This window comes from Giraffa tippelskirchi, chromosome 2 (genome assembly GCF_054371585.1).
Source record: "Giraffa tippelskirchi isolate mGirTip1 chromosome 2, T2T-mGirTip1v1.2.pri, whole genome shotgun sequence".
In the NCBI taxonomy this organism is placed as follows: domain Eukaryota; kingdom Metazoa; phylum Chordata; class Mammalia; order Artiodactyla; family Giraffidae; genus Giraffa; species Giraffa tippelskirchi.
In genome coordinates this window covers 197883473-197955561 of record NC_137276.1, presented here as the reverse complement: position 1 = coordinate 197955561, position 72089 = coordinate 197883473, and the positions used below count along the sequence as shown (strand labels likewise).

The following is a 72089-nucleotide window of genomic DNA, read 5'->3' as shown; positions in this document are numbered from 1 at the left end:
CACTACTTGTGAAGCATATGACACTGACCTTTTTTTTTTTTATTGAGAGGTTTTTGATTACTGATTCACTCTACCTACTTAAAATCAGTCTGCTAATAAGATTTTCTGTTTCATGTTGATTCAGTCTTGGTAAATTGTAGGTTTCTAAGAATTAATTCATTTATTCTATGTTATCAAATTTTGCTATATAATAGTTCATTGTTTTTCAGTTGTTCATTCATGTGTGATTTTTGTGATCCCATGGACTGCAGCAAGCCAGGCTTTCTTTTCCTTCTCTATCTCCTAGAGTTTACTCAAACTCATGTTCATTGGGTTGATGATGTCATTGAACCATCTCATCCTCTATCACACCCTTCTCCTCCTTCCCTCAATCTTCTCCAACATCAGGATCTTTCCCACTGAATTGGCTCTTTGCATCAGGTGGGCAAAGTATTGGAGCTTCAGCATCAGTCCTTCCGATGAATATTCAGAGTTGATTTCCTTTAGGATTGACTGGTTTGATCTCCTTGCTGTCCAAGGGATTCTCAAGAGTCTTCTCCAGCACCATGGTTCGAAAGCATCAATTCTTTGGTGCTCAGCCTTCTTTATGGTCCAACTCTAACATCTGTACATGACTATTGGGAAAACCATAGCTTTGACTATACAGACCTTTGTTGGCAAATTGATGTCTCTGTTTTTTAATCAGCTCTCTAGGTTGCTCATAGCTTCCCTTCCAGGAGCAAGCGTCTTTTAATTTCATGTTGCTATCACTCTCTGCAGTGATTTCGGAGCCCAAGAAAAGTAAAGCTGTCACTGCTTACAATTCCTCTGCTATTTGCCATGAAGTGGTGGGACCCGATGCCACGATTTTGTTTTTTGAATGTTGAGTTTCAAGCTAGCTCTTTCACTCCCCTCTTTCATCCTCATCAAGAGGTTCTTTAATTCCTCTTCGTTTCCTGCCATTAGAGTGGCCTCATCACATATTTGAAGGTTATTGATTTTTTTTTTTATTTCCCCATAGCAATCTTGATTCTAGCATGTAATTCATCCAGCCCAGCATTTTACATGAAGTACTCTGCATAGAAGTTAAATAATCAGGGTGACAATATACAGCTCTCTCGTACTCCTTTCCCAAACTTGAACCAGTCACTTGTTCCATGTCTGATTCTGTTGTTTCTTGACCCATATAACAGGTTTCTCAGGAGACAGATAAGGTGGTCTAGTATTCCAGTCTACTTAAGAATTTTCTACAGTTTGTTGTGATCCACAGATTCAAAGGCTTTAGCATAGTCAATGAAGCAGAAGTAGATGTTTTCCTGGAATTCCCTTGCTCTCTCTATCTTCCAACTAATGTTGACAATTTGATTTCTGGTTCTTCTGCCTTTTCTAAATCCAACTTATACATTTGGAAGTTCTTGGTTCAGGTACTGTTGAAACCTAGCTTGAAGGATTTTGAGCAAAAATCTGCTAGCTTGTGAAATGTGTGCCATTGTATGGTAGTTTGAATGTTTTGGGGCCTTTTCCTTCTTGGGGATTGAAATGAAAATTGACCTTTTCTGTCCTGTGGCCACTGCTGAGTTTTCCAAATTTGCTGGCACATTTAGTACAGCACGATAACAGCATCCCCTTTTAGGATTTGAAATAGCTCAGCTGTAATCTTGTCACCTCCACTAGCTTTGTTCATAGTAATGCTTCCTAAGGTCCACTTGATTTCACACTACAAAATATCTGGCTTTAGGTGAATAACCACACCATCATGGTTTTCTTGGTTATTGTATAGTTCTATGTATTCTCACCATCTTGTCTTAATCTTTTCAGCCTTTGTTATGTCCTTACCATTTTTGTCCTTTATCATGCCCATACTTCCATGAAATGTTCCCTTGATATCTCACTTTTCTTGAAGAGATCGTTAGACTTTGACATCCTATTGTGTTCCTCTATTTCTTTGCATTGTTCATTGAAGAAGTCCTTATATCTCCTTAGTATTCTCTGGAACTCTGCATTTAGTTTGATGTATCTTTCCCTTTCTCCCTTGCTTTCACTTCTCTACTTTTCTCAGCTATTTGTAAAGTCTCTTCAGACAGCCACTTTGCCTTCCTGTATTTCTTTTCCTTTGGGATATTTTTGGCCACTGCCTCCTGTACAATATTACAAACCTCCATCCATAGATCTTCAGGTATTCTGTCTACCAGAACTAATCCCTTTAATCTATTTGTCACCTCTACTGTATAATCATAAGGGATTTGGCTTAGGTTATAGCCGAATGGCCTGGTGGTTTTCCCTACTGTCTTCAATTTAAACCTGAATTTTGCAATAAGGAGCTGATGATCTGAGCCCCAGTCAGCTCCAGGTCTTTTTTTGCTGACTGTATAGAGTTTCTCCATGTTTGCCTACAAGGAACATAAGAAATTTGATTTCAGTATTGACAATCTGGTAACGTCCACGTGTAGCATCCTTTCTTGCATTGTTGGAAAAGGGTGTTTGCTATGACCAGTGTGTTCACTTGCCAAAAGTCTGTTTGCTTATGCCCTGCTTCATTTTGTACTCCAAGGTCAAACTTCCCTGTTATTCCAGGTATCTCTAGACTTCCCACTTTTGTATTCCAATCACTTATGACAAAAAGGAGTTCTTTTTTTGTGTGTGTTTGCTCTAGAAAATGTCATCGGTCTTCACAGATTTCCAATTCCACTCACGAATTTCCACTTCTTTGGCATTAGTGGATGAGGCATAGATTTCAATAACTGTGATGTTGAATGGTTTGTGGAAAGAACCAAGATTATTGTGTCATTTTTGAGATTGCTCCCAAGTACTGCATTTGAGACTCTTTTGTTGACTATGAGGGTTACTTCATTTCTTGTAATGAATTTTGCCCACAGTGGTAGATTTAATGGTCATCTGAATTAAATTCACCCATTCCCGTCCATTTTAGTTCACTGATTCCTAAAACACTAGTGTTCACTCTTGCTATCTGCTACTTGACCACGTCCAATTTACCTTGATTCATGGACCTAACATACCAGGTTCCTATGCAGTAGTGTTCTTTACAGCACTGAAGTTTACATTCACCACCAGACGCATCTACAACTGAGTGCCATTTCTGCTTTAGCCCAGTCACTTCATTCTTTCTGGAGCTATTAGTAATTGCTCTCAGCTCTTTCTTAATAGTATATTGGACACCTGCCAACTTGAGGAGCTCATTTCCAATATTATGACTTTTTGCTTTTTTCATACTGTTCATGGGGTTCTAGTGGCAAGAATCCTATAGTGGATTGCAATTTCCTTCTCCAGTGGACCACATTTTGTCAGAACTCTTCACTATGACCCATCCATCTTGGTTGGCCCTACAAGGCACGCCTCATAGCTTCATTTCATTTTCCAAGTCCCTTTTCCACAACAAGGCTGTGATATCTAAAGTGAGTCTATTTTACACAACATAGATGTTGTGGTTTTTTTTGTTGTTTGTTTGTTTGTTTGTTTTCTTTTCTCTTCTTCATCTATTGCATCTTTTGGGGAATTTATTTACAATTAAATAATTATTAATAGGTATATCAGTTTGTAGTTTCCCAGGTGGCACTAGTGGTAAAGAACCTGCCTGCCAATGCAGGAGACATGAGATTTTGGTTCAATCCCTGGGTTAAGAAGATCCCCTGGAATAGGGCATGGCAACCCCACTCCAGTATTCTGGCCTGAAAGATCCTATGGACAGGGGAACCTGGTGGGCTACAGTCCACAGGGTTGCAAAGAGTCGGCCACGACTGAAGAGATTAGCATTCACGTAGGCACGCATGTTATTTTGTTAATTGTTTATCCAGCGTCTTTGTAGTTTCTCTCCTCTTCTTTTTTTTTTTTTTCTTTGTTGTTTGATAACTTTCTTTAGTGGTATGCTTAGATTCCTTTCTCTTATATATGTTTGTGAAGAAAAAGTCGCTCGGTCATGTCCAACATTTTGTGACCCCATGGACAATACAGTCCATGGAATTCTCCAGGCCAGAATACTGGAGTGGATAGCCTTTCCCTTCTCCAGGGGGTCTTCCTAACCTAGGAATCAAATCCAGGTCTCCCTCATTGCAGGCGGATTCTTTACCAGCTGAGCCACAAGGAAAGCCCCTTATATGTCTTTAGTATAGGGTTTTTAGTATAGGGTTTTTGTTTGTGGTTAGTATGAGACTTACAAATAGCAATTTACATCTCTATCAGTCTGCTTTAAATTGAGAACAACTTAAGCTTGATCTCATTCTAAGAGTCAGTATTTTTACTTTACCCTCTGTATTTTATGTTTTTGATGTTACATTTCACATTTTATCATTGTGTGTCCCTTCACTAATTATTATAATTATACTTACTTTTACTTCTCTTTTATTGTAAACTTCATATTAATATCATACAGAATATTTCATTGCTTTTAATATATTTTTAACTGTTCAATAAGATTTATTCTTTCATTCATTTTCTCATTACTAATTAGCATCCTTTCTTTTCAGCTTAAAGAGTTCGCTTCAACGTTTTTTGTAGGGCTGGTTTAGTTGAGATAAACTCCTTTAGCTTTTGCTTATCTGGAAAAAAAAACCAAAACTTTATCTCTCCTTTATTTCAGAATGATAAATTTGCCAGGTAGTGTATTCTTGGCTGGAATTTTTATTTCCCCTTTCAATGTATCATACCCACTCCCTTTTGACCTGAAAACTTTCTGTGGAAAACTGCTGATAGTTTTAGGTAGATAAAATCATTAAAATGTTAATGATTTTAACAATCTCCTCTTGTCTTTAAGTTTTGGCATTTTAATTATAACATATCTTGTTGTCAGTCTCTGAGGTATTCTTATTTGGGACTCTCTTGGTTTCCTGTTCTGGATGTCTGTTTTCTGTCCCAGGTTAGGGAAGGTTTTAGCTGTTATGCATTCTAATAAGATAGTTGCTTCTTTTTCCCTTTTCTTTCTGGGGGCCTTATCATGCAAGTGTTAATTTGTTTGATGACCCTTAAATCTTTTATGCTGTCTTCCTTTTTTGTTATTTTTCTTCTGTTTGGCACTCTTATATTTTCCATCTCTTCACTGAAGTTCTCACTGTGTTCACTCATTTTCCTCCCCAGTTTGGTAAGCATTTTTTTATGACCATTACTTTGAGTGTTTATTGTGTGAACTACTTATTCCATTTCATTAAGGTTTTTACTGAGGTTTTATCTTGTTCATCCAGTTGGAACATAGTCCTCTATTTCTTCATTTTGCTTGATCTCTGTTAGTTTTTAGATAGTAGAAGACACAATCATCTCTCCCAGTCTTAAAGGACTGGCCTGGTGTGGAAGATGAACGTTATCATTCAGCTCTGCTTCAGCCCTTTATTATCTCTCAAACCTTTGTGCTTGTCCATGCAGTCTATTATGTTTTTTAATAGCTTTCAATAGTTGAGGAAGTGTGAAAGCCCACCAGTGTCCCTAAAAGAGATCTCAGCACCTAGATTCAGGTTTGGCAAATAGATTCTCAAGCAGTAGCTTTTTAAAGTATTCAAGTTGTTATAGTCAGGTGGGACTACAAGTATGGGGCTTCTCAGGTAGTGCTAGTGGTAAAGAACCTCCCTGCCAATGCAAGAGACATAAGTGGTGTGGGTTTGATCCCTGGGTCAGGGATATGCCCTGGAGGAGGGCATGACAACCCATTCCAGTATTCTTGCCTGGAGAATTCCATGGACAGAGGAACCTGGTGGGCTATAGTCCATCGGGTCACAAAGGGTCAGACATAAATGAAGTAACTTAATACAGGGACTATGAGTATAAGTTGCACTGTCCAAGGATCAGGCAGTGTCCCTTGAGGAGCAGTCACAAAAAAAGGGGGGGCTCCAGACGAACATATAGATTTTTTTGGGGGGGGGATATAAGAGAAAGCTGGAGTGAGACAGATGGAGAGTGTCAAGATGGTGCCCACAGCTTACACTTTTTGAGAGCAGCTCCATAACCTATAGATGTGTGTCAAACCTGAAGTCTTTTCTCAGGCCAAAGCTCCAGGACAAATAAAGGGGTTTCCTTCAGAGAAAGACAAGGGGTTTGCCTTAGTTTATGCAATACCTAAGTATGGGGGGGGGGCTGATGCAGCCACAGTCTGGTGGGACCTAGGAATGCAAATGCTATGGCCACCAGTGCCAGGCTATCAAGAGTCATCCTCTGAGAGGCAAGATTACCAGCTATGTATACAAGCATGGGCAGCTGCGACAGCACACAAGCGCGGCCAAGAGGAGCTACCCCAAGTCCGAGGACAGAGGCGGTGGCCGGGAGGAGCTACCTCTCATCCAAGGTAAGGAGCAGCAGCTGCGCTTTGCTGGAGCAGCCCGTGAAGAGATACCACACATACAAGGTAAGAGAAAACCAAGTAAAATGGTAGGCACTGAGAAAGGGCATCAGAGGGCAGACAGAAAACTAGCCCATCTGATTACATGGACCACAGCCTTGTCTAACTCAATGAAACTAAGCCATGCATGTGGGGCCACCCAAGACAGACAGGTCATGGTGGAGAGTTCTGGCAAAATGTGGTCCACTGGAGAACGGAATGGCAAACCACTTCAGTATTCCTGCCTTGAGAACCCCAAGAACAGTATGAAAAGACGAAAAGATAGGACACTGAAAGATGAACTCCTCAGGTCGGTAGGTGCCCAATATGCTACTGGAGAACAGTGGAGAAATAACTCCAGAAAGAATGAAGGGATGGAGCCAAAAAAAAACAACACCCATTTGTGGATGAGACTGGTGAGAGAAGCAAGGTTCGATGCTGTAAAGAGAATAATTGCATAGGAACCTGAAATTTTAGGTCAGGAGATGACAAGAGTGAACATCGACATTATAGGAATCAGTGAACTAAGAAGGACTGAAATGGGTGAATTTAGCTCAGATGACCATTATATCTACTACTGTGGGCAAGAATCCCTTAGAAGAAATGGAATAGCCATCATAGTCAACAAAACAGTCCCAAATGCAGTATTTGGTTGCAATCTCAAAAAGACAGAATGATCTCTGTTCATTTCCAAGGCAAACCATTCAATACCATGGTAATCCAAGTCTACGCCCCGACCAGTAACACTGAATAAGCTGAACTTGAATGGTTCTATGAAGACCTACAAGACCTTCTAAAACTAACAGCCAAAAAAGATGTCCTTTTCACTATATGGGACTGGAATGCAAAAGTAGGAAGTCAAGAAACACCTGGAGTAACAGGCAAATTTGGCCTTGGAGTACAGAATGAAGCAGGGAAAAGGCTAATAGCATTCTGCCAAGAGAATGCACTGGTCATAGCAAACACCCTCTTCCAACAACACAAGAGAAGACTCTACACATGGACATCACCAGATGGTCGACACCGAAATCAGATTAATTATATTCTTTGCAGCCAAGATGGAGAACCTCTATACAGTCAGCAAAAATAAGACTGGGAGCTGACTATGGCTCATATCATGAACCCCTTATTGCCAAATTCAGACTGAAATTGAAGAAAGTAGGGAAAACCAGTAGACCATTCATGTATGACCTAAGTCAAATCCATTATGACTATACAGTGGAAGTGAGAAATAGACTTAAGGGACTAGATCTGATAGACAAAGTGCCTGATGAACTATGGACAGAGGTTCATAACACTGTACAGGAGACAGGAATGAAGACCATCCCCAAGAAAAAGTAATGCAAAAAAGCAAAATGGCTGTCTGAAGAAGCCTTACAAATAGCTGTTAAAGAAGGGAAGTGAAAAGCAAAGGAGAAAAGGAAAGATATACCCATTTGAAGGCAGAGTTCCAAAGAATAGCAAGGAAAGATAAGAAAGCCTTCCTCAGTGATCGAGGCAAAGAAATAGAGGAAAACAACAGAATGGGAAAGACTAGAGATCTCTTCAAGAAAAGTAGAGATACCAAGGGAATATTTCATGCAAAGATGGGCTCAATAAGGACAGAAACGTTAGGGACCTAACAGAAGCAGAAGATATTAAGAAGAGGTGGCAAGAATACACAGAAGAACTACACAAAAAAGATCTTCATGACCCAGATAATCACGATGGTTTGATCACTCACCTAGAGCCAGACATCCTGGAATGTGAAGTCAAGTGGGCTTTATGGAGCATCACTACGAACAAAGCTAGTAGAGGTGATGGAATTCCAGTTGAGCTATTGCAAATCCTGAAAGATGCTGCTGTGAAAGTGTTGCACTCAATATGCCAGCAAATTTGGAAAACTCAGTAGTGTCCACAGGACTGGAAAAGGTCAGTTTTCATTCCAATCCCAAAGAAAAGCAATGCCAAAGAATGCTCAAAGTACTGCACAATTGCACTCACATCACACTAGTAAAGTAATGCTAAAATTCTCCAAGCCAGGCCTCAGCAACATGTTAACCATGAACTTCCAGATGTTCAAGCTGGTTTTAGAAAAGGCAGAGGAACCAGAGATCAAATTGCCAACATCCACTAGATCTTCAAAAAAGCAAGAGAGTTCCAGAAAAGCATCTATTTCTGCTTTATTGACTATGCCAAAGCCTTTGACTGTGTGGATAACAATAAACTGTGGAAAATTCTGAAAGAGATGGGAATACCAGACCACCTGACCTGCTTCTTGAGAAATCTGTATGCAGGTCAGGAAGCAACAGTTAGAGCTGGACATGGAACAACAGACTGGTTCCAAATAGGAAAAGGAGTATGTCAAGGCTGTATATTGTCACCCTGCTTATTTAACTTATATGCAGAGTACATCATGAGAAATGCTGGGCTGGAGGAAACACAAGCTGGAATCAAGATTACCAGGAGAAATATCAATAACCTCAGATACGCAGATGACACCACCGTTATCACAGGAAAATAAAGAAGAACTAAAGTGCCTCTTGATGAAAGTGAAAGAGGAGAGTGAAAAAGTTGGCTTAAAATTCAACATTCAGAGAACTAAGATCATGGCATCTGATCCCATCACTTCATGTGAAATAGATGGGGAAACAGTGGAAACAGTGGCTGACTTTATTTTTCTGGGCTCCAAAATCACTGCTGATGGTGATTGCAGCCATGAAATTAAAAGACGCTTACTCCTTGGAAGGAAAGTTGTGGTCAACCTAGACAGCATATTGAAAAGCAGAGTTATTACTTTGCCAGCAAATGTCCATCTAGTCAAGGCTATGGTTTTTCCAGTAGTCATGTATGGATGCGAGAGTTGGACTATAAAGAAGCTGAGTGCGGAAGAATTGGTGCTTTTGAATTGTGGTGTTGGAGTTGACTCTTGAAAGTCCCTTGGACTGCAAGGAGATCCAACCAGTTCATCCTAAAGGAGTTCAGTCCTGGGTGTTCATTGGAAGGTCTGATGTTGAAGCTGAAACTCCAATACTTTGGCCACCTCATGCGAAGAGCTGACTTATTGGAAACGACCTTGATGCTGGGAAAGATTGAGGGCAGGAGAAGAAGGGGACGACAGAGGATGAGATGATTGGATGCCATCGCCGACTCAATGAACATTAGTTTGGGTAAACTCCGGGAGTTGGTGATGGACAGGGAGGCCTGTCGTGCTGTGGTTCATGGGGTTGCAAAGAGTCTGTCACGACTGAGTGACTGAACTGAACTGAACTGAACCAGCCATGTGTACAGCTCTTTTCCATGGCATACTTAATGCTTTGGATCACAATATAGGAAGAGCACAAAGATAAGTGTCTGGAAAGATGATAGCCAACCACTAGAGTTCTTCCTCTCAGGCCATAGCCATGATGATTAGCTGACAGGCTTCCTTCACAGAAAGACTGGGCCCCTGGATTTGTTGCCTCTTGTTGTGCCCTGGGAGTGGTAGTTATTTAAGAACTTTCTCTCTGTTAGTTATAGTCATGTAGAACTCACAAATGGAAGCCCCACTAGCTGACAGAGCCGGACAATGTAGAGGTATCCCCTGAGAGTCACTGAAGTTAGGGTGCCAGACAGGCATATGAGCTTCTTTCTGAGTGACACTAATTATTATAGTTCCCTGGAATCTAGATCCAAAATTCCCCTGGTCTCCATAGTCAGGCAGCCAAGAAATATTTCCTGCATGGGAGCCATGGCAATAAGTACACAAGACACACGGGACAGCTCCCTCCCAGAAGATACTGGTGCTTTGGAGCACAGGGAAGGAAACACATGAAGATGGAATCCTCATGAAGATATCTCCATGCCTTTGTAGTGTTTCAACAGATTCCTAGATATGTGTGTTAAATTCGATGCCTGCCTTTGCTGATGCTTTGCTTATAAGCAGGTCATCCTCCTTCACTTCAAATCTAGTTGTCTGCGTTGGACTCTGAGATGGCTTACTCTGAGCATTACAAGGACCCTTTAAAAGCTATCTCCCAGAGGGCCACTATCTTGTGAGCCCTTTTGGTTTTCAAAACTGGATATTTTGGTGGCTTTTGTCTCAGGTGCAGGTCCCATGTAGAGTTTGAACCCTTTGCTTCTTGGAGATAAACTCTGGGTTTTGAGCTTCTTCCAGTTGTGGGTCTCTGTGCTGTGGGTAGGATTTATGGCATAATTGTGTCCCAGCCTCCCCAACCCACTTTGATATGGCTTTCTTCTTGCTTGCTCAATAGTCCTCACTCAGCCAGATTTTAGTATTGTTTTGTTTTGCTTTGTTTTAGAGTAAATTTTTTCCAAACATAACTGTAGACTCAGTGTATTCACATCGAACCAAAACCTTAGTCAAATTATCAGAATTAGTCAATTCTTAGTTTAACAACCACAATGACAACAAAACCTCTGTTGTATACCTTATATTATGAGCAGCTAAGCCACAAGAGTCGGACATGACTGAAGTGACTTAGCAGCAGCAGCAGAGCCACAAGAGAAGCCCATGAATACTGGAGTGGGTAGCCTATCCCTTCTCCAGCAGATCTTCCCGACCCTGGAATCAAAACGAGGTTTCCTGCATTGTAGGTGGATTCTTTACCAATGAGCTGTCAGGGAAGCCCTATATTAAACATAGGGAGTGTAACTGAATTCTGCAAAAATAACCTATGAAAACTAAAAACAACAACAACAAGATAATACCCACAGGGAAAATATTTTACCCCAAATAACTGTGATGTAAGTCATTAAAGAATCTGGTTCTAGGGTGTCAAGAAAAAAAAAAGTAAGATCATGAAAACTTGTGTTCATTTGCCCTGATAAGTTCATACTGTGTAAAAAAATGATCCTATTTGCTTTATCAACGTGGTGGATACACAAAATATAGTCTCTGCATTTGCAAATGATTGGCTACTGATAGAGCTCTACCAAACAAAAACAAAAAATACACTTTGTATACTGTGATACCTCTTGGTTTTGATCAATTTTATTAGCATATTTTTTACTTGCTAATGGATTTTAGATTAGAGAATTAAACCAGCCAAATACTTAAGAGTGTTTATATCTCACTGTTATTACTAGCACAGATTTTAAATGCCTCATACATCTATATGTGACACTAAGGGAATATGTCTGTTTTGCTGAAAGGTAGGCTGTTTGCATGAAAGTCCCAGTGGCTCAAAGGAACATAGCTTTGGAAGCTCAGATAGTTTTGTAAAAAAATAAAATAAAATGAAAAAAGAAAAGGGCCTACAAGAAGGGAGAATATTATTTTGGTCCTCACTTTTTGGATATCTGACCATGTGACCTTGGCCTTCTTCCTTCCTATTTAAAAAATAAGTAGTTTATTTTTAAGGTTCCCTTCAACTCATCTCATAAAATTCATGTCTCTTCAAGCATAAGTTTTCACTGACAGTATTAGATGAGCTAATATGGCTGCTTTTCTTCATGGAATATCTTTCTTGCAAAAAATATATATATTCTTTACTTTTTTATGACTTTTTCCTATAAGAATGAATATGGCAAGTAAGTTTATGCACTAGAAGTTTTAGGCATTTGATAGCAAAATATATTATTTGAAGACTTGTTAGTAGACTTGTTAGTAGACTTATTAGTAGACTTGTAATAAGTAAATAGTGATGAAAAAGGATCATTTCTGTTAAGGAAATTAGACCCTATGTGATTGAGTCTCTTCCACTACTGTAATTGACTGCAGCTTAAGTAACATTAAATGTATTTTTTATGCTTAGAAGGAAAAATCTCCATGACCTTCTTTGGATTTGCATGATGTTTTACTAATTAGCATATCAATAAATTACAACTTCATTTTCCTGAATGCATTTTCTTTTTGGAATCCTACTTATTTGCTTCATATTAAAGATTCTCCCAATTTAACCACAGAACTCGAACTTAAAACAAAAAGTGCACTACTCCAATTTTGGAAAGTGTCCAAAAACCTTTAGAGTCACTCAGTCCATTTAACACTTGAAAAGCAAACCTGATTGAAGTCACTATGTGGCCTTGCTCTAAGTGAATAATGTTCTCCATGTGGCCATGCATAATTCTCTCTAGGTTTAATGCCATTTGTGATTTTGCCTCAATGGAATACCCCAGAGCATAGATACATGGGACTTGAATCATGCTTACTTTTAAAATATTAAAAATATTAAATAATTCTCAATATATGCAAATGAATAATAATGGGATTGTCACAGATTCACAAAGAAGGAAAAAGAAAACAAAACTCTTAGTAGATAAAGAATTTTTATTAGGAACCAACAAACTTTTCAGCTCAAGACCAGTAACGTAAAGGGTAATTTTTGTTTTTGCGAGCATAATACAGTGTTTTGAGCATAGAGGTCATGGAACAGGGCACAGAATTCAATCAGCTGCTCTTTACTCATAGAGCACACAGGAACTTAGGGTGTATGTCCAGTAATGAGATTCTTTGCTAAAAGAAGCAGGGTTGCAGAACTCAATTTCCTCAGCAGAAGCCTCATTTGTGTTTTTCCCCCAACATTATTGAGGAATAATTGACAAATGTAATTGTCTATATTTAAAGTATACAGTGTGATGATTTGACATACATATACACTGTAGAAAGATTATCAGGTTCAAGAAAATTAACATATCCATCAGCTCACACAGTCAAATCTCTCTTTTTGTGGTGAGAATACTTAAGGTATGTTCTCAATAGCTCTCAAGTATATAATAACATATTATTAGCCATAGTCACCATGCTATAGACTAGACCCTCAGAACTTACTGTTCTTAGAACTGAAGGATTGTGCCATTTAAACTATATCTCCCCATTTCTCCCTCTCCCAACCTCCTGGCAATCTATTCTATTCTCAGTTTCTATTACTTGGCTTTTAGTTGCTGTTGTCATTCGTGTGTGTGTGTGTGTGTGTGTGTGCGCCCAGTCATGTCTGATTCTTTGTGACCTCATGGACTATAACCCACCAGGCTCTTCTGTCCATGGAATTTTCTAGGCAAGAATGCTGCAGCAGGTTGTCGTTTCCTCTCCAAGGAATCTTCCCGACCCAGGGATCAAACCTGTGTTTTTTGCAGGCAGACTCTTTACTGCTGAGCCACCAAAGAAGCATTGTTTATATATAAGCGATACCATACAATATTTAGCTTTCTCTCTTTGGCTTATTTTACTTAGCCATAATGTCTTTCAGTTTCATCCATATTGTCACAAATAACAGGATTTTCTATTTTTATTGCTGAATAATATTCCATTGTATATGTACACCACATTTTCTCTATCCATTCATCCCATGGAGAATGTTTAGATCATATCAGTATCTTGACTATTATGAAACTTATTTGTGTTTCTATGTAATTTCACTATAATTTTTAAGTTTTAGAAAAACTAAGCTAAAATAATCTTTGTTTCTTAACTGTTATATTTCTAGAAGTCCTCGCTAAATATAGTAATACATTTTTAAACCTAAATGAAATAACTCATCCTGAAGTATTGAAATCAGAACATCTTGGAGAACAATTAGACATTTTGTGAGAGTATGCATACATATACAGCATTGTATTGACCCAGGGGTTCTCAATCAGAGACCACTTTTCTCCCAGGAAACAGCTGGTTGTTGCAATTTGTTGGGAAATTCTATATTAATATCTAGAAGCCAAGTTTGTTGTTAAATATCCTACCTTTCACAGAAGAGCTCCCCTGCCAAAGAATTATCCAGTCCAGCACATAAAAAGTGCTGAAGTTGAAAAACTCTGCAAAAGATTATTTCATGAACATATAACTTCCTTTTCTAATTTAAAACATTTAATGGTTTGAAACTGTTGTTGAAGTATTACTATTGGGGATGTTACATTCTTCATTATGCATCTTATTTTTAGTATGTAATGTGTGTGTGTGTGTGTGTATAATGAGAACTAGTCCTTTATATAGAACTGAATTGGAAAGTTTCCAAATATCAAGAAGCATTCCTTTTATAATAAGTAAATCAATGATGGGTGACTCTTCTCCCCTGAGCTGGTGAAGAATTCACTCACATTTCTAGGAAACTGATGCATCTAGCTTAACTGAACCTGAAACTCTTTTATTCACCATTTAAAATGCAACATAATCTCATTAAAGAGTCCTGACACTGAGAAGAAAGAATAGTATTCTTGCTACATTTTCTGTGTCTTTAGGGAAGCAAACACAGAATGTTCACTCTCCAGGGGCCGTTAGAGATCATCTGTTCTAATCCTCTTATTTTATAGATGGAGAGAATAATCCTCAAACAAGAGAAGTGTCGATCTGCAATTGCACAACTAGTTAGTAATGAAACCAGATCTATAGTTATGTTATATATCACTATCAAAATGAGATCATGATTTGATGACTTTGTAAAATTAAATCTGTGTATATTGAGATGATTTATAATGGAATTTTGCTCAGCTGCCAGAGTTTGGAATTGTCCTTCATGACTGACATGACCTCTTTTGCCATCTAGATGAGATGGAACTTACCACATAATGATTTTTTCCTTCTTCAGGATGTACTTTCTTTGTGTTAATATTACATTCACACTGTAAACATCATTTTCAAGTCACATATATAATATTCTACTTTAAATCATGTTATGCCTTTAAAGTCATACAAGTCTGTGTCTGTATGTCAGAGAGATTAGGAATGAATCTCTAAAATACACTCCTATCCACAAATCAATTAATCTTTTACATTTTTATGGAAAAAGTCTACTTTCTGTCCTTGAACAATAGCCTGTATAAAGGCTGGTTTTTTTTCTTTTTTTGCTTTATTATTAAGCTGTTTCTCCTGGATTTTATGCCTTCATATATTAATAGGACAATATGGTTAAATTATTTTTCCTATTTTAATTTCTACTTCAAATTAAAGATAACTGATGTTGTCTTTAGGTGAAGATTATAAAATTGATAGTAATTACATATTTTTCTCTCAAGGAAATTATACAATAATCTATATTTCATGTCAGTTTGAAGTGAAAGACATTGCTGGAGTTTGACTGAGTTATTAAAAAAGTACTTTTAGTTATGCTGAAAGTATCATCTTGACTTATGGCCAGTTGACATAATCTTAAGCAATATTGTGTTATCTGTGCTTTCACTGACACATGTTAGTAAATGGAAGCTTCATATATAGGAAGCTTCAAGGCGATATATACTGACATAATGAAATCTTCTATTTGCATAGCCTCCACTTATATATAAGTGGTACATTTCATGATTCAGTAACTAAAACTTAATAGGAAATATCCAATATATTATGTTAATGTTGCAAAGGTCTAAGTGAAGGCCCAAGCATTTAAGAATCTCATTTACCAAGGAACAAAGTATCATATCCTCAGCAGAGTGTATTGTCATTTTATGATTATAGCCTGGGTATAAGTAATTTCAGAAGTCAATGTGTGTGCATGTGCTCAGTCCTGTCCAACTCTTTGTGGCCCCATGAACTATATAGTTCACCAGGCTCCTCTGTCCATGGAATTTTCCAGGCAAAAATACTGGAGCAGGTTGTCATTTCCTTCTCCAGGTGATCTTCCTGATCCAGGCATGGAACTCACATCTCTTGTGTCTCTTGCATTGACAGGTAGGTTCTTTACCATCTGAGTCACCAGGGAGGCCCAGAAGACACTAATAATTATATGATACCATATAAAATTTCTCTGATATGATATCCTCTTTTCAGATAAAGTCTAAGATATTTCAAAGTTGGCACCATATTTAGCAGGCTTCTCAGGTGGCTCAATGGTAAAAAATCCACCTGCCAAGCAGGAAATATGCATTTGATCCCTGGATGGGCCAGATCTCCTGGAGAAGGAAATGGCAACCCACTCCAGTATCCTTGCCTGGGAAATCCTATGGACAGAGGAACCTGGTGAGCTACAGTCTATTGGGCCACAAAAGAATGGAACATGACTTAGCAACTAAAAAATAACAAACCATATTTGTTGTTGTTGCTCCTTATTTCACACTTAATTATATTCAACTGAGAGATTCTCATAATGTCAAACCTATCTTTAGGGATTAAGGATGTCAATATATAGCACTCCTTTCTGTCCTTCCTCAATCAGAAACAAAATGAAAACTAAAATACAAGAGATATAAAAATTGTTATTAGAAAAAAGTACAAAATTCAGGTTCAATTTGTATCTAACATGTGTTGACTATTCTTTTCTTCTTCCATGCAACCACCTCTTCCTAAACTTGTAAATGCTTTGGAACCACCCATTCCAGGAAAAGGTTGTGTTTATTAAATACAAAGCAGCTTGTTTCAAGTCTCTCACTGGTTGAGGTGGGGGAGAATTAAAGCAAGTATTTAGAAAGTAAAACTTTCAATGCTTTATTTCTACAAAGTCAAGAAATATGAACCAGATAGTGATTGACAGCATATTCTTAAGAGACATAAAAGATGAGGAGTATACCAAAGAGAAGTATTCTAACACAAGTGTCTTCATAAGAAAATGTGACATCAGAGACAAGGAGTGTTCCCACCACATAACATATTCTAATAAAATATGTTGCACTTAATTGGTTGACTATTCCCTGATAAGATACTTTTATCCCTCTAGTAGTGACTCATTAATTTTTTATCCCCTCAAAATGAAGGAAAAATGTCAATGTGTCCTCTGGGATTCTGTAGCTGTGAGGCAGAAAAGAAAAAATGGTTACCTACTTGTGAGGGGCATGGATTTATAGGGACAAGATAAATGATAAAAAATTGAGTTGATTATTAGGTGGAAAATATTTACATGAGAGTACTGATTTTTCTCTCTGTTTAACATTTTTAAAAAGAATCAAGATTAGTCTTGACTAAAGATTCTCTTATGTTTAGATATTAAATTTTTTATTAACTTCCATGCTATTTAATTTTGTTAGTAAAAATTGCTATTATGAGGTACTTTCAGAATTTTGGAATTTTGTGCTCAATTATCTAATAATTCACACTAAGGCAAATTCAGATAAAATGTAGAACCGTACAGACCACATACTATAGATTTTCTTAAATAAACCAAGCTAAGTACATATAGAGAGAATACAAATGAGAAGATGAATCTAAATACATGCATTTTGTTTGAGTAACTTTGAGAGCCATATTCATTTTTTTTTTAATTTTTGTGATGATATATAATTATAATGTTATTAAACTATCCTAGGGAGAAATATTTGATAGGAAATGATACAATAGAATATGGAATTCATAGCTTATATTACTATTTTCTCATTCAGCATTTTGATAAAATACTATCTCTTCAGTTGATAAGACAAGGATGGACATAACAAAAAAAAGTTATAGACCAAGGAAATATATCCCTATTTGAATTGTTTTTAATTGTTTATTTGTACTACTTTGAACATAAGAAAAACATTGAAGACGCTATATATTTCTGTATATCACAGCAGTAGTATACGTTGCCTAGATTTCAAGGCATTGGCTAACAAATTCCACTTGACAAGACTGCCATGATTCTAAACTAGGCTATCCTGGCATCCTGAAATAGTCTCTAAATTAATCCACATGAGATGAAAACACTCAGTAGGGACATAATAAATTGCTGTCCATTCAGAAAGCAATCCTAGGGCCTTCCTTTGGATACCATGGACATTTTTATTGTTAAAGTGACGCTTTTCCCAGGATTTATGACCATAGTCGGGGGGAGAAAGACTTGTATTATAAATTATAAAAGATGGTAATAAAGTACAAACATTCATTTTTTCTTCCAGTTTATGTATAGAGATACAGATATAAGTATAGATATGGAGATACAGCAAGTTGAATTTATTTTCCTTCACATATACGTATTTGGTGGATAACTGTAGTCATATTTGATAGACATACTGAGCTTTCATCCCTAGGAGAGGGATCCCATAGCAGCAGTTTAATACCCAGGAGAAACATAGATAAATGCATGGAGAACCTCAATATCTGCCTTCTCTCTCTGTCTCTCTTTGCACTTGGCAAAGATCTCTCTGCCATTCTTCTGCTCAGGACAGTGAAGGCTCTGACCAGGCTAAAGATGTGGGGGTTGGCAAGGCTATGTGCTTATTAGAAAATTCTCTAAAATCTAAATACCCAGATATTAACTTTGAAGTCTCCTGACTCTGTCCTCTCTGATTTCCCCCAATACATTACTCAGGAGCTGTGAAATTTGGGGCTACTAATAATAAGCAGGCTTTTGTATTAACCACAGGGTCCCTAGGAAACTTTTGAAAGTGAAAAGGAAAAATATAGAGAATATTGAAGACTAAAGGGATTATGTTTTTTGTTCTACAGTAATACACTTACTCTAAACAGTAATACATTTATCTATACTTATCCTTTCTATTTCTATATTAAACTCATCTGATTAATGCTAATTCTGCCCAAAATGATAATAGAAGCAGAAAGTTATAGTGCAACACATAGTATTTGCTTTACTATTACTCCACCTACTGGAATTGCCCTTCACTGACCACAAATTTCTGGGACTTGATGAAAAATGAGAGAAGGGGAACTAGAATTATGTACAAGCTCTGACAAAACTGTTTTCTTTTTACTGATTTATTTAATAGGATGGTACTTTTAAAAATGAGAAAGGTAATTTTATTGGAGCATCAGTTTGGATTGTTCAGTAACAGGGTACATTGTTTTGCTCTTTATTATTTTATGTTTTTCTCAGCCACTGAGCCCAATCACATCATTGGGCTCAGTAGAAATAGTGTTATTTTGCTATTAAAGTGCTGAGCCACACATTACTTGGGCTTCCCTCGTGGTTCAGATGGAAAAAAAATCTGCCTGCAATAGCAGGAGACCTGGGTTTGACCTCTGGGTTGGGAAGATCCCCTGGAGGAGGGTATGGCAACCCACTCCAGTATTTTTGCCTGGAGAATCCCCGTGGACACAGTCCCATGGGGTCACAAAGCCTCGGACAGGACTGAACAACTAAACACACATACATTATTCAAATACACCTTTTGTTATAAAAATAAGATGTAGGTTTTCAATGTTTCAGAAAGGTATTTAAGCAAAACAATTCTAGAGGAATACTGAAATATTCTGTGGAGTGTAGTTTAACATATCAAGGTAATTAAAATAACTTTGTTGCAAATATAACGTAGATGACTTTTGAATTTACTACAGATTATATGTTCTAACTTATTTTTTTCAGATCATTTATATCAGAGCATAGCAATCATCTATGTATAAACATGACTTGCATTTATTTTTAGACATGTGTTATGTAATTTTCAATCTTAGAGTACTTGAAAAATACAATATAATTATAACCGGGATTACATATGATTTTTGTACAGAACACTTAATTGAACAGGTAATTTGTCCATGATCTTAGATATTTTTTAGATTGTATCTTAAAATAACATTCTAATGCATAATGTTATAGGATATTAGCAGTCTTCAGTCTCACTACACTTTGATTCATTCAAAAATAAAGACATAAATTCAGCTGAATCTATTCTTGAAGTGAATTTAAAAGTGACTTCCCTTAACAGTAATATGGGAACAAATTGATACTAAATTAATGCTAAATAATATTTCTGTGTATTCATTTATATATGTGAACAAATATAATATGTAGGGGCATTGTCAATCCCCACATTATACTACCTTTTTTTTAATGTACATAAGTAAAAAAATAACAGGACAGACAGCTTTATATTAACATCTGATGTGGTTTGGGGTATCTTTCAAGATATTCCATTAACCAGTGACTTTAAGTAGAGGCTGTTAACTCTGTATTATAAGTGATCATATAATAAACATTAGATTAAGTGCTTCTACTTTTATATCCAAGGAAAGCAAAATGTCTTTTAAAATTAGTCATATACTAACTTAAAAAATAATTTTTTGTGTGTTATCATTCACAAATATCATGTGGAATTTAGCAAAAATAAGAGACGGTCTTATATTTTTGATGAAATACCCTTGCCTGAGCACAAAATGAAATGATCTTTTTCTCTGTAGTACAATAAAAACATGTACTAGACACAAGTGAATCAACACAGCTGGCTGCTAGCATTGTGATTAGGAATGCACTAGTTTGGATAAAATAAGAACTAGCCTGAATCTTTGCCCAAAGCTTGAACTCAAATGACTCTGAAAGAAGTTAAAATACTTTGCCAAATTTCTTTTTTTTCATTCTAATTTCACATGTCCTGTTTTTATAATGAAATTGGGGGCACCCTATTTCTTGATTAAGTTAAAAAAGAAATTCTGAAATAAAAATAACCAAATAGAGCCTCTTGATGAATGTGAAAGACGAGAGTGAAAATGCTGGCTTAAAATTCACCATTCATAAAACTAAGATCCTGGCATCCAGTCCCATCACTTCATGACAAATAGAAAGGAAAAAAGTGGAAATGACCGATTTTATTTTCTTGGGCTCCAAAATCACTGCAGATGGTGACTGAAGCCATGAAATTAAAAGACACTTGCTCCTTGGAAAGAAAGCTATGACAAACCTAGACAGTATACTAAGAAGCAGAGACATCATTTTTCTGACTAAGTTCTGTACAATCAGAGCTATGTGTTGTTTTTCTTTCCCCAGTAGTCATGTGCAGATGTGAGACCTTAAAGAAGGCTGAACACCAAACAATTGATGCTTTTGAACTGTGGTGCCAGAGAAGACTCTTGAGAGTCCCTTGGACAACAAGGAGCTCAAACCAGTCAATCCTAAAGGAAATGAACCCTGAATATTCATTGGAAAGACTGATGCTGCAACTGAAGCTCCAATACTTTGGCCACCTGATGCAAGTGCAGGCTCACTGGAAAAGACCCTGATGCTTTGAAAGATTGAAGGCAAAAGGAGGAGAGGGCGACAGATGATGAGATTGTTGTATGGCATCATCAACTCAATGGACATGAACTTGAGCAAACTTTGGGAGATAATGAAGGACAGTTTGGCATTCTGTAGTCCATGGGGTCACAAGGAGTCAGAGATGACTTAGTGACTGAACAACAACAATACTCAATAAACTGAATAAATTTATAGCTGTCCATTTTTCAGTAGGGTTAAAGCATAGGGAAGAATCTTAATGAAAAGGATAGTGTTTTAAGGATGCACATTGTCAGAAATTGCGTCCTCAATAGTGTAAGAGTCACAGATAAGCACTCTAGATGTATCATACCTCCCACATGTCCTTGCATTCTCAGAAAAATGCAGATATCATTATTATTTTTCTAACACTGCCACTTGCATTGCATTTCTCTTTAGCTGGATCTGAGTAATAAAGTATAGGCCAGATCATGACAATTTAGTGTTCTTCCACCTACTAACATCTCAAAATAGAGTTACATGATTTAAAACCAATAAGCAGTTGTTGACATGCAGATTTTATTTAATTATTTATATTTTATATTGGGGTATAGTTGATTTATAATGTGCTAATTTCAGGTGTACAGCAAAGTGATTCTCTTATATATACATCTATTTTTTTTCAGATTGTTTTCCCATAAAGGGTATCATATTGAGTAAAGTTTCCTGTGCTACAGTAGGTCCTTATTGATTATCTATTTTATTTATAGTCATGTGTATATGTTAACGCCAAAGACTATGAAGGAAAAGTAGGAAGAAGAGGAAAAAGAGTGGAAAGGTGATGATATGAGGAGGAAAAAGCAGGTAAAGAGTGATAGATAAAAAGCAAAAAATAAGGAAAAAGAAAGAGCAAGTGAAGATAAGTGAAGGAGAAATAGGAAGAAGGTATAAATAGTAGTAATTTATCTCTAGCTTCCTTTATTTTTTGTTAGTATCTATTTAAGGCTGATCTGAGAACTCTCTGCTCCTTACTCTCCACGTCCAGGCATGTAGGACATGACTTCTCTCAGAACCTTTATGTACACCCTGCTACATACGCATCACCGTGTGGAGATGCTTCCAACATTCTCTTCACACCTAATTTCTACTATTATTTCATCTTTGTGAACAATAAATTCAAGCCTAGTTTCAAATAAATTAGGAAGTTGAAAAAAATAACAGGCATTGCAAATCACTGCTTAACAAAATTAACTCAAGTACTATGTTTATGTTAGAAGATAAATGAATTTTTTTAAAGACCCTTATCCTAAGGAATTGAGATAAAATATTCCTATAGTCTTCAGTTTGTTTAAAAAGCACCTTTAATTCATCAGCCCTTCTTCAAATCCGTCATTGCATTAATTGGAACTTTCTCTACTGTAAAATTGTTATATAATAGCAAATATGTACAGTTTCCTTCTGGTCTTGAGTGAAGTTGGCCTGCAATGGCTTGCAGCAGGGTTTAGTTCCCAGCTGGAGATTGAGGCTGGGTTGTAGCCCTCAGAGCACCAGATCCTAGCCAGTAGACCAGTGGTCAGTGACAAGGGCCCTGGCCCTTGGGCTTTGCAGAAAAAAATTTCCACAAAATGGAAAGTAGTTAAGCAAGTAAAGCACTCATTAAGAGAGGGAAAAATAAAGTATAGTACATGTGGATAGACACAACGGTGGACTCAGAGTCACTGAGTCACACCCTCGTGGCAATTTGAAGTACTTTTATAGGGCATCTCTTCCAGATTTCCTTTAGCCAGTCATTTAGATTTGTCTGATTCACCGTCCATATTTGGTACATCCTAGGATCCTCTCATGTGTGTACTCATGTGTGTACACACATCTCTTAGCCAAGATGAATTCTACTGAAAAGGCATATGCATAGAGCATCCCTTGAGATCACTCCCCTTTTGAGCTCCAAGGAGCCTTTCTGTGCCGTGTGGTCTGGGAGATCTCCTGACTTTGAGAATGAGAAATGCGTGGTCTTGGGAGGGCCCAGCTTCCTCCCTTAATTATCCTGCTATTCTTATCTTGGAGTTTTGGTTTATGGGGAATGAATCTCCAGTTGCTTTACCCTGTGGGGGTGGGGGGTAAAGAGTCTTTGTCCAGGGTCCTGGCCAGAGTTCCTAAAACTCTTGTGATTTCCTAAATGATTTCTAAGTGTAATTTCCTAATTTTCTAAGAGCAATAGGAGTATCTTTTATCATAATACTTGGTTTCTCTCTTGAATTCCTGAAGCAGCTCTAGGGCAGTAAACATGAAATACACATTTTTGTTATGCATAACAAATACCAATGCAGACCTCAGTTTATGTCAATAAGGTGAGTTTTTGAAAGGCCCTAAGTATGAGGGTATGTTTGCTAGAGGAACCAAATGTTATCAGAGTTGTAACCTTCAGCCCCAACCTCTATCCTCCAGGGAAAGGAGAGTAACTGGAGGTTGCATTGATCACTAATGGACAATGATTTAATCAACCATGCCTATAAAAACCCTCACCAAAGGGATTTAGAGAGCTTCTGGGTTGGTGTACAGCTCTTGTACAGAGCTTCTGGGTTGGAGGTGTGAGAAGGGTCGCTTGGCCAGGGAGGGTGTAAAAGCAAGTCACTCCTTCCTACATACCATATCATATGTATCTCTTTACCTGCCTGTTCATTTTTATTCTGTACTATATTCTTGGTTATACATCTGTAATACTAAGTAAAGTGCTTTCCTGAGTTCAGTGAGCCATTCCAACAAATTATTTAACATCAGGAGAGGCTCTGGGAACTTCCAATTTATAATTGCTTGATCAGAAATACAGATGACAACCTAAAAATTGTGATTGGTGTCTGAGGTTGGGGTAGGGCAGCCTTACTGATATCAGGTGGCCTCTGCTGTCCTGCAGTGGCTTAAAGCAGGGTTTCTGTTCCCTGTCCAGAGAGTGAAGACAAGTCACAGTGGTGAGAGCACAGGTCCTAGCCACTAGATCAGTGGTCAGTGGCAAGGGCCCTAGCTCTTCAGCTTTGCATAAATTAACATGAAGTAATGGATAAACATAACAGAAAGTAGTGGAGCAAGTAATGTATTTATTAGGAGAAAAAGAGTACAATATGTGTGAATAGACACACAGGTGAGCTCAGAGAGAGAGTTACTGAGTCACACCCTCATGGCAGTTTGAATTACTTTCATGTGGCAACTTTTCTGGGTTTCCTTTGGCCAATCATGTTGATTTCCCTGGTTCAGAGTCCATATCTTAGGATCCTCCCATGTACGCACATGCATCTCTTAGCCAAGATGGATTCTACCAAAAAGGCATATAGGTAGAGTATCCCTTGGCATCACTTCCCTTTGATCTCCAAGGAGACTTTCTGTGCATGTGTGGTTGGGGAAGTATCCTGGCTTGGAGAAGAAGAAATATGCGATCTGGACAGGACCCTGCCTCCTCTCTCAATTGTTCTGCTATTCTAGTCTTGGAGATTTCGTCCACAGAGAATGGGTCTCCAATTATTTTGCACTGGGGGGCTCATCTACTACTTGCCTCATTATGGTACTGAGTCCTTCACCTGTGGAGTCTTTCCTAACTTCAAACAGTGTCAGAATTGGAAACACCCAGTTAGTATCCGCAGAGAATTGGAAAAATTGCTTGGTTTGAAAAAAACAGCAAGTCTGGTGTCAGAAGTGAGTGAAGGGTAGTAGAATACAGAAAACAGGAGGTTTTCCCATTTATCTACCTTGACTTCTTGCCCTAAAGATGCTTTCTTCTCTTTCCTTTCTCCTGAGGTCTCTGAAATGCTAGTTTTGTGGTAAACAATATTTACTCAGCCACATCATAGAATACAGGCAGCCTCACTTTGCTTCAATTCAAACCTAGCTCTCTCTATAGCATTCTTTATTTTGGTTCTTTAAAAAAAAAAAAAAAAAAAAAAAAGCTACTATTTTCCAGTGATTCAAAAGGGGGGTGGTGGTCAAAATTCTATGGGCTTTCAACTATTTCTTGCCTGATTATAAAGCACCCTCTTTCTTTGTGATTCATAGCCTCTACACATGCTATACTCCTTTATATTAGGGCATCCCAACAGATTTTAAAGGGCTTTGAAAAACTTTGATTTCTGTTCTTATGAGATATAAGGAGTCTGTGGGGTTAACCCATCTAGCTCCCTAATTTTTCTCATCCTCAGTCATTGCTTGAACAACCTGATCCATAAACTGAATTATTCATCTTGACCCACATTGCTACTCCATTGTCAGAAAACAATGCTTCATGAAAATTTCCATGTTTCTGCACCAATAGGGCTTTTGGAACAAAGATTGCTGGATCCTTGGTTAGAGAAGTGTTTGAATGGAAAACAAGTCTTGAAAATTAAAGACAGAATGAAAGAGTTCAGAACATGCCACCCCAAATAGGCCAATTTGATACATTGACTTTTTTTGATCTAAAGGTACTTAGAAAAACATCAGATATCAAAAGAGACATCTGACCTTCACTTTTCTTCTTGAAACAAGAGATATAACTCCTATCCAAAAGATGCAATCCCTGAACCTGGAGGAAAAGGACATTCTCATCACCAGAGAAGGGGAGTTGAGGCTGAGAAGAATCTGTACAAACACATCATGTTAAAAGGACTCTTATCCTCCTTTGGTCTTCCTAAATATTTTACTTTTTTCAAAATGACTACTCTTTCTTCAACCTAGTATATCAGAACTTAGGAGACCTAAGAACTGTTTGGGCCTTCATTTTCCTGTGAAGGCTTCCATGTACATGTAAAAACAAACTGTGTATGCTTTTCTCCTATTAATCTGTCTATGTCAACTTAATTCTCAAGTTCAGCCAGAGACCCCAAGAGAGTAGAGAAAAATTATTGCTCAGCCTACAAGACTTACAGAGAGAGAGATTAGACAACTCCGGTGGACCATTAATTTACATATCAAATGATAATAAATCTAGGAACCTTTACCTCTTTTCCCAAATAGGGTGATTTTGCTTCCCAAACCAAAGGTCATTTTCTCTCCAGAGAGGTTGAAGGTTAAATGGGCCAGCTGACCTCCATAAGTTCCAAGATGCATAATTTCAGAGATGCTGTCCTGTGGTATTGATGAGAAGGACAAGAAGGATATATCTGACTCATGCTGCATTCCACCTGGGGAATTAGGGCATAGAAAGCTAGCACTATGATTGACATGTGAGTAAATAATCAGTTTGTGTTCAGACTTAGAAAATTTGTGATTTTGTACCAGGATAAATAAATAAATTTAGTTGTAAAAACAATACACACTTCTTCTTTAGCCGTGTGGAAATATCCTGGACCTTTATCCCTTCATTCTCCCTGTAATCTAGCAGATCAATTCTGATTTCACATTCTTTTCTTCAAGTTCTATTATTTTTATCTCTCAATTACTTTCTAATTTTCACATAAAATAGAAATCCCCACAAAGAATTTCTAGTTTCCTGCCACTCCTGCCTATCAGCGTGTCTTTTATTTGCATGAATCTCAAAAGGTGAGACTCATCTTATATTACTCCTTCAACTACCACATCCAATTCATTTTATACCTTATTGACTCTATCTCCTAAATATAACTTGGAATGTTTTATTCTTTTTTTTCCTCAACACCTTGGTTCCTGTTCTTGATTTAGTTTAGACCTCCGTCATTACTAGAAGGCAATAGTGAGACACAAACCTTAAAATTGAGCTGATGCTGAATAGAAAGCCTGGAGTGGGAGGGCAAATTGCTCTTTAAAACTGAACTTTGGTTTGTTTGTTTATTCAAATTACTTTGTAATAGAATAAGAAATTGTTCTGAATACATTTTTATATTTATCTGCCCTAAGTGTGTGGTTATATAGTTATTTGCTCAGTCATGTCTGACTCTTTGCCACCTCATGGACTATAGCCCTCTAGGCTCCTTCATCCATGGGATTTTCCAGGGAAGAATACTGAAGTGGATTGCTATTTCCTTCTCCAGGGGATCTTCCCAACCCAGGGGTCGAACCCAGGTCTCCCACACTGCAGGCAGACTCTTTACTATCTGAGCCACCAGGAAGCCCAAATGTGTACTTAACACTAAATGGACTTTATCAAAGTATTCATGTTTATTTTTTTAAGCTCTTGGTTATTTTCTGCTGAAGTAGCAGACTTACTTGTGTATTGTGGTTCTGGAATTTTTGATGCCAGTTACTTTAAGAAGGCAGTTCTTATTTTACTCTGTTGCTGATTAATTTATCAGGATTTGCTTACTATATATGAATACATTTGATAGTTTAAAAAATGTTAACTATGTTGCAGACTAACACAAGATTCCAAATCTGGGGTAATTAATATTTATCCCCAAAACATATTAAACTGTATATAACAAATTAGTTTTAGAAAACATAAAATACAAAACAAAAATTACAATCTTTTTCTCGATATTTATTTTCACAAATATTGAATTTATTTCAATGGTTCTAAATCCAATAGCAAAAACATAATTATATTTGCGATGGTATTTTTTATGTGTTGTTGAGGATAAAACTGAATTTTCCAGCGTAAATGTATAATCATGACGTATATATGAGCAAATAGATCTTTTCATCCTTCTGATTCTCTTGATAGCTCTGCAATACATCTGAAGCTGAGTCTGAAAATAAGGTCTGGAGAAATAAATAAGTGTCTAATATGTATAAGGAGACCTCTTAAAAAAAAAAAAAAGGAGACTTCTTGGACATTCAAGAGTGACAGAGAAAGAACAGAAGTTTTAGAGGGAAGATATAGGAGAGGCAAAAAAAAATGTGTTTGCAACCCTTTCTGGTGGAAAAAAAAAAAATCCAGTGTTAGACAATCCAGGAAAAACTTGTTAGTAGTTATATGTAATGCTTCTTTTGAAATTGTTTTATTTTTGTAAACAAAACTTCTTTTACCAATGCAGATCCCAAATAAGATCTGTTACACACACAATTATTTATGTGATTTTTGGATATTTAGAAAATGGCCTAATTCCATATATGGGTGGATAAAGTGAGGGATAGAAATAGCATCTATGAAAGGAGAGACAATCCATAGGTGAAATAAATTACACAAAACAAGAGTTCAGAAACTTTGGTGATAGATTCACAGCTGTAATGAAGAAGACGTTAAACTTCTTTGGCTTTAGTCTACCTTGCATAGGACAGTAGGGCAAAGATAAGCCAACTGACATATGAGGTAGTTATACAGGAATGTTAAGGATACACTTTGAGCTGAACTATAATCATTCATCTTTCATTCATTTAATAATTAATTTGACTATTATCTACTGAACATTCACTGTGTACAGAGCATTCACTAGATGCTGGCCTAATGGTTGTGAATGAAAAGCTAGTTAAAACAATATCCTGGCACACAAGATCTCACAGGGAAACAAACATGAAGAAAAACAGTTGTAATATGTGATAGGTGCTAAAATATAGACATGTACAGGGCTAGAGGAGCTCAGAAGAGGAAAAAAATCTAACTTAGAAAAATCAGAGACGGTTTCAAAGGTATTCGCCTGAATTAAGTAGCAAAGAATTATTATAAATTCTTAAAGAATAGAAACATAAGAAGGGCAATCCAAAAAGAGGTTATATCATATGCAAAGATACAGAAGAATAAAAAGCAGTAGTATGTTCAAGATAATCTAGAAGTGTCCAGATTAAGTGTGTCCATGACATAAGGAAGCAGGTAACCTTGTAAAGAACCCAATAGAAATATGATGCAGGCTACATATATAATAAGTTTTCTAGAAGCCATATTCAAATAGTAAAAGGAAATGGTAAAATAAGTTTTACTAAAGTTTTATTCACCTGACATTTCAAAGATATTTTCATTTCAATATGGCTTTGGTATAAAATTATTAATGCAATATTTTACATGTAAAAAATGTCATTAAAGTTTGAAATGTTACCTATGTTTACATTGCATCTCAGTGCAGAGGAGTCACATTTCAGTCCCTATCAGACACGTGATGGGAGTGGTCACCTTATCAGATGGTTTACTTCTAAAGTTAGACTGTTGCAGGACATGGTTCTTGAGTAATGTAGAGTTCATTTTAAAAGAAAAGACATTGTCAGGAGTCTTCCATTATGGAAAAACCATTTCTATTTTGTTTAGCTTTATATTTATTGTACGGTTACCACTTAAGTATGTGCAAGTATGAATGTAGTGATAAATTTCTCAAGCTTATAGCTCTTCTACATGTATAAGATCCACACAGATGTACACTCATATAAATCACTTAAATGCTAATAATCAACATAAATTTCATATAATGAGTAATATAATTTTCTTATTTAATGCTTCAAAAATGAATAAAAACTTGATTCTCTGAACTTGTTATTTTGTTGAACATAAAATATTACATGTTACATACTAATTTAAAATATAAAAACTTTGCTAGATTACTACAGCGATATTATTTATTTCAAGGCAATAATGGATTTTTTTTTTTAGATTCCACACATAAATGAAATCACTCAGTACTTGTCTTTCTCTAACTTATTTCACTTGGCATAATGCCCTCAACATCTATCCATGTTGTCACAAATATCAATGTTTCATTTTTTTATGGCTGAATATAATATACCTGTATGTGTGTGTATTACATTTTCTTTACCTGTTCATCCACCAATGGACACTTGATTGTTTTCATAGCTTGACTATTGTAAATATTGCTGCAATGAACATGAGGGCACATATCTTTTTGAATTAGTGTTTTCATTTTCTTTGGGTAAATGGATCTTTATCATATTGAGTCACCATTATTCTTTTATTTGTTACCCTGCAAATTAAAATAGCTTAAAGTGGTGTCAATGTGAATTTAAAAACAAACAAGGAATGAATTCCTTTGTCAGATTTTGGTTTTAGGGCAGGTCATTCAGATAGCTCAGGTATATTGAGTGTTTTAGATGTTGTCAAAATGAAAACAAAATATTTTAAAACATGATACAGAACCTGTGAATTCTCTGTGACTTAGTTTAGAGATGGTCCTGTTTGAGAAATGTTGCTGTTGCCACATTAGAATTTTACTGTGATATCTATAAGTTTGATAGGGAATCATTTAAAGTCTCTGGGGATTTACAAAGTCAACTTTAGGCTTTAAAAAGAGAAGTGCCTGTGAGTGGAGATAGATGTTGTACATGTGTGTAAGAAGTATTATTCTAAACCTAGGAGATTTGAGTTGATAAATATGATCATTTAAATACCCTTATTTACTGTTGGAAAGAAAACAGAATATTATTATTCAAACAATTTTTTCATTAAAATGACTTAGAATTGCATAAGCAAATCAATTCCATTACACTATAATCCCCCAAAATTTATTACTCAAAAATGAAATTGCCCCACTCTGAGCATAGTCAGCAGTTCAATGAAGTTTGAACAGGTCCTTGGCTTATCTGGAATACTACTCTGAGAAAAAAATATTCATAGCATTCACCCAAATAGACATGACCTGGCAGACTTCTTTCTTTATAACATAGTTTGGTATCCATAGTTTGAGTTTTCTTCATTTCTGCTTTTGTCTATAATAATTTAGTAATGGTTCTTCTTTTTCCTAAATATCTGAATCTCACTTACTATTTAAAAAGTCTGTTATCAGTCCCACCCTTTATGATATTAATCAGCAAATTATATTTGATCATGTAGATATTATTCAGTTATAGAAAAGATGTCTGGAAAACTACATTTGTTCTTCTGTGACTTGATAAATACTTAAAAGTAAGTTAATATATTATTTTTATGCATATATGTGTGAGCATAGATTTATTGGATGCACATCCATTCAGAAATGATGTATTAAGCATCTAATAAATTATTTAGAAACTTACATAAATAATGTGATATTGAAAAATCTGCATGATAAAATGCTATGTATTACAAAGATGATCAATTTTTGAATATGATACTGATTATATATTCAACTAAAACAATTTTCTCAAAGATCTGATTCTAAAAAACCATACCCAGTTGAGGAAAAAAAAACAAACAAACAATTACAAAGAGCTTAGGATACCAAATGAAACAATATATCCATGTGTGCTTTATGGCCTTTTAGTTCCTTAGCATATTAATTTGTGTTTTATGGAAAAAGGGTTGGATGCTCAAGTAAGTTTACAAAATCATCAGTTAAATCCAGTTAAATAGGTTACTTTAATACTGAATCTCCATGTCTATTATGTGATGATTTGCTTACTTTCTGACAGGAAGCTATACCTCTAGAGATTTGCAAAGGTTTGTGACCAGGCAACAACTTTTTCTATAAGACATATTTCTAGACAAGTAACTAAAAATAAGAAAAAGTCTTCTTTTTAAGTTATAGTGTTGCAGTCAGATGCTGATAGAAATATTTACTGCATACATCAGAGGTTTTCTTCAATGCATTTTGTGTTCCTGCCTAAGACAAATTCATGTTACAACTCTCATTAAATAATGATCTAAAAATACAGCAAAAGTATCTAGTCTTAATAACAAAATTAGCCCATTTGCCATTAACTGAGAAAATTAATGCTTTGGACTTGAAATGATTAATTATAGGGCTTCCTGAGGATTCAGCTGGTAAAGAATCTGCCTGTAATGCAAGGGACCTGGGTTCGATCCCTGGGTTAGGAAGATACCCTGGAGAAGGGAAAGGCTACCCACCACAGTATTCTGGCCTAGAGAATCCCATGGGTTGTATAGTCCATGGAGTTGTAAAGAGTTGTATACAACTGAGCCACTTTTATTTTCATAAATCTATGAATTTTCATGTTGCAACTCTCATTAAATGATGATCTAAAAATATAGCAAAAGTATCTAGTCTTAAGAATAAAATTAGTCCATTTGCCATTAGTCAGTTCAGTTCAGTAACTCAGTCGTGTCTGACTCCTGGTGACCCCATGGACTGCAGTACTCCAGGCTTCTCTGTCCATCATCAACTCCCGGAGTTTATGCAAACTCAAGTACATATGTTGGTAATGCCATCCAACCACCTCATCCTCTGTCGTTCCCTTCTCCTCCTGCCTTCAATCTTTCCCAGCATCAAGGTCTTTTCTAATGAGTCAGTTATTTGCATCAGGTGGCCAAAGTATTGGAGTTTCAGCTTCAGCATCAGTTCTTCCAATGAATATTACAATGAATATTCAGGGCTGATTTCCTTTAGGATGGACTGATTGGATTTCCTTGCAGTCCAAGGGACTTTCAAGAGTCTTCTCCAACAGCGCAGTTCAAAAGCATCAGTTCTTCGGCATTCAGCTTTCTTTATAGTCCAACTCTCATATCCATACATGACTACTGCAAAAACCATAGCTTTGACTAGATGGACCTTTGTTGGCAAAATAATGTCTCTGTTTTTTATTATGCTGTCTAGGTTGGTCATAACTTTTCTACCAAGGAGCAAATGTCTTTTAATTTCATGGCTGCCATCACCATTTGCAGTGATTTTGAAGCCCAAAAAAATAAAGTCTGACACTGTTTCCACTGTTTCCCCATCTATATGCATTGAAGTGATAGGACCAGATGCCATGATCTTAGTTTCTGAATGTTGAGTTTTAAGCCAACTTTTTCACTCTCCTCTTTCACTTTCATCAAGAGGCTCTTTAGTTTTTCTTCACTTTCTGCCATAAGGGTGATGTCATCTGCCTATCTGAGGTTATTGATATTTCTCCTGGCAATCTTGATACCAACTTGTGCTTCATCAAGCCCAGTGTTTCTCATGATGTACTCTGCATATAAATTAAATAAGCAGGGTGACAATATACAGCCTTGACATACTCCTTTCCCTATTTGGAATCAGTCTGTTGTTCCGTGTCCAGTTCTAACTGTTGCTTCCTGACCTGCATACAGAATTTTCAGGAGGCAGGTCAGGTCGTCTGCTATTCCCATCTCTTTAAGAATTTTCCAGAGTTTGTTGTACTCCACACAAAGGCTTTGGCATAGTCAATAAAGCAGAATTAGATGTTTTTCTGGAACTCTCTTGCTTTTTCAATGATCCAACGGATGTTGGCAAATTGAACTCTGGTTCCTCTGCCTTTTCTAAAACCAGCTTGAACATGTGGAAGTTCACGGTTCACATACTGTTGAAGCCTAACTTGGAGAATTTTTAGCATTACTTTGCTAGCGTGTGAGATGAGTACAAATGTGTGGTAGTTTGAGCATTCTTTGGCATTGCCTTTCTTTGGGATTGGAATGAAAACCGACCTTTTCCAGTTCTGTGGCCACTGCTGAGTTTTCCAAATTTGCTGGCATATTGAGTGCAGCACTTTCACAGCATCATCTTTTAGGATTTGAAATAGCTCAACTGGAATTCCATCACCTCCACTAGCTTTGTTCATAGTGATACTTCCTAAGGCCCACTTGATATCACATTCCAGGATATTTGGCTCTAGGTGAGTGATCACACCATCGTGATTATCTGGGTCGTAAAGATCTTTTTTGTACAGTTCTTCTGTGTATTCTTGCCACCTCTTCTTAATATCTTCTGTTTCTGTTAGGGCCATACCATTTCTGTTCTTTATTGAGCCCATCTTTGCATGAAATGTTCCCTTGGTATCTCTAATTTTCTTGAAGAAATATCTAGTCTTTCCCATTCTATTGTCTTCTTCTATTTCTTTGCATTGAGCCATTAACTGAAAAAATTAATGCTTTGGACTTTAAATGTTTGATTTTAATAGGTTAATATTTATAATAACTGATATTATTTTATTGGATATTTTAGCAAATGGATTTACAATTTTCTTTATGTTGATTTTTAAGTCATTTAATTTTCTGTCCTTTAATGCATTTCAAAAAATTTGTTTTGAGTCTGATAGACCTGGAACATTCATCCATTCATTTGAAATATTTGAAAACCTTTTGTTTCTAAGCATATCCAGATGCTGAGCATATAACAATAAATTTTAAATTTCTTAATATTATGAAGATGAAATAAATGGCATCACTGACTCAATGGGCACGAGTCTAAGCAAACCCCAGGAGACAGTGAAGGACAGGGAAGCCTGGTGTGCTGCATCTCGTGGGTTACAAAGAGTCGGACACAACTTAGCAACTAAACAACAAATATTATAAAAGGGTTTTGGGGGCACATTATAGTAAATAAGCATGCAAATAAATATCTCTCATGGTGATAAATGCCTTGGAGAAAGATAAAGCAGAGAAGACTAGGAAATACTAGGGTGAGGGACTGCTTTACAATGTTAAATGAGGCTGCCAAAGAAGTTGTCAGTCAAATAGTAGAATTTGTACAAAATGCTTGAATAGATAAGAAAGCAACCATTTGTATGCCTATGTAGTGAAAAATATTCCAGGCGGAAGAAAAAGCAAGCACAAAAGCACTCAGGAGGGAATTTGTCTAGCGTGTTCAGTAAGTATCAGGGCATGAACTGAATGAGGGGGAAGATAGAAGGTGATGAGGGTCAGAAAAGTAATAAAATGAAAAACAGATCATGTAGGGCCCCCTAGGTCATTGTAAAAACCTTCACTTTTACTGTAAGTGAAATGGGAAAAGATTGGAGGTTTGGGGGCAAAAAAATAATATAATCTGACCTATTTTTAAAGAACACTGAACTGTGTTGAGAAGAAGCAGTAGGAGAGAAAAGAAAATCAGAAATTTAAGTTGGAATCTATTGCAATAATCCAGCTAAATAATAATGGTGAGAACCAGGGTGTTCTTGGTAGAGATAGTGTGCAATGATCAGTTTCTGAGCATGCTTAAAAGTAAAGAGAGTCGTATTTTCTGACAGACTGGCTGTGGGATGTGACCACAGGATTTTAGCTTAATCACTTAAAGACTGGAGGAGGAGAATGTGGAAGGGCAAGTGTGAGAAGACTATGGGACTTCTAAAAAACATATCGAATTGGCAACTATAGCATTTAATATGGAGTTCAGAGGAGAGGTCTGAACTAGGGATGTATATCTGGGAGTTGTCAGCATGGAAACAAATCTTAAGTCAATGGGACTGAATGAGATAACCAAGGAGATGAGTGAAGACAGAGAAGAAAAGAGGAGCAAGAACTAATCCCTAAGGCCCTTCAAATAGGCAAGACAAGAGAATGGGAAAGGATAACCAAGAACAGTAATGGGAAGAAATAGCCAGAAAGGTAGGAAGAAACTAGGAAGATAATATGGAAGCAAACTCAAGAATATGTCTAGATATGCCAAGTTAGATGAGAAATGAGGATTCACTATTGATAGCTGATTTTGGTAAGAGCAATCTTGAGTAAAGCAGTAGTAGTAACAGGCTGAATGCAGTGAGCTCAAGAGTAAATGGAAGCAAGGCAATAAAGAAGTAGTTAGGGAACAAAACATTGAAATGTTTGCTGTAAAAATAGGATAGGGAAATAAGTCACTGTCAGGAGAAGACATGGATACAAAAAATTTTTATCTTTATTTTTTGTTTTGAAAATGGGAGAAATTATCATTGGTGTGGTATTAGAAATAGTAAGAGAAATGCAGAAGCTGTGTTCCCATGTAAATGAGAAAGAAGAAAATGCAATGCATTTGAGGAGTGTTAATTTTAGAACATAACTCATCCATAGTAACAGAAGGGAAGGGTCATGGATGGGTTAGGGAGTTTGGTTACAGCTGGTGGCAATGCCTTCCTGATTGCTCCCTTTTTTTCTTATTGAAATAGAAAGCAAGGACAGGGAAGACAGAGTTAAAAGTTTGAAAAAGAAAGAAGATAGAAAATAGCTTTCTTGTGAGCATGGGGATATTGACTGAATTTTGGAAATGAATTTTGATTTCTTGGCATCACTAAAGAGCACACTTAATGTTCGTGATTATGAACTTAAAGTCAGAATGGTCACCAGGATGGATGGATTGTTTTTATCTAGCCATGTTCAGGTATAGGGAGCAAGTGTGGAATAACCAGGGTGTTTTATTTAACTAGAGGTAGGTTTTAATAAATGAATATGAAAAGAGCAGAGAGTTAAAGGTTGGTGATCTATGTCCCAGGTATATAAAATTAATCATTTAATGATCACTTATTCTAATATTATTTAAAAGTAATATTGGTGCTTAAAATGCAACAACACCAAGGTCTGTATGGCATAATAAACAAATTCACATAAAAACTCACTCCAATCCCATGTCCCAGAGGTAGCCACTATATATAGTTTTGTGTCTATCCTTCTAGATGTTTTTCTATGAATACATAAACAGATAGATTTTTTAAAATACATGTTGCTTTACACTATTCATATGGTTCTGGTACTTACTTTCTCACTCAACAATATATCACGGTGGCACTCTATGCTGGTCCTTAGAGAACTATCTCATTCCAGAGCTACATAATATGATATTGCATTGCTAAACCATAATTCACTTAAATAATCACTTTTTGATTTAGGTGGTTTCCAGCTTTTGCTATTATGGATAATGCAAAATGAACATTCTTCTTCACAGAAGTTGATTAGTGCTTGAATCATTCCTTCATTGTAGATTACTAGAGGAAGGATTGTTTAGTCAAAGAGTGTGCACTATTTTATAGATTCTAGTAAATAATAATCACAAAGAACATAGCAATTTATTCCTCTTCTGAGTTCTTATCAGCACTAGATATGAAAAATGGTAATTCATTTAAGTATATTCTTCTGAAGTTTGAGCATTACTTTTTATTATAATAGTGTTATAAAACAGTTTTTTTCACCTATTGAGTTCTTTTCCTTGTAAAGATTTTAAATATAAATATTAAATTTTATATCCTTTAAATAATTTTGACTTGATGATTTGCTAATATTTTATTCATTTAAAATTGTGTTTTAGAATTTTTACACTTATATTTTAAGTGAAACTCACTTATAATTTTTCTCCTAGGTCCTTACCTAGTTTTTGATCTCAGAGTTACAATTATTTGGTATATTACTCCTTTTGCCCCTAATGCAAATAGCTTGAATAAGACAAATACCTGTTTTAAAAAATATATAAAATACTCTTATAAAATAGTTGAGCCTAGATATTTTTGCAATGTATTTTTTCAAATGTGGATTAGGAAGATAGAAGAATTTTAGCTAATGATTTGATTTTTAAATGGCATACTGCTATTGATATTTTCAATTATTATTGACCAATTCTGTTATTGAAAATACATTTCCTTCCATCTTACAGCATTTTAATTCCATCTTATTTTTGTAATTTAAATATTAGTTGGTATAATTGCCCTATTTTTAACCAAATGCTTAGTGATTTGTCTGACTACCATTGTTTCTATTATTCCACTCTGTCATTCAGAGAGACAATCAGAAGTCTTAGAGCATCAGCTGTTTCCCAACTGATGGAATTATCTCAATGTTCTAACAACTCCTGTGGCTATTCTGATGAATACTAGCTGAATAATAGGCCAGAATCCAGAAACAGCAAACATTGTTCAGTTTCCATTAGAAATTTCAACTTAAGTTTCAGTAGTAATTTGCCAGAGTAGGAATTCAGTAGTAATTTGCCTTCTAGATTTATATGCACTTTCATTCAACATGTTGAAGTTATTTTCATTTGTCATGTTCTTTGAATGCTGGGACTGAGAATTCAAGTTTGAGTCCAAGGTTCCTTTGCAAATAAGCCATCTTCCTCTCTAGTGGCTTCAGTATTTTTTGTTTTATTATTATGTAGTTTTACCATGATGTGACAAGACATATAATGTAAACAAGGGATGTGTATATCCTCATGGAATCTTCAAATGTTACCTCTCTTTCATACTTAACTTTGAGAACTCAAGTGTATGTTAGATTATCTCATTTTAGCCTCAGTGTCTCTTCACTACTCTCATATTTTTTCATCTCTCTGCTCTGCATTATAGCTAATGAATGCAGTGACTCAGTTCTCCAGTCCTCTTCAACTATTTCTAATTTATAGAAATTAGCAATTGTACATTTTTTTAAAATTTTACTGTCTATATGTTTTCATTTTTAATTATTGTATTTGGGTCTGTCTCAAATCTGCCTGATAGTTTTACCTTCCTTATCATTCAGTTATTCTTTCATGACTGTAATAATATTAATATACCTATTTTATTTTCTGTTTCATATTACTATTCAATATAATGTTACATGGAATGGAAAAATATTACTATGAAACTGACTTTTTATGTACCTCAGAGTGAGTTTTTTTAAGCTGCTGCTGCTGCTGTCGTGTCAGTCGTGTCCGACTCTGTGCGACCCCTAGATGGCAGCCCACCAGCCTCCCGTCTTTGGGATTCTCCAGGCAAGAATACTGGAGTGGGTTGCCAGTTCCTTCTCCAATGCATGAAAGTGAAAAGTGAAAGTGAAGTTGCTTAGTTGTGTCCGACTGTTAGCGACCCCATGGACTGCAGCCCACCAAGCTCCTCCGTCCACGGGATTTTCCAGGCAAGAGTACTGGAGTGGGGTGCCATCACCTTCTTCGTCTTTTTTTTTTTTTTTTTAAGCTAGTGTGTTTTATTTTGTGGGAGCGGGGGGTGAACTGAGTTCTTAGGGGACTTTTATTATTTGATTGTTTTGTTTTCTGTATCTCTGGCCTTGATCATGGGTGCAGCCCTCAGAGTGGTTCTGTAGTTTTGCCTTGTAGTATTTCCAAATATTTCACCTGCTGTATTAGAGTTCTCCAGAGAAACAAAACCAATAAGATGTGCATATACAGAGAGTTTAATTTAAGGAATGAGATAGTGGAAACTGGTAAGTCCAGAATATCCAGGATAGGCCAGCAGGCTAGAGACTCTGGAAAGAGTTGCTGCAGTTCAAGACCTAAGGTAGGCTATGGACAGATTTATTTCTTCTTTAAGAGATATCAATCTTTTTTTAGAGGTCTCCAACTGATTGGATAAGCCCACTCACATCATGGTAGGCAATCTTCTCTACTCAAAGACTAAAATGTTAATGCCACTCAAAATATACCTTCAGAGTCTTTTGTGAAATTTGTTCAAATATCTGGGTACCAAGATATTTGGGTGCCTAATCAAGTTGACACATGAAATTAGTCATCACCATCCGACTATAATTTTACATTGATTTGTTAGCTTGAAAATTTTCAGACAATGCAAATTATTATAAAGTTTTATCCCCTCTCTGTAAGTAGCATTCACAGAGGCACAGGTCTTTGGATTTTCAACAAAAAGAAACAAGGTTCTTTGGTGACTCCTTTCCCGTTTGTGTGTATTTTCTTTTTAATCCAACTGTTCTCTGACTTGGGAACTTTTCAAGAGTTGGCCACATTTCTAATTCCTGACCTTTCACAGACTTATGGCCTAGTCCTCTATCCTTGTGAAGTTAAAAGCTAATCCTCTAATTTCTCTGCTTTCATTCTTACTCTGCTACTTTTCTGTTTTCTTTCTCTCTTTGTCCACCTCCCCATCTCCTCCCCCTCCCTCCTTTGTTTCTACCTTATAAACTAAGTTATAATTCTACAATTTTATCTTCCATTCCCAGATACTTTTATGGGCAAGATTTTTGCCAAATGATTCATATCCAGAAATCAGAAAAGCATCCTTTTAATATACTTTTGTTTCTCTCTCTGAACTTTTATTAATCTTGTTTTATTTTTATTGATTTAAAGAAATTTTGGCACATTAAGGACATTACCCATTTATCTCTCATGTTGTTTTCTGTATATTTTATCTAATTTATTCTGTGTTCTTTATAATTGTATTTTGCTAAAAGTTGTATACTTAAAATTTATCAACTATATTTTTGCTGTGTGGTTTTGGAGTTCTGTTATGTTTTCCACAATTCTAAAATAAGCAACTAAACTAAAATAACCTTTTAGTTTATTTTTTTAATGTTTTTAATATATACAATTAAATCCTTAAGCACATAGAATTTAAAGAGAGAATAAGTTTGTTGTACAGGTTTATTTTCTCAAAAATAATTAGGCAGTTACCCTATACTAATTTCAATTAATCTGTCTTTTCCTCACTCAGCATATTCATTTTGCCAGTAAAGGAGCTCTACTAGAGTCTGAGTTACTTAATATTATAGATATTATAATAATTAAATATTATAATAATTAAAATGGGACTTAAATTAAAATCTCCATATAACATTTAGTCCTCTAACTACATAACTCTTCTGTGACTTCTGTTAACATAGTAAAAATTATTTTATTATCCATTCTTGAGATACCAAAAATTGTTTTATTAAAGGCATTCCATTTTGTTATAATAAATGCCAAGTACCAATACTGGCAATAGAATATTTGTGTGCATTTGTGTGTGTTTGTAAATTAAATCTCAGTGAAGAATATCATAAAATTAATAAGAGCAACACCTTTATTAAGCATCAACAGAATAATGGCCACTATAAAAAGTTAGTGCAGACTGTATAAAGCAAATGACAGTAAAAAGATGTGAAACACATGTAGGAAAAATTCAATTGGCATTTGTTTGCTTATATCATGAACTTTATGTAGAGAAGTAGCTTTTAAAAATTGCAATTTACTGTAATGGAGACGTAAAAATTCAACTAATTATGTTACCACACATCCTCAAGTATAAGTGCACCTTGATTAAAATATAGAGAAATTTGCCTTATTTTGTCTTATTTTTCTATTGATTAGTTATTTAAAGTTATGAAAATACCTCTAAAAATGAAGGCAGGAAACATTCAGATAATATAAACATAAATAAGAGAAGCTTTGCTCAATAACAGGGAATAGTGAATTAAGGCAAATACGTAATCTGTGTATATAGCTCTGTGTGTGTATGTGTGTGTGTGTGTGTGTGTGTGTGCGCGCGCGCACGTGCTGTATCTACTGTAGTTCAATCAATTAGCATGTATTTGAGGTATGTAAAAGAAATTATAAAAGAGTCTCTATTCTTAAAAATAATTTAATACTTTTTCATGGGCATAATATATTGATACCAGAAATCAGTAATACAAGTATCTATGACTCAATGTGTGGGAAAGAAAATGAAACTATAGATGTTGAAAAATGAATAGTCAAACAATGGTGAAGCAAAATTGATATCTAGGTGATTTTTGTGCCCTTTTAAATAATGTTATATCCAAGTTGATGTGTAAGTCATGGAAATAAATATGATGTTTTAAATTAACTAAGGGATATATATATATGTGTGTGTGTGTGTGTGTGTGTGTGTGTGTATAAAGTCAACTTACAAGTATTGTTGTCAACAACCTTATGATAGAATAATAAACTTACATTGATTAATCTGATTTGCTAGTTATTTTGACCAAAAATACTTATTGACAGCCCTGTTATTTCACTTAATTATCAGATTATATGTATGCTTTGGAAACTTTACATATAATAAAGCAATAAAATCAAGTTTAGTGCTCTTGCCATGAGCATCAGAGCAAGAATTATTCTATGGTGGAGTCTGATAGAATCTCATTCAGTATATCTTATTTTAAATGTAGTGTTTTGCAAAAAAGTGTTGGGCTGAAGTGAGGGGGAGTTTCAGTTCTGTCATTAATAATAGCATGGTAACTTTCTTGCTGGGCGATTTCTGACATTCTACCTAAGTTCTCTGAGCTTTAGCATTCTCAATTGTAATAAAGGGAAATGACTGTACTCAACACTTACTTCTTAGATTTTTATTAGAATAGATTAATAATTTGTAATATAATTTAAAAATATGTAAGATGTAAAGAGGGCATCACTAATCTTAATGTACCTTCTGCCCTGCCTCCACATCTTTACATACTGAGAAGCAGCTAGCCCTTTAAGGGATCAGTGCAACTGGGTCCTGAATCTTCTATTCTACAGTGGATGAAGCCTGGCTATTATTGTGGGGAATGGTGGACAATAACGCTGTATTCAAGTACAGAAGTTCCAATATTCAAAGCTTCTTCTCAGACCATTTTTCCTTTTGATGTTATAATAGTCAAGGGATGGGGGGAAAAAGGGAAAAAATATCCCAGAATTGTCAGTAATAGTTTTCAAAGGAAACAACAGTACAAAAGAGCAAAGGGTTTTGGGGCCTCCATTCAAGCACAAACAAGCACAAATAATAAAAGATTAAATTTATCTCCACAGAGAAAGATGAAAAATTAAAATGAGGCAAAATTTAGAGAATAGAAATGGAAAAGCCAGAAGCATCCTTAAGGCAGTTAAACTGTAAAGTGCCTGTTACTTAACTCGTATTAAGAGACAACACTCAGTACAATATTGATTCTCTATAAAGAAGCCTCTATATTTTTAAGGGTAGGGGTGAACTATATTTTCACACTTTAATCTTAAAACCATAATTTATGATATATACTTAATGGAAGTATATCTTATAAAATTGAAAATAAGAAGTACAAATAGTTTGTAAAGAGATCTATCCTATAATGCTATAATACATAAGCCAAAAGGGTTTTATACTTTGAAAATCAAATACCAAGACTATTTTAAGCTTTCAATAAAAGGCATGAACATTTAATAGAATATTTTATTTATAATGAAAATTAGAGTATTAAAAACAGTATTACTAAGTACCTATACTTTAAATAACTGCTTGAAATTACCTCCATCAAATTATATTCACTTAAAAGAAATTAGTTATTATTTTCCACGTGTTTTTCAATAGATGTTTCAATTGGGAAACATGTGTCCAATGCCCTAATACCATAATAATACCTTCTATTTTTTCAGGAAGTCTTTGAATAAGACTTCAGCTGCTTCAAAATAAGACCCGATTCTGCCATTTTGAATTTCTGCTTTTTCTTACCCATATATATTTAGTGACTTCCCTGGTGGCTAAGACGGTAAAGCGTCTGCCTACAATGTGGGATATCCGAGTTCGATCCCTGGGTCGGGAAGATCCTCTGGAGAAGAAAATGGCAGCCCACTCCAGTACTCTTGCCTGGAAAATCCCATGGACGGAGGAGCATTGTAGGCTACAGTCCATGGGGTCGCAAAGAGTCGGACATGACTGAGCTACTTGACTTTCTTTCTTTCTATATATTTTGTATGACTGTCTTACTATTACTAGTGCTAACTTTCAGAATTATCATGCAATGATAAAAAAATCACATTATTTCCCATACTTGTAAATGTTAAATCAGCATATGTTATATGACGTTATCTGGGTCATGAAGATCTTTTATGTATGGTTCTTCTGTGTATTCTTGCCACCTCTTCTTAATATCTTCTGCTTCTGTTAGGTCCATACCATTTCTGTCCTTTATTGAGCCCATCTTTGCATGAAATGTTCCCTTGGTATCTCTAATTTTCTTGAAGAGATCTCTAGTCTTTCCCATTCTATTATTTTCCTTTATTTCTTTGCACTGATCACTAAGGAAGGCTTTCTTATCTCTCCTTGCTAGTCTTTGGAACTCTGCATTCAAATGGGTATATTTTTCCTTTTCTCCTTTGCCTAAAGGTTTTTTAGGCTGATTCTTAAAGATAAAATAAGTCTTACAGTTAAAATTAGGGGATTTTCACTACCATTTTTCTAATTTTTCTACATTGTTACCATGGATGATATATAAAACAGTTTTTTTTTTTCTCATTGTTCCTCAGTTGTCTACAGAATGCAACTGGTGTAGAATTCATGATGATACAATATTAATTAAAATATTACCTTCTCAATGAGTACCATTTGTTGAAACGACTATCCTTCAACTTTAAATTACCATTTTAACTTTGTTGAAAATCAATTATTCATATATGGTGGGTCTGTTGTTGAATTCACCATTCTGTTCTATTGATAGATGTGTGTTCTTCAGCAATACTACACTGTCTTGATTATTGTAGCTTAATAATATCTTGAAATTGAATAGTGTGAGTTCAACTCTTTTTATTCTTTTACACATAAATTTTAGAATAATCTTTTTAAATATCTATAAAAATTTCTGCTGGAATTTTGATTTGGATTACATTGATCTATAAGGAATATTGCTATAAAACTCTAAAGTCTTCCAATTATTAAGTTAGTACATCTCTTCTATTTATTTGATCTTCTTTGGTTTCTTTCACCCATGTTTTAGAGCTTTTATCAGACAGATTCAGGCCACAGAGTACAAAATTCATAGCTCAGTACTTTACTTTGTGGATGTGCTCTTGTAAATTTTGACTTCCAAATGTTCAGTGCTACTAATTAGAAAGAACACTTTAGTACTGTTAATCTTGTATCCTGCCATCTTGCTAAACTCACCTATCAGTTATGAATGTTTGGTATAGATTCCCTAAGATTCCATAGATAATTATAAATTGTTACTAGAGACAGCTTTAGTTCACCTTTCCTAGTCTCTATTTTGTAAATTTTTCTGTATTTCCTTGCTGTATTGTCTAGAACTTCTTGTATAATATAGAATAAGAGGGGAAGGGCTAATTCACTGACTTTTCTTTTTATTTTTTGTCTCTTCTCATTAGAAAATTTCTACTGCTTCATGTTCAGTTTCACTGATTCATTTTTCTTTCATCTTTATTCTGCTATTGAGGCCAACATTTAAAAATATTCAGTTATATTTACTTTCTAAAATTCTCATTTAGATCTTTTCTATGATTTCCCTTTTCTCTGGTATAACTTCTACTTTACATTCAGACCTGTTTATTTCATGGATTATATGTTAAGAGTTCTTATAATATCTTTGTGTGATAATCTCACTGTCATGGCAATTTTGGGTTGACTTTATTTTTTTGTCTTTTTACTTGGTGATTAGTTAGTTTTTCCTTTGTTCCCTCATCCTTCAACCCTGACATGTTATTTTGGATTGTACTCTGGACATTTGGAATATCATGTTGGTGGATCATGGACCCTAATAAAATCCTTGTTGCTGTTATTTAGCAGACAGTTAAAAGAATTAGTTTCAGCAGGCAATTCATCTTCTGTGGGCAGTAGCTCCAGTGTCAGTACATGTATACATTCTGCTATGTGTTTATGTCTGCCAGTGCATGAGCCATGAGCTACTCAGTAATTTATCTCTAACTATAATATTTGGTTGGTGGTTTATATCATAGTTCAATTCTCAAATCTTTAGCCCTGTCTAACTAGCTGGGTATTTACTGTGGAGGTGTGGTCAGGCCCATGTATTAGATGATCATACAAGGATTAAGGAACCTGCTTCTCCAGCTCTCATTTCTTCAGTATTCCATCCATAATTTCCAATTCCCAGGTTCTCATATCCCAGCTCCTCTGGATGGAAAAACAATTTCTCTCAGAAGTTTAGCCACTGTGCTATCACACAATTCCACACGACTGGGCCCATCCTTGAGGGGTCATATAATAAGAGCAAAATAGTAGTGATTCAGAACACAGGGGTTCTTTAGGCTTAAGGTAAGTGTTTCCTACCTTCAGGGTATATAGGAGCCTATGCCATCGTTGGCACAATAGCAGTGTATCTCCAGGGCTAGGGCAGATGTGAGAGCAGAGGTGAGAGGAGAAAAATAGGAAAAAAAAGAAAAAAAGATGTTTCTCTCACCCTTGGGATCTCAAAATCCCCTTTTCTGGTCTTCTGAATTGACATAAGGGTCCCCTAAGGATTCAGTTCTCTGCCTGCTATGCAGTTCTGTAATTCAGGCCACACTCAGATCAAAGGTGTCCTGATACTCAGTCCAGAGCTTTCTCTGCTGTATCTCTTTTTATTATTTTCTTGGCCACTTTTAACTGCCATAGAAAGCCAAAAAAAGAACACTCTAAGGGTTATGTATCATATTAATTAACATATTTATTTAGAATTTGAATATAGAATATGGTCAGGTTCAGTTTTCATTTGAAGGGTCTGACTGAGGACTTGCCAGCGCTGTTGCCTTGAATATAAAATCAAATGCTTATCCTCCAGTTCTGTAGCTATGAACTCCTAGGCCATGCAAAACTGTGACTAAAGGATTTAACTAGTTATTTCCAATGGAATGAATAGATAGCTCATCAGAATAAATATACTTGGGTTTTAATAGCAAGACTGTATTTTTTATTATCCTGTGTAGTTTTCAAAATTCTAACTTAGCTTCCTCTTTCTCTTATTATGCAGCTGGCTATATATTTACCCCCTTAAAAATCCTTGGCCATTTCCCTGAAGGGGATAGAGTCAGTGGACTGAATAGGATTAGCATCAAAAGTCACCACTGCTTTCCCAAGCAGAGTTTAAAAATAGGATCATTGAATAATAAGGGATTTAAGTCTCAACCAGGCAGGGTGCGGAAGGAAATTATTTGGATTTAGACCAATAGAGATTAGAGTGTGATTAGAAACTACCATGTCCTTTATATCAGATTAAGGGACTTGAAAGGGAAGACTTGCAGGAAAAAAAGTTAGGTCACAAAATTTTGCACCTGCTTCCCTAAATCAATCAAAGAAAAATCTCTATTTCCCGATACATTTCTGAGTCTGAGAGCACTAACTGAAGCAAACACAAAGACATGAAGGGCCAGAAGTGTTACAGTGTAAGGTTTAATGAAAATTACCTTTGGGAAATAGCCAATATAGGAATCAAGCAACCAAGACAGGTAACCAATAATAATAACTTTTGTATAGATCTTTTATCTTAAAGAATCCCAAAACAATTTCCACAGAAGAAAATGCATCATATTCAACAGAAATCCCTTCATCCCTAGAGTGAGGCATTTCTATTTAATACAGAATTCTTAGCAGGAACAAAAAACGAGAAAAAGATTTTCTTCAATATAAGGTTAGTTTACATTGTTTACTCAATGCTTGGATGAAAGACAGTCCTTCTTTGATTTGGCAAGATATTTTGAGGGAGAAAACAATGCCCATATAAAATCACTTTAAAAATGTTTCCTAACCAAACTGAGGTAGATTTGTATTCTCAATATTGGATAGCATGTACCGTTTAAGTAATAGAAAGATGAAGAAAAAATCATTTTAAATTGTAAAATATTTTCCTTACATAAGTAAAACCTTTAAGGCTGGAACCTTGTTTTTATACATCTGTAGTGTTTCTTTATGAAGATGGTAACAGTCTTGAAAAACAGTCTGTTCAAAAACTATTTGAACCAGGGCACAAAAAATTCTTGTACTTTTTTTCAAAATATACATCAAGTTAAACTCACACATGAACAGCTTTAATAATAAACATATACATATGCATATATATGTATATATACATGTGATATATATATAGAATATATATACACAATAAATATATACTGTATATTTATAATATACATATTACATAATAAATATACATATACAAATATGTAATAAATATACATATACAAATATACATATAATAAATATACATATATTGCTCAGAGATACTATAGCAATATAATCAGTTACAGAGATTATGAGATTCTTCAACAGCTCTTTTTTTTTTAAAGCAAGTTTGAGGTATAATTTATATACAAAAAGCTGTTTTATTAATGTATACAATTTGAGTTAGGGGAGGAGTATACATCCATGAAATCATCACCACAATGTATGCCATAAACATATTTTATCACATAAAATATGTGCAAGAGTTTCTTACCATCGTTTTTGGTTATTTTTTCCCTCAGTGACTATCTTGAATCATGACATTGTTTAACATTGAGATCAACATTCGTTAGAAGTGTCAACATAATATTAATATTCTATTGCTTTTCAGTAGATAGTTATGGATGAGTACTCTATATTGTTCCTCTTTCAGAGTACTATTTCACTGAGGAGAAAATTTCACTTTTTCATGATCTGGTAAGTGTCCTGAAATTACAGGGAATTTTTAATAATATCAAACCAAACACTGAAAATCAAATCCTGCTTTGAAAATATTTGTTCATCACTAATCTATTTCATTGGATAGCAGCTTACTATAATAGAAAGGAAAATGTATTATGTTAGAAGAGTGCACAAGACATAGCAAGAGTCAAACAAACTGCTGCTATGAACAGGGTAGAAGATGAATATTCCAGACAGAAAGAGTTGTCTAAGAAAAGGCAGAGAAAAAACGGGTGATGTGAAGGCAGTAACAATTAGATAGTATTGAATTCTCATGAGTGAGAGTGAAGTAAATTCACAAATATGTTTAAATAATTCTCTTATCAAGGACAACCTAACTATAATGAATGAATTTCTGTTTTTTTCTCTGGGGACTTCCCTGGTTGCTCAGTGGTAAAAGAATCTGCTTACCAATGCAGGAGACATGAGTTGGATTGCTGGGATGGGAAGATCCCCTGGAAGAGGGCATGGCAACTCATTCCAGTATTCTTGTTTGGGAAATACCATGGACAGAGGAGCCTGGCAGGCTATAGTCCATGGAGTTGCAAAAGAGTTTGACATGAGCAGCTAAACAACAATGTGTTATTATTACTATTCATCTTTAGGTTTGTTTCTTTCCATTTTTAAATTAGGGTTAATAATACTTAGCTCATTGAATATCTCTTCAAATAGATGAGTTTGTACATTATAATTCTCATAGTTTTTTGAACTATGTTAGCTGCTGCTGCTGCTGCTGCTAAGTCGCTTCAGTTGTGTCAGACTCTGTGTGACCCCATGGACTGCAGCCTACCAGGTTTCTCTGTCCATGAGATTTTCCAGGCAAGAGTACTGGAGTGGGTTGCCATTACCTATGTTAGCTAGTAAATAGTAAATAATGATAGAGTTTAATAAATGCTGCTATCATTGTTTTCAGTCTGTAGGAGGAAGCAGAATTTTGCATGGATCACTTTTAGTGAGACTTCTACAGATGCATTATATTTAGGCATGATGATAAGGAATGGGGATACTGTGTGATGTAGAGGGTATATGTCTATAAAGCCTGGGAAGGGGTGCTTTTGTTTGGCACACAGGGAGTTGCCAAGGCTGACAAAGAATTGTGAAGAACCAAATAAATTATCTGTAAAACTTGATGATACAAAAATGCAAAGCTGTAGGAAGTCTTAAAAGTCAGTTAAACAGCTTAGCTTTTTCCCCATATTTTATTTAAATTTTGCTTTTGGGGAACTAGCTTTTCCCTTTGTAAAAGTTCACATTTTTATTTAGAAAATACAATTTCAAATCTTTTCAGTATTAAATTGATTGGGGCAGGGGTGAATCACCACTATGCCTTAAAAGATTTAAGAAGATGGTAACAAAAAAGATATTCAAAAACAAAAGAAAACCTAGATCTGGATCTGTAAAGAGCCTTATATAGTATGCCAAGTATTTAATTTGTGTTTGTTTAACAATAATTTTTACCTGCTTGGAACATTTTGCTATTCCTCCTAAATTCTGGGGCTGGCTGGTTATTTTGATTAATGTTGAGAGGCTGTAAAAATGACTTCTCTGGAAATCTTGACTAGCTAGAAACCCATCTGTTTTACATGGCTTAGTTGCAGTCCTGCCTGGAGGCAAAGGATAGATAACCTGAAATAGAATAAGAGACCCAAAGGAGAGGATTGAGTCACTAGATTAGTGGTGACCATATGCTCCCTAGAAGGTTCATGAAATTGCTCATTTCCGTGGGAAAAGATATGTTTTTCTCAGTGGCCTTGAATTTTAGTAAGAGAACAAGGCCACCAGTTCCCTACAAAATGCCTATTAAAACTACTGGAGCAAGTAATCTTTCAATAAGAATACTTTTGTTCCAGATATAAAAATGCTCAATTATTAGAAAAACTCTCCTCTCTCACCTTCACCTTCCTCTTTCCCCTTTTTCTTCTTCCTCCTACTCCTTCCTTTCTTCTTCTCAGTCCTTCTTTCCTTCCTTCCAAAAGTTTGAAAATGCTTCAATATTGTTCTTTCAGGTGCTATGTTTTATTAGATTGCTTAGCACTAAGAGAATATCCTAAAAGGAAAAACATCCGTTTGAATTCAAGACATACTCTCTGACCTACATTGATTCTTTTCTGTTAGTAAGGAAAGGTTTAAACAGAAACAAAACTGATTAAGTTACTTTCCTAAAAGTAATTCCATGTTACTACAAAGTACTGCTCTACACTGTATATCAATAGTTAGAAAATGGTTTCTAAGCATATTTAAAGTCTTCCTCTCTGTTTTTAATCTTTACTTTAACCTGAAAATAGAACTTTCTCTGCTTTTGTTCTGGCTGCTCTTGTATTTTTTTATGAAACCATTAACTCAAAAGACATCAATTCTTCTTTAAACTGGAAAAAGTCTAAGCCAAAGGGGTTTTTATTTCATGTGTTTCCCGCCCCCCCCCCATTAAGTAGCACTAATTACTGATTTTGGTAAAGCGTAATGAGTTAGTATTCTTGATAAGAGAAAAAATAGAAATTCATTCATTATAGTTAGGTTTTTCTTGATAAGAGAATTATTTAAATATATTTGTGAATTTACTTCACTCTCACCCATGAGAATTCAATACTATCTAATTGTTATTGCCTTCACAGTACCTCTTTCTTTTCTCTGCCTTTCCTTACACTATTCCTTCTGGCTGGAATGTTCATCTTCTATCCTATTCATCCTGCATTGCCCTACTCCAAATTTGCCCCCTCTTATGTGCCGTATGGTGCTTTTCTTGTGACCTCTCCCCAAGACCTCTCTTTGAATATCACTGAATTTCCTGTTGGCTTGGAGCATAATTGCATATGATAAATTATATCTTTTCTACAGACTGTAGAGAACACCCTAGAGACATAATGGGTCTTCCCATGTAGCTCAGTCAGTAAAGAATCTGCCTGCAGTGCAGGAGACCCGGGTTCAATCCCTGGGTTGGGAAGATCCCCTGGAGAAGGAAAAGGCAACCCACTCCAGTATCCTTGCCTGGAAAATCTCATGGACAGAGGAGCCTGGTGAGCTGCAGTCCACGCGATCGCAAAGAGTCGGGCACGACTGAGCGACTAACACTTACACTTACTTATGGACTGTAAACTCCTTGAGAGCAAGAACAGTTTCAGTGTATATTTGTTTCACAGGTGGATTAAATGCTTTATTCCACATCTGAAACAAGGAGGTTTTATCTCTTGTTAGAAAGTCTTCATTTATTGTAAACAGAGTCTTGAAGAATATATTCTGCTCTTTGTTATATTTGAAATGAGGTACATTTTATGATTCATGCTGGGTTAAATGTAGATTTCCTTTTATCCCAACCATTCCTGTTAAAAAGACCTTAGCGTGACTAGTGAAATCCATAGCCTAAATACGTAAGGTTATGACACATGAAAAATTCTAATTGAATATATTCATTTACATAATAAGAAAATGGAAAAAAAAAAGATAATTATGATGTCAAACAGTTAGCACTTTTATAGTACTTAACTCTGTGTCCGACACTGGTCTGTGTTCTTTCATATATAACCCACCATTTACCCTCACAAAAACTGTATAAAGAAACTCTCACAAAGAGGTCATGTCACTTCCCTAAGCCCTACAACTTGCAAGTATCAGAGCCAAGGTTTAGATCCAGTTAATGCGGCTCTAAAATTCATAATCTTAACCACCATGCTGTATTATGTTACTTTCTCATCGGTAGCAAAAGTACACAATCAGAGTTCTACAAAAATGTATATAATACATTCAAAAAGAAATTACTGAGCATGTTGTGCCCTGTCACTGTAAGAAGTAATCCAGATAAAGTCAACTTACGTCTAGTCTTGAGGAAAACAAGTTTGCTTTTATTAAACTTGGGTAATAAGAAACTACATGTTCAAGGTTAAGGTGAAGATATTTGAATATATTTTACTTGAGGAGACTACTACTATGACTTTTCTATTTCATTCTGAATCTTATTCTTTCTTTTATCCCATGACTATCTCTTAAAATAATGAATTATATTAATACAGTATCTGTCACTGAAATATTTATTATTGTTAAATAGGCATTTCTGTGTCTTTGTAGGATACTAACTATGTATTCGGAGAAGACAATGGCACCCCACTCTAGTACTCTTCCCTGGAAAATCCCATGGACGGAGGAGCCTGGTAGGCTACAGTCCATGGGGTCGCTGAGTCAGACATGACTGAGCGACTTCACTTTCACTTTTCCCTTTCATGCACTGGAGAAGGAAATGGCAACCCACTCCAGTATTCTTGCCTGGAAAATCCCAGGGACGGCGGAGCCTGGTGGGCTACCGTCTATGGGGTCGCACAGAGTCGGACACAACTGAAGTGACTTAGCAGCAGCAGCAGCAGCAACTATGTATTAATTTTATTATAATTTTCTGAGATTTTCATATAAAATTATCAGTACACTTTCAGACCATAAAATACACTTTGGGGACAGCCTGTACCTGCCTGCCTCTCTTTTCCTGCCTGCAAAGGTCATGTAGCCTCTTGAACCTTCTTTTTTCCCCTTTCTCAGCTCTGTTTGCTGGCAGTTTGTCAAACAGCCTTTTAAGTTTAGAGACAAGGAAACTTGAGATCAAAGAGACTATGTATGTGACTTACCTAAGATCAGTCAGCTGTAGTGACACGATGATTAAGTGAGCTCATTCAAAGTAACTTTTTAATGGTGTTCTACAAAATAATGAATCTGGGCTGACTCCCCTTTGAATATCTTATACCTTTCCTAGTTTGTCAGTTTCTCTGGTTTACAAAGTTATTTTCTTTGTTACAGGAACATAAACACAATGTTATAATTTATCATGGATATCATATACACATACCTTCCGCGTGTGTGTTAATCGCTCAGTTATGTCTGACTCCTTGCGACCTCATGGAGTGCAGCAGGCCAAGCTCCTCTGTCCATGGAATTCTCAAAGCAAGAACACTGGAGTGGGTTGTCATTTCCTATGCCAATACCTTCTAAACTTGTTAATTTATTTTACCCAAAATTTGATTTTTATTTAATTTTATAGTACAATGAAATAGATAAATATATGTGAATGTATGCAGTTAATTCCTGTGAAGATAAAATATGTAAATATGTATATTTATATGAAACCTACATCAACAAAACACATATAGCAGAAAAGACTAAGGTTATTTTCATTTTGGACTTACATTCAAGCTTGGGTTAATCTGATACTCTGTAAGTTCTAGTTGAAGTTACTGGAAACCCACAGTGAAAAACTAAAGACTTTGCTCTTCATTTAGCATGAATTAATGATAGACATCTAAACATTCTCAGAAAATAAAATTTAAAGTTTTCTGTTTGTTTGCACAGTGCATAAAAACAAGGGTGTTACCATGAAGGAATTTCATCATACATATCTTGAGAAAAAATACTTCAAACTAAAGCAAGCCAAATCCTATGGTGAAGAATGGAAAGCACTGTAACGTGATTTACAATTAGAGATACTATCTATGTTGGGAAAAGAGATGAAATAATGAAATGTTACTCCCATCAAAACCACACATTTCTGCTATTTGGACAAGAAAGTAATTTTATTACGTGAACAATTAGAAGGAATAACTAAAGTCAAGTCAGAAATGCAATGTTTTTAGCTTAAAATTATAAAAGTGAAAATCGCTCAGTTGTGTCCAACTCTTTGCAGCCCCGTGGATGGTAGCCTTCCAGACTCCTATGTCCATCGAATTCTCCAGGCCACATTACTGGAGTGGGTAGCCCTTCCCTTCTCCAGGGAATCTTCCCAACCCAAGGATGGAACCTTGGTCTCCCATATTGCTGGCAGATTCTTTACCATCTGAGCCACCAGGAAAGCTCCAACAATGGAACTGTCCAATAATAGATATTTTTGTACAAGTATTTTCTGTATTGGGAGGAAATAAAACTTATTTAGAAAAAGAGTCTATTGTTTGCATAGATTCTAGGATTATATATCAAATTGAAAGTAACACATACTCTCTGTATGTGTTATCATGTGTTATCATGTAGTGGCTTAGTTACAAAGTTGTATCCAACTCTTGTGACCACCATGGACTGTAGCCAGCTAGGATCCTCTGTTGGGATATTCCAGGAAAGAATACCGGAGTGGGTTGCCATTTCCTTCTCCAGGGGATCTTCCTGACCCAGGGATTGAGCTCTGGTCTCCTGCACTGCAGGCATATTCTTTATTGATGGGGTTACCAGGGAATTCCCCATTATGCACATGTATCAAAATATCTCCCACATTGTTAGTCAAGTCACCATGCTGTTTTGTGTGGCTTAAGCCTACTATTAGTAAGAATATTTTCTTCCTAAAAATCACTGTTCCTTTATTATTTTCTTTTTTTCCTGACTAAGGTGATCTTATCAACTGGCTCATGATATGTATCTTATGACTAGCGTTGAGTTGACCTCAAAATCTTTTGGTTTAGTTGCTTAAAAACTCTCACAAATCTCCTTACACAAATATGTGCTTATATTTAATTAAAATTATTTCCTCCTAATTATCTCCAAATTTTAAAGCAGAGAGCTTCATTCTGCTTGAAATCATGATAAAATTTAAATTTGTGTTAAATTGCCGCAAGTACTCCTTTAGCATTTGAATTCAGTGAATCGTGACCAGACTTGGCTTTCCCATTACTTTTCCACGTGGATTATATGGGTGTGAGTTTACATTTGCAGAAAATACAGTACAAAGGAAAAAATATAAAAGTGACTAAGTGCACTTTTTAGTAAAGTGAAAAAGGAGGTATTAATGGTTACAGCATCCTGTTGTCTTACTAAAGAAGCCACTGATTCATTTCTATTTCTTTGTATTAATATATTGATGGTAAGTCTACTCTAGAGTTACCACAACAGACTCCTCAAGTCTCCTGGTCTCCTACAAGGTGCATGTAATTGCATTTCCTGCTGATTAAAAGATCTGTTAAGGTCTTTGCCAGCAAGTAGTTTATACTCCATAAAAGAGCTAAACATTCCTATTATTATACACATTCATTCACTCTGAATATTATGTTGACCAAAGAATATTCTTAAAGAAGTTATTATGAAAAGTAATTTTGTCTCACCTCTCTATTCTTTTCACTTTTCCTCTTCACATTTCCTCTTATCTTCCATTCTTTCTCAACTTAATCCTCTTCTGATTTTTGTAGACCTTTCCCCTAAACAGATAATCATGGTGCAGAATGCAGCTTTATTATTATTCCTCATCTCATATTCATCATTTTCCCATAGTATATCCATAGCTAAGTTTCCTTCTCTTTTCCTTGCCAGTTACATACTTCCTGCTGACTATTTTCAACTAAAAGCTACAGCAATATTTCCCTCCTCATCTGCATCCTCTTTTGCCCTCCCCCCATTTATCTGTATATTTCTTGATACTTATTTTCCAGTTTCCATATATATATATATACATAGGGTAAAAGATGCTATGCTCAGCAGTCTCATTAAGTGTTGAAAATTTGAATTTGCAGAACTACAACAGTAAGAGGGTATAAACTGCAATCAGGTAGATTCAAAGTATCAGATACTGCATTGAAGTTCCACATAGATCTGATCGTATTAAGCTCAGAATTTTCCTGAAGCTATTATTATAGTCTATGACTTTTTAGGAATGGGGTTAGAAAAGGAAAATCAATCATGGAAAGGAAATGTATTGAACACCACTTAGTCCAAGGGAAAATCCTCATGCTGGAAACGCAGGGGAAGGACAGAAAATCAGTTCTTCACTAAGCACAGTAACGAAGTAAATGTTTTGCTCCTTATTATTCTGTTTCCTTTCAACGAGTACCTTTCTCATTTCTGGTGCAAATTTTCTTTCATCCTTCTCATTGTGGCACTGTACTTTCCCTCTTCTGTTCCTCCCATCATCAGATGTAATTCCATTCACAACTGTGTAATATCTGTATTGTTATATATCATGATAGAGTAGTTAAATGTAACTATACACATGATACATACTTTATGCATACAAGTATATGCATTATACATATTATAAAATAGTACTATATGCTTTAAAATATAGATAAGTAGATTTACCTGATAAATCAAAAGATGAAAGTCAAATTCCATTTGATTTTTGGGTTTCACTCCATGAGGCATTAATGTTTACAACAAAGGAAACAAATATTCACTGATTGGAAGACAATCCAAATAAATATATAAGAAATAAAATTCAGTAAAACCTCCTTGGAGGGAGAGGAGACAGAATAGTTGTTTTCATAAAACCAGGTCAATAACCACTGTATAAAAATTATTTTAATAATTTTACTTCAAACAAATTTAGGTCCTTCAAAAAAATTTAATTTCTTTATAAACTGTGGAATCAGAAAACCAAAGACCCACGTTTCTGATAATGAAAAAGGCCTTTATATTATTCATAGTACATTATATTATGACTCAATTATTTGACATTTAGGGCAATCTTGAGTGACATCTTTAAATAGTGCAAATCTGTCTCAAATAGTCCAATGGCAATTTTTTTCTGATAATTGAGTATTTTATAATAATTTTGTCTAGATCTTCAAGGTCATTTCTGAAATTAACTTTGCTCATATTAAGAAACAAGTTTGGCTGCAAGGGATTATTTCATTACAGTCTGTAGTCCTCACATATAGAAAAATATAATTACCTCAAACCAGCTTACCAAAATGTGAATTTGAATAAAAAATGTTAGCAAAAAATATCAAAATGCTGGTTTCAGCTGGAAGTTTCTAGGATCAACTTCAAACATTAAAAATAACAAAAACATATATATTAGACAATGAAACTTTCTATGCTGATAGGATAAATGAAAAATCAAATTCATTTCTTACTCCAGTACTTTTCATCTGATGAGAGGACCTGATTTTTACATTTATGTATATATATATATATATATATATATAAAATATTTCTCATAATAGTAGTTTAAAATGACAGCAATAAAAGCTCATAGGTGGTAAAGATGAGATAAAGGAAAAACTTTTTAGGGCTATCATGATGTCACTTAGAGATGGAAATCATGAGTTTTGACTTTACTTCTGAACTGTATTGATTAAATCTGATTCTGTGGAAAAACATTTGTTAATAACTCTTTCCTTTGATATACATGTGTATTGGAGGTACATAATGAAAATCTTTTATTGTGAGTTAGTTAAAAATTTTGAAGCACTGTTGTTAGCTGCACTAAATACAGTATCAAAAATAAATATGCCATTTAAAAATATAGATGCAGTTTAAAAACAAATCAGATAAACTATCATGTGTTTTAGCAAGTGCTTATTTTTATCTTGCAATTTGATTTTTAGGTTGGCTTTTCCCCCAACTGCTCCAGGATAGTATAATTAGTTTGTTATCAAAAAGAAAAAGTAGTCTCTTTGGGTTTGAATTTTGTTAAATACTTGACTTAATGTTTTGGAAGTCTCACTACTTGGAGGCATCATAAGTGGATTATGTTGTGTTGAGATCTTCTCTCTTCATTAAGGTTATTTTATACCTTCTGGAAAGTATGTGTTCTACTTGCTTACTACTTAATTATAGTAGATGTCCTGTCTTTTTTTTTTTCTTTCTATCTTTTATTTTACAAGTTTCATAAGAGAACTGAAACATAAATAATTTAGATAATATCATTATAGTCAATATTTGTAGTTATGGCAACTTGAGATTTTTTTTTTATCTTGGAAAAAATAATACAGTTGGTAAAAAGATTTTTTTATAAAACTACAAATATGATAATGTACCATTTTTCATGAAAAAACATCGATTTCTTACAAACATACTTCTGTGTGCATGTATGCTAAGTCAGTTTAGTCGTGTCCAACTCTTAGTGATCCTAGGGACTATAGACTGCCAGGTTCCTCTGTCCATGGGATTCTCTAGGTAAGAATAGTGGAGCAGGTTACCATGCCCTCCCCTCCAGGGAATATTCCCAACCCAGGGACAGAATCTGTGTCTCTTTTACCTCCTGCACTGGCAGATGGGTTCTTTATCACTAGGGCTACCTGAGAAACCCTAAACATACTGTTCAGTTCAGTTGCTCAGTCATGGCTGATCTTTGTGACCCCATGGACTGAAGCACACCAGACTTCCCTGTCCATCACCAACTCCCAGAGCTTACTCAAACTCGTGTCCATTGAGTCGGTGATGCCATCCAACCATCTCATCCTCTGTCGTCCCCTTCTCTTCCTGGTTTCAGTCTTTCCCAGCATCAAGGTCTTTTCCAATGAGTCAGTTCTTCTCATCAGGTGGCCGAGGTACTGGAGTTTCAGCTTCAGCAATGGTCCTTCCAATGAATATTCAGGACTAATTTCCTTTAGGATGGACTGGTTGGATCTCCTTGCAGTCCAAGGGACTCTCGAGAGTCTTCTCCAACACCACAGTTCAAAAGCATTAATTCTTTGGCACTCAACTTTCTTTATAGTCCAACTCTCACATCCATACATGATGACTGGAAAAACCATAGCTTTGACTAGACGGACCTTTGTTGACAAAGTAATGTCTCTGCTTTTTAATATGCTGTCTAGGTTGGTCATAACTTATCTTCCAAGGACCAAGTGTCTTTTAATTTCATGGCTGCAATCACCATCTGCAGTGATTGTGGAGCCCCCCCCCCCAAAAAAAAATGTCTGTCACTGTTTCCATTGTTTCCCCATCTATTTGTCATGAAGTGATGGGACTGGATGCCATGATCTTAGTTTTCTGAATGTCAAGTTTTAAGCCAACTTTTTCACTCTCCTTTCACTTTTATCAAGAGGCTCTTTTGTTCTTCTTTGTTTTTTGCTATAAGAGTGATGTCAACTGCATATCTGAGGTTACTGATATTTCTCCCCATAATCTTGATTCCAGCTTGTATTTAATCCAGTCTGGCATTCCACATGATGTACTCTGCATACAAGCAGGGTGACAATGTACAGCCTGGACAAAATCCTTTCCCAATTTGAAACCAGTCTGTTGTTCCATGTCCAATTCTAACTGTTGCTTCTTGACCTGCATGCAGGTTTCTCAGGAGGCAGGTCAGGTGATCTGGTATTCCCATCTCTTTAAGAATTTACCAGATTGTTGTGATCCACACAGTCAAAGCCTTTGACATAGTCAATAAAGCAAAAGTAGATGTTTTTCTGGAACTCTCTTGCTTTTGCAATGATCCAATGGGTGTTGGAAATTTGATCTCTGGTTCCTCTGCCTTTTCTAAATCCAGCTTGAACATCTGGAATTTCACAGTTCACAAACAGTTGAAGCCCAGCTTGGAGAATTTTGAGCATTACTTTGCTAGTGTGTGAGATGACTGCAATTGTGTAGTGGTTTGAACAATCTTTGGCATTGCCTTTCTTTGGGATTGGAATGAAAACTGACATTTTCCAGTCCTGTGGCCACTGCTGAGTTTTCCAAATTTGCTGCATATCGAGTACAGCACTTTCACAGCATCATCTTTCAGGATTTGAAATAGTTCAGCTGGAATTCCATCATCTCCACTAGCTTTGTTCATAGTGATGCTTCTTAAGTCCCACTTTATATCGCATTCTAGGATGTCTGGCTCTAGGTGTGTGATCACACTATCGTGGTTATCTGGGTCATGAGAATCTTCTTTGTATAGTTTTCTGTGTATTCTTGCCACCTTTTCTTAATATCTTCTTCTTCTGTTAGGTCCATACCATTTCTGTCCTTTATTGTGCCCATCTTTTCATGAATTTTTTTCCTTTTTATCTCTAATTTTCTTGAAGAGATCTCTAGTCTTTCCCATTCTATTGTTTTCCTTTGTTTTTTTCATTGATCATTGAGGAAGGTTTTCTTATCTCTCCTTGCTATTCTTTGGAATTCTGCATTCAGATGGATATATCTTTCCTTTTCTTCTTTGCCTTTCATATCTTTTTCTTCTCTCAGCTATTTGTAAGGCCTTCTCAGACAACCATTTTGCCTTTTTGCATTTCTTTTTCTTCGGGATGGTCTTGATCATTGCGTCCTGTGCAATGTCCTGGAATGCAAAACTAGGAAGTCAAGAGAACACACTGCATAGGAAACACCCCCTTCCAACAACACAAGAGAAGACTCCACACATAGACAACACCAGATGTTCAAACTAAAATCAGATTGATTATATTCTTTGCAGCCAAAGATGGAGAAGCTATATACAGTCAGCAAAAACAAGATCGGGAGCTGACTGTGGCTCAGATCATGAACTTATTACTGCCAAATTCAGACTTACATTGAAGGAAGTAGGGAAATGCACTAGACCATTTAGGTATGACCTAAATCAAACATACTGTTAGCAGTTAGAAAATTTTAAAACCAAGTTTCAGAGTAGCATGTTTCTGCTATTTTCTGGAATTTTCAATTTTTACCCAAATGAATGGTCATTTTCAAGCAGGCATTGGAGTTGGAACAAAACATTTGAGGTGGAATTTAAGAGACATTTGCAGTTTCAAAATGTTTTTTTCCCATCTTGAGTATTTAATTTAGATAATAATTTGCAATACAACCAAAATATATTTTGCTCAAAATGTGTTCATCTTTGTCAAAATTAGAAGAAGAGATAAATATTAAGAATGCCACCTTGGTTAATGTCTTTTAATATTTTTCTGTAAATAGCTTCCTTCATAAAAAGGAAACTGAACTGAAAATCATAGATTCACCTACTGTATTTTATGACTTCTTTGTTATCAAACTAAAGTTCCATTTCCAGGAAGTCTGAAGTAGAAAGTTCCTACTGAGTAAAAAGTTACTGCAACAGAGTTGTATTTGTTTATAATAATGAACACAAAGAATGCCCAAAATTTGCCATGTCAAAAAGCAGCAAACACTTATTTTGACATAGATCATGTTACTTCTCTGTTCAGAATGTTCTAAATTCTCCTATCCTAGAATAAAAGTGAAAGTCTTTATAAAGGCCTTTAAAGCACTTGACAGTTCACCCATCTTCTAGCAACATGTTCTTCTTTGTCCTCTCTCCCTAGCCCCATTTATCTCCTCTTTGTTCCTTGAATTCTAGTTCTATAGTCCAGTTACCATGGCTACAAAACATAATTGTTTTACTCCATTACATTTAGTATTATTTCTTGTCTTACTGAAGGTCTTGAGTTTGGAAAAAGTACTGCAGGGTTGGTGTGTTACTCCTCCCAAATGTATGGGATCTCAGCTGGAAGGTATGAAGATTGGAGGCTGGAGTCACCTGAAAGCTTGTTTACTTACATATCTGGCAATGTGATAAGTTTTGTCACCTGTGAATCTTGTTTGTCTCCACATGACCTTCTCTAATAATCCTTGCAAGTGGGATAGTTTGGAATTCTTCACATCAGGAGTGTCCTGAGAGAAAGATACCCGTGAAGAAACCATGTGTTCTCTTGTGACTTATCTTTGGAAGACATACAGAATCACTCCCCCACCCCCAATCTATGTTAAAGCAATTACAACATCTGTATCAAGTAAAATGATATTATTTGAAACTTCTTTTCAAGGTCACAAATGACCTTGGTAACATTTATCTTACTTGAAAAGTCAGAAATATTTGGCATGGTTCATTACTCTTCTCTTAATAATGTTATTATCTCTTTTGTCATGACAATACATATTTAAGGTGTTTCCTTTACTACACTGTCTGCTGCCTCTTAGTCTCTTTTGCTCCTTAACCTTCTCTGTCCTCTAAAGTATTGGTGAGTCACTGGGACTCAGATCTTAACCTGACTTCTCTTTTGAGAGAATTTAATTTATGACTTCACATATATAATCTCTATGCCAGTGACTTTCAGTATATATATCTGACTCACCTCTTTACTGAACTCAAGACGCATATCATCTAAAACCTGCTTTGTTTTCACTTGGATATAGAATTAGCACCTTAGAATTAATGGGGCAAAAACTAATTCATTCTTTCTTAAACCTTTTTTGCATATCTGTAAATAATATCACCATCTACATTGTCACTTACAGCAAATTTACTGATTCTCTCTCCATAATGCCTTCTGAATCTATCCTTTTTCTACCTCTTCCAGTAAAATCTTAGTCTAAAATCTCTACCCTAAATTATCAAAGTAGTTTACTAGCATGTCTCTTCACATTGCAGTCCACAAAATATTTGGGCAACACTTCTACCATGCAGAATTGTTGTTTTGGCTGCCCAGTCAGGTACTATATTTTAAATGTCTTGCATCAGCAGAATGGGAAGGAATGGGAAGGAATGTGATGTTATTTCAGTGGGTTATGTGTTAAACTACATATATTTTGGAGCAGAGCATTATTTTCTATTAGCATTTTCTGTCAGTTCTAATTCTATGCCATCTACAGGTGACATGTTCTAGAGCCTGAGAGTGTTAATAGCCTCCATAGGGAGGCCAGAGGTTCCCAGGTGGCAGGAGGAAATCAAACTGCAAATGGAAGACTTTTTTTTTTCTCTCCTAATCCTGTGTTGTCACCTGGTTCTACCAGAATTCAACTTTATCTTAAACCTTGAGCTAAACAATGCATTTTTCTTATGGAGATGTTTCCTTAAGCTATGTTAATGAACTATGTATTTGCTTGAAAATCTGCCTTTCTTCAAGATTCATGTCAATTGTTTTATGGCCCTGGATGACTCACCTTCTGACAATGCTATCTCAAAATGCATGTTGTGGGTGAGGGGCCTGGTGCAACTCTCTCAGTTTTGAGGTGTTTCCTTTCTCTAATTAGCAGCTTGCTAATAGGTATATAACTCCTTGCTAAAACCTAGCAAGGGGGCACTCTTTCTGTCCCCTTCTGATGTCTATGCCAAAAGCTTTCTCTCTTTTATACTTCAATAAAACTTTATTACACAAAAAGCTCTGAGTGATCAAGCCTTGTTACTGGCCCTGGGTTGAATTCCTCTCCTCAGGAGGCCAAGAATTCCGGCGTCATTTCCTGCTCATAGCACCAACATTTCTAGCTAAAGATAAAAATAGATTGGGCATATAATACAATTTTATTTAATCCCTTCTTCCAATTAATTCTTCTTTCAGGCTCAAATGCTTCAGATTAACTAATGTCTTTCCATTACACTTAGGAACAACACAGTAAATGCAAATTTCCTCTCCTGTGTTCAAAGATCGACTCCATTATTTCACCAGCTGAGTCTTCAGACCAGAAGTATCAGCACTGCCTGGGAACTCATTAGAAATAAAAATTTGCAGAACTTTCCAAGCATAAACTCACACACTTACGGTCAGTTAACCAACAACAAAGGAAAAAAGAATATACAGTAGAGGAAAGACAGTCTCTTCAAAAAGTGGTGCTGGGAAAACTGAACAGCTACATGTAAAAGAGTGAAATTAGAATACTCTCTATCACCATACACAAAACTAAACTCAAAATCGATTAAAGACTTAAACATAAAACTAGATACTCTAAAACTCCAAGAGGAAAATGGAACATTCTTGGCATAAGTCACGGCAGTGTTTTTATATAAAACCAAAAATAAATATATGGTATCTAGTTAAACTTAAAAATTTTTGCACAGCAAAGGAAACCATAAAACAAAACAAAAAACCTATTGTTGGATAGGAGAAAATATTTGCAAATAATGCAAACAACAAGGGGTTAATTTCCAAAATACGCAAACAGCTTATAAAGCTCAATTAAAAAAAAAACCAGCCCAATTAAAATGCACACAAGATCTAAATATACATTTCTCCAAAGAAGGCATACCAATGTCCAAAAGACATATGAAAAGATGCTCAAATTTGCTAAGTGTTAAAAAAAGATGCAAACCAAAACTACAATGGAGTATCACTTCCAACTATCTAAATGGTCATCATCAAAAAGTCTACAAATAATAAATGCTGGCAATGCTATGGAGAAAAAGGAACTTTTTACATTGCTGGTGGGAACGTAAATTGGTACAATTACAATAGAGAGCTGTATGGAATTTCCTTAAGAAACTAAAAATAGTTACCATATGATCCAGAAATCCCATTCCTACATATATATCTGGAGAAAACTCTAATTCAAAAAGATACATACATTCCAATGTTTATGTGAAAGAAAAGTCAAAGTGAAGTCGCTCAGTCCTGTCCGACTTTGCGACCCCATGGACTGTAGCCCACCAGGCTCCACCATCCATGGAATTTTCTAGGCAAGAGTATTGGAGTGGGTTGCTATTTCCTTCTTCAACGGATCTTCCTGACTGGAGGATTGAACCCGGGTCTCCCCCATTGCAGGTAGAAGCTTTACCGCCTGAACCACCATGGAATCCCAATGTTCATAGCAGCACTATTTACAATAGCCAAGAATGGAAACAGTGTCCAACAAAGGATGAATGTATAAGGAAGATGTGGTACATGTATACAATGAAACACTACTCAGCTGTAAAAAGTAATGAAATAATGCCATTTGCAGCAACATGAATGAATCTGGAGATTATCATACTAAGAAAAGTAAATCAAACTGATACTGCTAAGTCGCTTCAGTCGTGTCCGACTCTGTGCGATCCCATAGACGGCAGCCCACCAGGCTCCACCGTCCGTGAGATTCTCCAGGCAAGAACCCTGGAGTGGGTTGCCGTTTCCTTCTCCAATGCGTGGAAGTGAAAAGTGAAAGTGAAGTCGCTCAGTCGTGTCCGACTCTTTGCAACCCCTTGGACTGCAGCCTACCAGGCTCCTCTGTCAATGGGATTTTCCAGGCAAGAGTACTGGAGTGGGTTGCCATTGCCTTCTCCAAAAGTGAAGACAAATATCATATGATATCACTTATATGTGGAATCTAAAAAGCTGATACCAATGATATTATTTACAAAATACAAATGGGCTCACAGTCATAGAAAGCAAATGCATGGTTACCAAAGGGGAAAAAAGGGGTGGCATAATTTAGGAGTTTGGGATTAAAATATACACTCTACTATATATATAAAGTAGATGACAAGGACCACTGTATAGCACAGGGAACTATACTCAATATCTTATAATAACCTGAAATGGAAAAGAATCTAAACAATTATATATATATATATGTGTGTGTGTATGCATAACTGATTCATTTTGCTGTACACCTGAAACTAACACAACATTGTAAATCAACTATATTTCAATTAAACTTTAAAAAATGAAAATTTGGGGCACCACACCATACTGAATTGGGAGATCTAGAATGAGACCCCAGCAACATGACTGTGTATTTGTGTGTATGTTTTAACAAATTCTCCATATTTGCTTTAAACTCAATAACCAGTGCTTCATAGCATCAATTAACTACCAAACTTTTAGCCATCATTTTATGCTTCTCTATTTTTCACTGCATGAGTGTCTCCTTTATTTCCTCTCTTTTCATCGAACACAACAAATCCATTCCAGCTTAAGCCTCTTGGAGTATTTGTTTCCTCTGCCTGAAATAATACTCCCTTTGTTTCCCTTCTCCTTTCATGTCTTATAGCAAATATCATCCTCTGACCTTTCATCATCCTCTAATCTAGTCTTCTTCCATTGCCTGTGTTGTCTTTTTTTAATCACCTTGTACCATCTGTTTACCTCAGTTATTTATCACTCTCTGAAATGATTTTGTGTTAGTTGGTTTAGTAACTTTTATGTATTTCTCATCATTTAAAGTATCAGTTCAGTTCAGGTCAGTCGCTCAGTCATGTCTGACTCTTTGGGACCCCATGAATCACAGCACGCCAGACCTCCCTGTCCATCACCAACTCCCGGTCCATCAAGTCGGTGATGCCAAACCCATGTCCATTGAGTCGGTGATGCCATCCAACCATCTCATCCTCTGTTGTCCCCTTCTCCTCCTGCCCCCAAACCTTCCCAGTATTAGGGTCTTTTCCAATGAGTCAACTCTTCGCATGAGGTGGCCAAAGTATTGGAGTTTCAGCTTCAACATCAGTCCTTCCAATGAACACCCAGGATTGATCTCCTTTAGGATGCACTGGTTGGATCTTCTTGCAGTCCAAGGGACTCTCAAGAGTCTTCTCCAACACCACAGTTCAAAAGCATCAATTCTGTGGCGTTCAGCTTTCTTCACTGTCCAACTCTCACATCCATACATGACCACTGGAAAAAACAGCCTTGAGTAGACAGACCTTTGTTGGCAAAGTAATGTCTCTGCTTTTAAATATGCTATCTAGGTTGGTCATAACCTTCCTTCCAAGGAGTAAGCATCTTTTAATTTCATGGCTGCAATCACCATCAGCAGTGATTCTGGAGCCCCAAAAAATAAAGTCTGACACTGTTTCCACTGTTTCCCCATCTATTTCCCATGAAGTGATGGGACCAGTTGCCATGATCTTAGTTTTTTGAATGTTGAGCTTTAAGCCAACTTTTTCACTCTCCTCTTTCACTTTCATCAAGAGGCTCTTTAGTTCTTCTTCACTTTCTGCCATAAGGGTGGTGTCATCCACATATCTGAGGTTATTGGCATTTCTCCCGGCAATCTTGATTCCAGCTTGTATAAGATTCAAGAAATAGGAAGTTCCATATTAGCAGTCCCTAGAACAGTGCTCACCAAATAGGGTAAGGGGTATATACTTAGTTGATCATAATTGTATTTCAAAAAATTGAACTATAATTATTTATCCAACATCCTTTCATGATAAAAACCCTCATCAGAGTGGGTTTAGGAGGAAGATACCTCAGCATAATAAAGACCATAGATGACACCCCCACAACTATTATACTCAACTGAAAAACAAAACTGAAACAAGAAGTTTTGAAACAAGAAACAAGAGAATATCCACACATACCACTCTTATTCAGTATATTTTTGGACATCCTAGCTAGATCAATTAGGTGAGAACAAGAAACATAAGGCAAGGAAGAAGTAAAACTCACTATTTTCAGATGATATGGTTTTGTATACAGAAATTCCAAAGAGTAGACTGAAACAGTACTAGAACTAAACAGCAATTTCAGTAAAGTTTCAGGATATAAAATCAATATACAGAAATCAGTTTAACAGAAACCACATCAAAATGTCAGTGTCATTCTTCACAGAAATAGAAAAGAAAAAAAAAACAATTCTAAAATCTGTACAAAACCACAGAAGAACTCACATTACCAAAGCAGTCATGAGAAAGAAGAATGAGAGCATCACATTTCTTGATTTCAAAACACTGAAAAGCTATAGAAATAATAGCATTATGGTACTGGCAAAAACAGACATAGATCAAACGAAACAGAATGGCATCCAGAATTAAACCCTTGCATACTAGGTGTACTAATGTTGGATAATGAAGCCAAGAACACCTAATGGGGGAAAAATTGTCTTTTCAACAAAAGGTATTGGAAAAACAGGATAAACACAAGAACAATAAAACTGAACTCCTATCGCACAGCACTCATAGAAATTAACCCAAATAGGTTATGCCTTATGCAAGAGAGCAGATACCATTAAACTCCTAGAAGAAAATTCAAGTTCCTTGACATTGGTTTGGGTGATTTTTTTGGATATGATGCAAAGCCACAGACATCAAAAGCAAAAATCAACTAATAGGACTATATCAAACTTAAAAACTTCTCCACAGTAAAACAGACATTTAAAAAAATGAAAAGACAACCTGTAGAATTGGAGAGAATATGGGCAAACCATATATTAGATAAAAGGTTAATATCCAAAATATATAAGGAACTCATAAAACTCAATAATAACAAAAATCAGATTTGAAAAATTGGCAGAAGAATTAATACAGATTTCTCCAAAGATGATATTCAAATAACCAACAGGTAAGTGAAAAGGTGTTCAATGTCACTAACCACTAATCATAAGGGAAATACAAATGAAAACCACAACAAGATATCACCTCATACCTCGTACCTATCAGAATGAATATTATAAAAAAGACAAGAAGTAACAAGTGTTGGTGAGGATGTGGAGAAAAGGGAACACCTACATACTACTGGTGTGAATGTAAATTGGTTCAGCCACTATGGAAAAAATATGAAGGTTCTTAAAAAAATAAAAAATTGATCAACCATATGATCCAGCAATTGCACTTGTTTAGTATGCACACAAAGTAAGTGAAGAGAGGATATCTAAGAGATATATGTAGTTTCCATGTTGTTATTACAGCATTATTCAATAAACATGATGACATGTCTATTAGACATGTCTATTGGACAATAGACATGATGTACAAATACCTGTTAATCAAAGGATGAACAAGAAGATGTGATATAAATATTGTATTATCACCATGGGAAAGAAGGACATTCTGCCATTTGTGACACATGGAAAGACCTTGATCACATTATTCCTAAGTGAGATAAGTGGGATAGAGAATGACAAGAAGTGTATGGTATCACTTATATGTGAAATATAAACAAGCCAAACTGGTAAAAAGGGAGAGTAAAGTGGTACTAACCAGGGGATGGGAGGATAGGACAAATGTTTTTTTAAGGGTACAAATTTGCAACAAATAGTAAATAAACTCTAGAGATCTAATGCACAGTATAGTGAATATAGACAACAATACTGTATTATAATTGCCAAACTTTCTAAGAGACTAGAACTTAATTTTTCTGACCATTAAAAAGAAATATGTGGTAGAGGTGCTAATTATTATCACAGTGACAATCATATACTATAACGTATAAATATATCAAATTAATATATTGGCCACCTTAAATTTATACAGTGTTATTTATATTTTTAAAAAATGCATATATTATTTAAAATACATATATTATTTAAGAATTTTGTCTTAAAATACACAATTTTTCAAGAATACTCATTGCAGCATGAATGATAGGCATTGTGAAACAGAAAACTCAAACAGCAGTTAAATGGAAAAATGAATAATTATACATTGAAATACAGAATAACAACACTAAAAAATACATACTTATATGTATAATTGTATCAGTAATATATTTAGTGAAAAAAATCACAATATTAAACAGGATTTATACCATGATTGCATAAAATTACAGGTACACACACAAATGTATAAGAATTTACTATTTATCTGTATATGTACAGGGAAAGATCTAGGAGAATACATAGGAATCTGCATACACTATTTTTTTTCTGGAAAGTTAATTTGGGGATGATAGAGAAATTTATTCTCTTCCATATTTTATAAAAATATATTCAATCAGAATGCATTAATTTTTCATTTAAAAAATACACTTAAAAATAGAATATATGTGCAGAGGTCCTCCTTTTGTTAGGGAGAAATCAAAAGTAATAGATCATAAAACTGATAAACAGGGATTATACTGTGCTGTGCATTAGCTTTAATGATCATGACCTAATTTAAAAATTACTGCTTTCCAGTTTTGCTCAAAAGTTTTTTGTTGTTGTTGGTGAATATCAATTATTTAATATTTCCTTTGAGCATATCAGTTCACTCATTAGTAACTTGAACTGGAAAATATCATGGTTTGCATGCAGTAGTTCAATTTTTTGCTAAAGTGTTACATAATATTTTGACCAGTTTGCTATGATAATTTTAATTGGGCATTTCCTACTTATTATATTTTCACTAGTGATAATTTAAAAAGTGCCCTTGAAAATATACTAAAGCATAGCACATTTGAGATGTTAACAAAATATATTTTATATTTTGTGTGCTTTTGCTAGCTATCTACCATATATGTTTAGACCAGTGTTTTTTTTTTTAATCTTTTTAATCTTGAAAAGGCCTGTTTTTAAAATTCTAAAGCTATAACAATAAAGAGGAATAATTGGAGGCAATAATTTAGAATAGAAAGAAAACATAAAAGACCAAGATGACTATAGATATAAACTATTTTAAAGAGGCTTAATAAATACCATTTGTTAATGAGTAACACAAATTGGGCTGTGATAATTCTATTATGCTGTATCTGCATTTAAATGTACTAAACAGATCCCAGAAAATTAAAAGCTTGTGAAATTGGTATTTGAATGAAACAATGAGAAGATGAGTGTTGGCTATATTTATTAAAAATGAAGTCTGAATCGTCTTCCCTGGAGGGTTACTGAATGAGAAAAGAGTGATAAGAGAGAACTTAGCATGACCCCTGCAGTTAGTTTAGGAAAAAAAAAAAATTCACTAAGTGTACTTCAGTTTCATTTATCTGTATAATGTACTGAAGAGATTCAAAATGCTTGGCTATACACAATAAATGTTGAAATGAAGATTGATAAATATATCTACTTGTTAAATAGGATTTTTCCTGCTCTTTTCACTCACCTACAGAAAATGTAACTTGAGGCACTACAAACCACAGATTGAGTAATTCATCCAAACTTCAGAATTTATCCAAAATCATTGTCATCCTACTTGTTCCAACCATTTTCAGCTGTAAATGCTTCTCTCTCAATCTATGGGCTCAGTCCTCTTATTTCCTGGGTAATTGCTGACCAAGGCTTTCACAGACTTATATCCACTTGTTACAAAGTCTGAAATTAGTCTTGGAGCTATGAGCAGGGGCTTTTGGTCTGAACTGGACTAGTAATTTATCAAAATAAATAAATAATCAATCAATGAAACAGAATAGAGAGCCCAGAAATAAACCTAAAAACCTACAGTCAATTAAACTATGACACAGGAGGCAAGAATATACAATGGAGAAAAGACAGTCTCTTCAAGTGATGTTGGGAAAGCTGGACCACTACATATAAATCAATGAAATTAGAACACTCCTTTCACACCATATAAAAAAATAAATTCAAAATGGTTTAAAGACCTAAATATAGGACATGGCACCATAAAACTCCTAGAAGAGAACATAGGCAAAACATTCTCTGACATAAATCATAGCAATATTTTCTTAGGTCAGTCTCCCAAAGAAAATAAATAAAAGGAAAAATAAACAAATAGAACCTAATAAAACTTAAATGCTTTTGCACAACAAAGAAAACCATCTACAAAATGAAAAGACAACCTATGGAATGGGAGAAAATATTTGCAAACAATGCTACCAATAACAGGTTAATATCTAAAACAGCTCGTACAACTCAATATTGAAAAACAAACACCCCAATCAAAAAATAGGCAGAAGACCTAAATAGACATTTTTCTAAAGAAGGGATACACAGGGCCAAAAGGCACATGAAAAGATGCTCAACCTGAATGGACATAGAGAATAATATTCTTAGTGAAGTATAAGTCAGATAGGGGCTTCCCCAGAGGCTGAGCGGTAAAGCATCCACCTGCAATGCAGGAGAGGAATGAGACATGGGTTCAATCCCTGGGTCAGGAGATCCCCTGGAGGAGGAAACAGCAACGACTCCAGTATTCTTGCCTGGAGCATCCCAGGAACACAGAAGCCTGGTAGGTTACAGTCCATAGGGTCACAAAGACTCAGACATGACTGTAGCAACTTAGTGAGTGATAAGTAAGATAGAGAAAGATAAATGCTATATGTTATCACTTTTAGGTGAAATCTGAAAAGTACAAATGAATCTACATACAAAACAGAAACAGATATGGAAAATAATTATTGCCAAAAGGGAGAGAGAGGGAGGATGGGAGAAATTAGGAGTATGGGATTAACAGATACAAATCACTATACATAAAATAGATAAGCAACAAGGATTTACCATTTGGCTGCTTCTCAGGTGGCACAAGTGGTAAAGAACCCACCTACTAATGCAGGAGACATGAGAAGCATGGATTTGATCCTTGGGTCAGGAAAATCCCCTTCAATAGGAAATGGCAACTCAGTCCAATAATCTTACCTGGAAAATTCCATGGGTAGAGGGCCTGGTGGGCTACAGTCCACAGGGCTGCAGAGTCAGACACGGCAAGTTTCCCTGAAGATCACTGATTAGCCATTGGCAGTGGTCGCTTGAACTATGAGTGTCACTGTGTTAGGGAGGCAATCATGAGAGATGTAACATCATTCAGCAACCTATAGCTTGGAAATAAGTGTTATGTATTTCTAATGACATATGAAAATGCTTTGAGAGGCCTTAAGTAATCATATAAATGCAAATTAATAGTAAGACAAACTATACGAGACTGCAAGTCTATTTTAACCTGACTGTAAGTGCTAATCTCTCTTCTGCTATCACTTCTTGTGCTGCCATGCATTTTACATTTCTGTTGCCTTGCACTTTGTGGGAAAATAATCCCCTGCAGTGACCTCTGTGGGTAAAAGATACAGATGACAAGGACAGAGTCTGAATTTCTGCCTAGTCTCTAGAATGTAAGAATGAGAAAAGTTTCAAATGCATGACTTTGCAGGTTGTCCCAGTATTGTCATAATACCCATGGAACCTCAGAGTGGTATTGCCCAGTAAATTATACCATATAGTTTTGTCCATACCATTGTTCTCACTATACCTTCTACCTCCCTAACCTCAGCAATAATCAAGTCCATCAATACTGAGATGTTAAAAATGTAGGAGAGAGTAATTTAAAAAGTGAAATACATAAAACTCTTTGATCTTTACTTCTTTCCTACTTTTTCTCTCTTAATATAATTCTGCTAACATCCAATTCATTATATAAAGTTAGCCTTTGCTAATTTGAAAATATTGTTCTCAGTTGACATCTCCAACTTTAAGTTATATAAGATTCCTAAACATGTGGGGTCATTCCAATTTCCCTTTTATCACTCTTACTAGTCTTCTATAAGTTCCATATCCCCTATGGAATAAGAAGGGGGAAAAGTAGACTACAGAGA

General features: G+C 35.6%; 1 long non-coding RNA gene across 1 annotated transcript; it reads right to left on the bottom strand.

Annotated features, from left to right (window-relative positions):
• Positions 1-48967: 48967 nt before the first annotated feature.
• On the bottom strand, positions 48968-60507 carry LOC145530161 (uncharacterized). The gene is made up of 7 exons (XR_014071500.1): positions 60175-60507; positions 57659-59512; positions 55352-55463; positions 54630-54722; positions 52400-52488; positions 49467-49621; positions 48968-49200 (listed from the first exon to the last, which is right to left on the bottom strand). It is a non-coding gene; the product is annotated as an uncharacterized LOC145530161 (long non-coding RNA).
• Between the last annotated feature and the right edge of the window lie 11582 nt (positions 60508-72089).